The sequence below is a fragment of the Filicampus tigris genome, chromosome 16, assembly GCF_054856515.1.
Source record: "Filicampus tigris isolate MCC_2025a chromosome 16, RoL_Ftig_1.0, whole genome shotgun sequence".
In the NCBI taxonomy this organism is placed as follows: Eukaryota; Metazoa; Chordata; class Actinopteri; order Syngnathiformes; family Syngnathidae; genus Filicampus; species Filicampus tigris.
In genome coordinates, this window is record NC_141232.1 from 18,334,622 (window position 1) to 18,406,710 (window position 72,089).

Sequence of the window (72,089 nt, forward strand, 5' to 3'; positions counted from 1 at the left end):
TGAGTAGTTCTGCTTTCCGCAGGAGCTGAAGGAATATAAATTTACAGTCCTAATCTTGACCTGAGAAATATCAACCAACAAGATAAATACGGAATAGAACCCGACCACTAAAAACACGTTTTTTGGGCCAAAGAAAATTTTGCCAAATCGCTTCGAAAGAGCTTCAAAGTTAAGCTAAATGGCTAAGGCTAACGCTAAAAAAAATAGCATGCTCGATCACGACTACGAATGTTAGCTATGAAAGAGGAACCAAACAATGACATAACAGAAGTGACGGCGACACAAAAGAAGACAGTAAATGATCCCACACCAACGCTGAGTCCGAAGAGTCCCAAGAAACTACAGACGAGCACCATGAAAGAAATTGAAATGGAGGTGAGCAATGCTAAAGTCGTTGAAGCTGTTCAAGAATTACTCCTGAAATTCAACATGATGGATGAACGTTTCAAAGCCTTTGAATTCCGCATTGAGGCCAATGAAAAGGCAATGAAAGAGGATAAGGAAGATATTGGAAAGATGCAGGAACAAATAGAGGCTTTGAAAAATGAAAACCGCTCCCTCAAAGAAATGTGCCTTGAAAATGGGAGATACAAAAGAAGGTGGGATCTCAGACTCATGGGGTTGAAAGAGAGTGAAAATGAAGACACTAAAGAAGTGGTGGTTGGCATTCTCACGAGAGTGATTCCAGTGGCAGTTGATAAACTCAGGGAAATGGTCGATACAGCCTCGGGAAAAGAAACGATGCTGCACAAAACAAGATGCCAAGACCAATCATCATACAGTTTGCAACGCGGATGGCCGGAAACTAAGAGTCTGTAAAGAAATGAACATTCACTTCAAGGAGGACTTTTCAAAGGAGGACAGAGAAGCCAGACTGAAACTGTGGTCAAAAGTAGAGGAAGCGAGACGTAATGGAAAAAAGCTTTCCTGAAAGAAGGATTATGCAATCATTGAAGGACGAAGAATTGACCCTTGACAAAACATCAGGTAAAAGATTGTTTTACTCTCAGGGGCAGGGAAAAAAAAAACATCACCTGGGGAAAAAAAAAAGATTCTACACAAAACAAGATGCGGAGATCAATCACCAAGATGTAGAGATCAATCATCATACAGTTTGCAATGCGGACGGATTGAAACGAAATCTGGAGGAAGGCCAAGGAGAACAGAGTGTATAAAGAAATGGACTTTCACTTCAAGGAGGACCGAGAAGATAAACTGTGGCCAAGAGTAGAGGAAGCTCGACGTAATGGGAGAAAAGCTTTCCTGAAAAAAGGATATGCAATCATAGATGGACGAAAAATTGACCCTTAACAAAACATCAGTCGGAGGTTTGTGTTTTACACTGAGGGGAGGAGAGAAAAGGGATATGTCATTTCCTGAGGGAGAAAAAAAAAATGCTCCGCGGGACAAGATGCAAGGACCAATCATCATACAGTGCGGACGGCTCAAGACAAGATCTGGGAGAAGGCTAAGGAGGAAAGAGTCTGCAAAGAAAAGAACGCTGACTTCAACGAGGACTCTTCAGGGGTTGACAGAAAGTTCAGATTGAAGATGTGGACAAAAGTGAAGGAGACTCGACGCAAAGGGAAAGAAGCTTACCTGTAGGAGGACTATGCCATCATTGATGGATGAGGAGTGGAACCTTAGAAAAGCAACAAAACAAAAAAAAAACAGTTTCAAGTAGCCTAAGTTAAATAAACAGGAGGTAAATATATCTGCACACGTAATAGATATAAAGTGAGGCTTAGTTAACACTGATAGAAATTGGTGGATTGAAAATAATATTTTATGACAACATGCTCATTCCTGCGCTCAGTTCATGATTATAGCGCATACATTTTTTTGAGAATAACATGTCTGTTTTGTTTGTTTCTATAAATGTTAGAGGTTTAATAAATATTGTTAAACACAAGGCTGTTTTTTTATTTTGTAAGGAACATAAGGCAAATTGATTTTTTCTTCAAGAGATTCATTCAGGATTCACAGATGAAAAACTATGGAAACAACAGCGGGGAGATAAAGTACTGTTTTCACTTGGGACGTCTCATTCTGCAGGGGTTATGATATTGTTCAACAAGTTTCCTGGCTTAATAATTGAGCAAAAGAGTGATATGAGTGGACACTGGATTATAGCTGCGGTAGAAATGTATGACCAAAGATTTATATTAACATGTGTATATGGGTATAATAATCAAACTATTAACAAATCCTGATTGGAAAATTTGGGAATACTTATTTGTGAATGGAAAATTACATTTCAGACGGTAAAGGTGATAATGGGAGATTTTAAAATAGCCCCAAACTCTTGGTTGGATCGTATACCTCAAAAAGGTCTACAACCAGAATATAATGAAACTTTGTCCAATTTACCGGTAAGCGTAATGACTAACACAATTGATTACTGGAGAATGATAAATCCTACCACCTTAAAATACACATGGATCAGTTCTACAAATAATTTACAGAGTTCAAGATTGGACTATTGGCCTGTCTCTCAAATGTTATGAAATGAAATCTTACAGTGTGAAATCTCAGCATTCCCACTCACAGATCACTGTATAATTACCCTAAAATTTGTGGTTATGCAATAAAACAGGAGATCAGAAAATATATGGAAATTCAACAACAGCCTGCTACTTAATAAAGATTTCTGCAATCAGGTATTAGCCCTATGCCAGAGTGTATTGGTACTTGAAATGTCAGACCTAAATAAATGGGATTGGTTCAAATTTAGAATCAAACAGATAGCAATACAAACCAGAAAAGAATTAGTACAAAAAAGAAAACATAAACAAAAACAATTACCATATTTTCTGGACTATAAGTCACATTTTTTTTTTCATAGTTTGGCCAGGGGTGCGACTTATACTCTGGAGCGACTTATGTGTGAAATTATTAACACATTATTACCTGTATATCATTTCACATGTTATTTTAACCGACATAAAGAAACATAAAGATAAATCCTAAAAGCTATTAAAACGCATTAATAATTTAAACAGTTAAAATCTAATATTTTGTTTAATAAGTAATTAAAATAGTATGATAAAGAGACAATTTGACTGTCAATCCATCTATACAAAATAGTGTACTGTTGCTTGAAAGAGGAAGTCAATGCAAACATTTTTTTTTCAAGAATATGTTCTATGCAAGCCCACTAGTTGAAACAGGGCATTCTGATAAATATTGCATTTGTGGAATAAGTGTTAATCCACTCGTTTTTTGTCATCTCTGGGGGCGGCCATTTTGTCTTCTGTTGACTGAAAATGACATCACAACTGCTCACAAGGACCAATCACGGCTCAGATTCAGAAAACAGGTCAGCCGTGATTAGTTGTTGTGAGCAGTTGTGATGTCATTTTCAGTTGACATAAGACAAAATGGCCCCCCCAGCGATGAATAAAAACGAGTGCATTTTGCTGCTTAACTTATATTCCACAAATGCAAAATTAATCAGAATGCCGTGTTTCAACTAGTGGGCCAGCTGGGGAAACATATTCTTGAAAAAAAAAAAAATTGGGGTTGACTTCCGCTTTAAGGCGCCGTGTCTGGCCGTGGTCTTGCATCATTAGCCAGCCACACATACAGGCACGGAGCCGACAACAGAGGAGACGTACAGAGAATTACGACTGAATACAAACATACTTTTGGAGACTTGGAAACATTCTACATGGTCGGCGATAAATAAAAGCCTTATTTAATCGATCAACGACCGTTTTGGTGATTTTAAAGTTACCTTGCCGTAACTTTCTTGTAATGCTACGTGTGGATGTTAGCTAGATGTTATCATCGTAGCTCGGTGGAATGATGTGTACTAAGCGCACAATTTTATTAATTTGATTTATATGGACACATTTAATTGCATTACGCGACAGAGACAACTTGGCTTCCGAGAGGGAGTGGTGGGGGGACGTTGTTTAATGTAACGTAAGCATACCGTTCAGCCTGTTGTTGCCTCGATTCTATTTTTATTTTAAATTGTTCATCATTTAAATTTTAAATTACATTTGTGTTCTTGGTGTTGGATTTGATCAAATAAATTTCCTCCCAAAATGCAACTTATACTCCAGTGTGACATATATGTTTTTTTCTTCTTTATTATGCATTTTATGGCTGGTGCGACTTGTACTCCGAGCGACGTATAGTACGGAAAATACGGTAATTGAAAATATAAATAAAATATGCAATAGGTCAGAACCTTCAGTGGATGAAAAAGCGAGATTACATGTGCTTCAACTCCATCTAGATCAGTGCTTCTCAATTATTTTCTGTTACTGCCCCCATAGCAAGAAGAAAACAATTCGCGACCCCCACCCCACCACCCAGTCTCCGCCGCAACTATAAATAATAGCATTTGTCTATAAAATAGTTATAGGTACACCTCTGCATAACATTGTACCCTTGTTAACATAAAGAAAACAAAAAGAAAGAGATATAGTTCAACTTACAACAATAACCTTATTAACAGTGTTTATCAGTCTGTAAAAGAAAATATTTTAAGTGCATCAATTTTCCTGAAATTCAAAAAATAATAATATCCTTGTTTAAGCTGTAAACATTTTTGACAGACTTATTGCACCATTTGCTGCTGAAAATAAAATTCAACAAAATCAATAAATAATAACGAATTCAAATTAACTTCAGCAACATTAACTCAGGAGCACAATATATAAAACACTTTAACCTACAAAACAAAAATGAAAAAAACAATTCGTTTTTTTTTAAAATCAAAATCAGGAAGCGAAAATTAATTGCTACAATGAGCACGTTTTGCAGCACACAGCTTCTCAAAGCGAGGTTTGAAGCATGATACTGCACCTCTCAGCTCAAAAAAAGCATGTTCCCCAGGGTCACACGTGCCCCTCAGCATCGCACCGTGCCCCCCCCCACTATTTGAGAAGCACTGAGCTAGATGAACTTTATTTAGAAAAGGCAAACGGTGCCTATGTAAGGTCAAGAGCCAGGTGGCTCGAACATGGAGAAAAAAAATCAGCCTACTTCTTCGGCTTAGAACAACACAAACGATGTAAAATGATAGTTAGTAAATTGAAAAAAACCAAATCAATAATTGAAGATCGAGAACAAATAAATGAGAAAATATGGTACTTTTACAATAATTTGTACAAATCAAATTTCCAAGAAAAATAATGTGATTTCCTTTTTGGAATAGTTAATGGCAAAATTAAGAAAATAAGTGAAGCTGAAAAAAAAAATTCTCGAGGAAAATTTAAACATATTGGGAATTGAATCAGCATCAAAACAAATGAACTAGGGGAAAACACCAGGAATTGATGGAATAACAATGGAATTTTAGAAATAATTTAAACATATTTGGAATAAGATAAGGTAAGATAAGAATGCCTTTATTGATCCCACAGTGGGGAAATTTTCATTGTTACAGCAACAAAGATATAGGTCACACAGGGACGGCGGCATAATGTGGCCATTAATGTATAACATTGACGGCAAACATTTAGGATCAAACCTATGTAAATATACGCAGTAACATGTGTATATACACATGTATATTCACACCAACCTACATAAAAAGTATGAGGAACACTAATTTCGGCCTGTACATAGTACAGAGGAAAAAATACTCTAAGTAAGTGACAGTGCTGCAGTGCTGTAGTGAAATGTAAGGGACAGCATTGGATAAAAATAAAACTAGACTAACAGTAGTGGGGAATGTTGAGTATTGCACGGTATTACAGTAGTGGGGAATATTGGGTATTGCACGATATGACCTCAGGTGCAGACATCAAAAACGTGTTGTGCAATGCCTTCATGGAATGTATAGAAAAGGACTATTATCCACTACAATGAAAACAGGATTAATAACATTATTGCCTGAAAAATAAGGATCTACTGGAACTTGATAATTGGAGGCCTATAACGTTGCTTTGCAATGATTACAAGATATTAGCACTGGTGTATGCAAATCGACTCAAACACATTTTGGCTGAATTAATTGAAGAGTGGGCGGCACGGTGGTCGACTGGTTAGCATGTCCGCCGTCGTGGGTTCGATCCCGGCTCCGGCCTCCCTGCGTGGAGGCTGCATGTTCTCCCCGTGCCTGCGTGGGTTTTCTCCGGTTACTCCGGTTTCCTCCCACATTCCAAAAACATGCATGGTAAATTGATTGGACACTCTAAATTGCCGCTAGGTGTGATTGTGAGTGCAGATGTTTGTTTGTCTCTGTGTGCCCTGCGACCAATTCAGGGTGTCCCCCGTCCACTGCCCGATGACAGCTGGGATAGGCTCCAGCGCGCCCGCGACCCTTGTGAGGATAAGCAGTATAGATAATGGATGGATAGTTGAAGAGTATCAATCTGTTTTCATTAAAGTGGTATTTACTTTTATGTTTGCAGATATATTATATTTGCACATTCATACATTTCGGTATGCTCGTTTGTGTCGTGCAAGCAGCTGAGTATTGTGTTTAATCTTCACTTGCAGCTGCTCCTGCTTGGTTAGTTTTAGTCGGGTGAAAGAGTGTCAGTGTCAGGAAGTATGTGCTTGTACTTGCCAAGTGAAGAGTAAAAGCGCTGTTAACTCACTCTATCCCAATGACAGATTTATGTCATTTCACAAAGGATCTGAAAAAGTAGTACTGAATGAGTTAAGGAACAAATCAGCCTCCATCCTTCTGTCTCATTTTATAGTGTTCCATCAACCACCAACGAACCCTCAAGTTACACGAATTAAAAAAATGCAATGCTGCGTTTGCTTGGCTAAAAAATAAATAAAAGAAGCAAGCGCTGTGGCATCTACGGCAACTCCACTTGAACAAACTTTGTGTGTCATGCGAAATTTAGTGTATTAGAAAAATACACAATCAAAATCCACCTTAACGATCATATATTTAAAAAAGACAAGTAAAAACTAATTCACATAATTAAAGTGCATTATTGTATTAATAATCATTTATTTTAATACGTGTTAGTAATCATGTGTCCAACATGTTTGTCCTGAAGGAGTTGCCGTACATTGTTCGCTTCCGAATGCCAAACTACTGCAGGAGCTTAATTTATAATAATTAACTTTAACAATACCCTTTAAAATACCTAATCCTTCTTCGTGTATTACAAGTGAAAACACTAAAGATTCGACGCAGAACATCCATCGTTACTTCATTGGACCATAACATCACTCGGTCAAGCTTCTGGGCCTAGCGTAGTTTACCTGGCCTAGCTTGCTAGCCGCTAACATTGAGTGACGTTTCGTTGCTTAGCAGATATCAACGTCGATGTCATAATTGCCGTGTGAAAATGTGTGCAAGAAGGACAGCAGAGTACGAGGAGGAAAGTAGTGGTGCAAAAGAAGACAACTACGCTGTTTCCAAGAAGAGTCGAGTTGGCTCACACAGAGCAGGTTTGTTCTCTTCTCGTTCTTGTCCACGAACTACTTTTACAACATTGCCGTGTTTGTTTTTAATTTCGAGACCTTCGGTTTGGTCACTGTATGACGTTACATTGAATACGAAGTTAATAGCCAAACTCGTGTAACTTATCGTGACATATATCTTTCTCCGAAACGCTTATCCTCATGAATTACCCCGTGATGGCGCCTATCCCAGCTGCCTTTGGACGAGAGGTGGGGTACACACAAAATTGAATGAAATAATCAAACTGTAAAATGGTAATTGTAAGAGTACGATTAGAAAATGGCCGACGACCGTTGCTTGGACACATCGAGCTGCAAAAACGACAATAAATAAATAATTTGCACTATGTCACATAAATTAGGGAAACGATTAGGGGCCCGTGCACGGCGCGTCATCGCTGACGTCGGTACCTGGATAGCCGCCATATTGGGAGCGCACTGGAGGCGACGTGACTACTGTTATACCCAAGACGAACTCGCTGTGTTTATATAAACATGGTGAACCGTTGTAGTGTTAGTGGGCGCAGCAATGCCACCCACGATCACAGAGGAAGAACATTTCAGATTACACTGAGTTTTTATACGTTTCTGCTTGGTGAAAGACGGAGGGAACCCTCGTTTCGGTCAAAACGAAGTCGGATGGCTTTGTTATCAGCTGTAAGACAAAAACATTTCACCATAAACAATACAATACAATGCAACTTTATTGATATAGCGCATTTCATAACAGCTTGAGCTGTAACAAAGCACTTTACAAACAAACAATAAATAATAATAATAATAATAATAATAGTAAACAATCAAAAGGCCATAATACACAATTGTTGATCAATAAATTAACATGAAACACTATTTACAATTGACACCGGAAAAGACTTGAGCGAGAGTATGCTCCGTACATTTTCAAAGCGGTAAATTAAAAATAAAGTTTAAAATCCTCTTGCTTTATCTCTTTTTTTTCTCTTTTGTCTCACATACGTGCATGCACTCAGTGAGTGAGGTAAAAGGAAAGAAGGAATGATCATCGATCACATAGACTGTTTAAAAGGAAATACATACGTTCGTTTGTGTAGCTTCCCACACAAAAAAAGTTCTATATGGTTTATATGGCAAGCATCATATAACCCATATTTAAATTGAGTAGGATTAGCAGTATATGTCACATACACACGTCAATATGGCCCATTTCTTACCAGAAAGAACCCATAAATCATGTAGGAGATTTTCAAAATCTTATATGATTATTATGAGTTCAATATACGTTTTATATGTGATACAAATACATATTTAATAAAACACATACATGAATTTTATAAGAACATATTAAAGTTTATATAGGAAATCACTTCATTTTATATTCATCTAGTAAATTATACACTATATTACCAAAAGTCGGCCATTGAAATGTTCAGAATCAGGTGTCTTAATTACTTAGCCTGGCCATAGGTATATAAAATCAAGCACTCAGGCACGCAGACTGTGAAACAAGACATTTGTGAAAGAAGAGGCCGCTCTCAGGAGCTCAGTGAATTCCAGCGTGGAACTGTCATAGGATGCCACCTGTGCAACAAATCCAGTCGTGAAATTTCCTCGCTCCTAAATATTCCACAATCAACTGTCAGCTCTATTATAACAAAATGGAAGCGTTTGGGAACAACAGCAACTCAGCCACGAAATGGTAGGCCACGTAAAGTGACGGCGATGGGTCAGCTGATGCTGAAGCGCATAATGCCAAGAGGTCGCCGACTTTCTGCACAGTCAATTGCTACAGAGCTACAAACTTCATTTGACCTTCAGATTAGCCCAAGTACAGTACGCAGAGAGCTTCATGGAATGGGTTTGCATGGCCAAGCAGCTGCAGCCAAGCTACACATCACCAAGTGCAATACAAAGCGTTGGATGCAATGGTGTAAAGCACACCGCCATTGGCCTCTAGAGCAGTGCAGACGAGTTCTCTGGAGTGATGAATCACGCTTTTCCATCTGGCAATCTGATGGACGAATCTTGGTTTGGAGGTTGCCAGGAGAACGGTACATTTCAGACAGCATTGTGCCGACTGTGAAATTTGGTGGAGGAGGAATTATGGTGTGGGGTTGTTTTTCAGGAGCTGGGCTTAGTTCCCGTGAAAGGGATTTTGAATGCTTCAATACCAAAATATTTTGGACAATTCCATGCCCCCAATCTTGTGGGAACAGTTTGGAGGGGTCCCCTTCCTCTTCCAACATGACTGTGCACCAGTGCACAAAGCAAGGTCCATAAAGACATGAATGAGAGTCTGGTGTGGATGAACTTGACTGGCCTGCACAGAGTCCTGACCTGAACCGGATAGAACACCTTTGGGATGAATTATAGCTGAGACTGAGAGCCAGGCCTTCTCAACCAACATCAGTGTGTGACCTCACTAATGCGCTTTTGGAAGAATGGTCAAAAATTCCTATAAACACTCCTCAACCGATGTGGACAGTCTTCCCAGAAGAGTTTAAGCTGTAATAGCTGCAAAAGGTGGACTGACATCATATTGAAATCTATGGGTTAGGAATGGGCTGGCACTTTAGTTCATAGTATGAGTCAAGGCAGGTGAGCGAATACTTTTGGTAATATAGTGTAAGCGTCTTAGGCAACTTGAATACTTTTTTAATATGTTCTACATACGTTTTATAAATGCAATCTAAAATGTTTCTTATACAGTATGATACAAATAAGCAGGGCTGTCCCAAACGATTATTTTTCTCCCGATTAATCTATTGACTATTTTTACGATTAGTCTAACAATTACTTTTTCGACTAATCTAGCGATTATTTTTGACTTGACGATTATTAATTCAAAAAACACTTCTGAAATCTTATTTAAATTCATTGTTCCTTAAAGTAAAAAAAAAACTTTTGAAATTGAATGAACAGTCACATCTCTTTTAGGAAGGCATCATGACGTGTGAACATGAATGAGGTACTTATCTATACATAACGATTAAACAATGTGTGCGTGCATGTGTGAACAGCCCAAGTAAAAGAATTAACAAGAATAAATAACTAAAAAATAAGTAACATCAGTTTGCTTAAACCTGAAACAGATAAAGCAGAGCATACTTAACTATTATAACAATGAAAAAGCACACATTATGTATTAGTACAGTCACGGACTTGGGTTAGCAGGCCAGTGTTTCCTCTCATTTTAATTTTTTTTTTTTTTTTTAAAGCAGCGGGAGCAGGACATCATTACGATGTGCATGCTGTGCTGCACCCAGTGCCCACAGAGAGCTTTCCGGAGCAGATAACTGATGTCGCGTGTTACTGTGAAATAGCTCCGCCAATGTTAGCTACATAATGCACAAAGTTGAAACACAGCACAGCGTAACTTTGACTGCAAACCGCTGCTTCGAGAAATGAAACAACGATGCACGTTAATACGTCAAACACAACAGCAATTTCAGTAAAACCGGGGGATATTAGTTAGTTAGATGGACTTAGGATACTCCAGCTTTCTGCTTTCTCTCGTCTTCCAGTAGTACTCCTGAGTGACGTCGCTTAAGGTCTTCGTTCATGGCTGATGTGCTGCTGTGGTACGCCAACTCAGCTTTACAGAGGGTGCAGACGACCAACTCGCTCGCCCTCTCTTTGTCTATACTTTGGACGTTTCTGTCCGCTTTTTTAGCGGTATCCGGCGCCTCCGCCATTTCTAATGTGCGCGCTTGTTTACAACTGACGCAATGCACGTGTTGGCGTATTTACGTCATCGACACTTGAGCGCACATACGTGCCGACGTATTTTACGTCATCGACGCTTGACGTCGACGGTATGTTGTGCGTCCCGACGTATTTACGTCATCGTCCAGGTCGACTATGCCGACTAGTCGGGACAACCCTACAAATAAGTATTCAATAAAAATACATACATTAATTTTATAAGAACATTAAAGGTTATATAGGGAATCACTTCATTGTGTGAAGGCGAAGACCTTCATTTCATATATTTATCTCGTAAATTATAAGTATTTTAGGCAATTTGAATTCATTTTCAATATGTTCTACATTTTTTATGTTTCATATATGATACAAATAAGTATTCAAAAAAACATACATACATTTTATAAGAACATAGTTTATATAGGAAATCACTTAATTTCATATATTCATCTAGTAAATTATTTATAGGCATCTTAGGCAATTTGAATGTTTTTGCTAAATTCTACATATGTTTAATAAACACAATCTAAAATGTTTGATATATTATACAAATAAGTAATCAATAAGATTTATATATCGTCGCTGTCATGTGAAAAACACTCATCTCAATTTTAATTCATTGTCTTATTGAACATGAATCATGTTTCCACGTTACAGACATCGCATTAAAGTGAAAATTAAAAAAGTTTCCGAAATTGGAGATCAGTAATTTTCACAGGACAGAGACGATATGAATGTTATTAGACCATCCATAAAAATTATGTATGTTACGTATAAGGATAAAGTAATGGCAACATATGTTTTCCATACATTTCTCATAAGCTTCACAGTTTTTAATTGTATGTCCGTTTTAAAGACATATCCTTTGCATATAGGAATGCATATGATAATCGGTTTTCTGCACGTAAAATACCTATAATTTGAAGGGAATTTATACTAGCTTTATATGTTTAGCATACATTTTTTACATGTCATGTGATTAAACTTACCCAAAACACATATGGCAAGCACACCACTGCATATTTTTTTTACGTGCTGTGTACCACAGCACATTTCATGCCAACCTATGAAATTTAAAAGAGCAACACAAAATAACATTTTTTCATGTGTAGTTTTTATAGTTACAAACATGAATCAAGTGACATTTGACACTATGGTGGCACAGCAATCAGATCACAACAACATACAACACAATTATTTCTCAATAATCATGAATCATCTCATCTGATTAAGATTTATTGATCACAGTTCTAAGTAAACTCCCATTTCTTTTTTCTTTTTTTACAATAATACATTGTAGGTGCCTTCTCTATTCCAAGCACTGCATTCTGATTAAAACTGTGTTGGTTGGAATATGAGTTAAGCGGCAGAATTCAGCCGTACTGTCAAATAAAAATGACATCAGAGTTGCTCAGGGCTCAGGTAACAACCAATCACAGCTTAGCTTCAGAAAACCGGTGAGCTGTGATTGGTCATGATGTGAGCTTTGAACAACTGTGATGTCATTATCGGTTCACAGCAAGGGGCGAAATGGCTGCCCCCTGAGATCGATACAAATAGGCGAATTTTGCTGTTTCATTTATATTTCACAAACGCAACATCAATCAGAATACCGTGTTTAGATTGGTTGGGCTGTAGAGAACATTTTTGGGGGTTGACTTCCTCTTTGAACATATTTTTCAACAGATGGCACCACAGAATTAAAAAAAAAAAAAAAAAAATATATATATATATATATATATGTATGTATATATGTATGTGTATATATATATATATATATATATATATATATATATATATATATATATATATATATATATACACTGTAAAAAAAAAAAACGGTGTTTTTACGGAAAAAAAACAGGCAGCTGTGGTTGCCCGAATAATACTGTAAAAAATACGGCAGACTGTAAAACACATTACAGAATAACCTGTAAATTTTACAGTATAAAACTGTAATCCTCTACAAAATTGACATGATAAACTGGTAAATTCAACACAATTTTGCAGCTAAATTAACACAACTATGCCTTTTATTCAAGACATTTTTCCCGTATAATTTACATGCAGCAGTTGCTTATTTTACATCTAATCCCATTCAATTTCACTGAAAAAAACCAGACGCAATACATTATTAAACATAAAAGCCTCATTAAAGATATGTGATTTTACTGAATTATTCTGCTTATTTTATTAAAACGTTCTGTTTCATGCAATATAATTTGTAGTATTAATTACGATGTTTTGTTGTGAAATAAACATCTACTTACTATCATTGAATTATTTGATGAAAGTCTTCATTAAATGAGTATTACTGGTAAATACGGACATACACAGTCAAACTGACATTGTCTAACCAAGATTTTCATCTGTAACGTTTACTGTTAAAACTAAAACCACCAAAAGAAAAATTAATGGGACACAGATAAAAAGTAGACCGCTTCTATACTTGATTACATTTAAACTGCTGTGAGTTTTTGTTTGACTTTTACCAGAAATGGGAATAAAACAGTGACCTGTAGTATGCAGCAACTTAAAAAAAATACAATACCAATTTGTCATTTCAAACCCCAATTTTATTGTTTCAAAAAGATATGCAAAATACTTTCAGTTTTTTTTTTTTTGTAACTATTCCTTTTCCTCTTGAAAAAATCTAACATTTGGAATAAGGACTTTACTAAAAAACAAATACACGTGCAACAAGACTGTCACAATATCTTCATCTGTAACATAGTAATGATGCAAATCTTTTTGTCCATCTCAGGGGGGGTCATTTTGACAATTGGTGTCGACTGAAAATGACATTACAGTTGCTCAGGTAAGAACCAATCATGACTCAGCTTCAGAAAACATGTGAGCTGTGATTGGTTCTTACCTGAGCAACTGGGATGACATTTTCAGTCGACAGAAAGTGACAAAATGGCCACCCCCTGAATTGTCTAAAAAACGGTGGATCTTACTGCTTAACTTATATTCCACAAACTATATTAATCAGTATGCCGTGTTTAAGTAACCTTGGATCAAATTGAGGGCTCGGGTTCATGTGTAGACGGGCACTGCTGCTCTTCTCCCCTTCCATGCCATCTATGTTTATGGAGAAGTATCTAGGGAGAAAGAAAAACAAATAGATTCATAAAATACAGATTTAGAGACACACACACAAAGACAGACACAGAAATTCACAAAACACACACATCAACACTGACAGACTGACTCACAGATGCACTAAAACTCTGCACATTCATAAACAATCAAACTAACAACCTTTTAAAGATGTTAATCTAGAATGTTTATCATTAAAGGTTAAAGAATGAACCTACCCCCCAAAAAGTTATATGACTGAGACATCACCCCAGAGGTCAGACCATGACTTACTTGAGTCCAAATTCAGATGTCACGCCACTCGTGATCAGATAGGTCTTGGATCAAGGTGAGGACTGTGGGGTTCAAGTGTAGACGGGAAGTCCTGTTCTTTTCTACTTTGGTGCCCTTCTCAGGATTTATGGAGAAAAAGCACCTTGGGGAAAGGGAATAGCAAGAGACAAAATGTATTAATGATAAAGTGACTTCCAAAACAACTATAAAATATCACATCAAGCTACTTTTTACTTGTTTGTAGTTAACATTCAATACAGAGTAAATGTTGGTTGACGAATCCAAAATGACACACCTCTGCAGGAACTCTAGGGTGGATGCCAGCTTGGATGGATAATGGATGTTGAAATTGAAGTGGTTTCCAAACATCACCGTGTGGAAGTAAAACAGGATTGCCCTAAAAAAGGGGGAATCACACACAAATGAAACAAATGGTTATGCACCTGAAACTTTTCTGGGCTCGGACAGTCAGACAGACAGACAGACTCAAACACACATACACAGGATATAGTTCACAACAAAAACAAGAACCAAGAATTCATCCAGACCTAAAAAGAAAACAGACCAACAAAGGGTTAACTTACCACAGACAATGGTGGTAGGGGTCAAAGGGAGCTTGTCCATCTGGACTTCCTGTGCCAGACAGGTGTCCTCCACATTAGAAAGCATCATCGCTTCAGTTTCTTCAAAATAGGCCATCAGCAGCAGGACCATTTCTTTTACCTATGAAAACAGGTAACAACCTCAAAAAGTTCCAGTTCTGGATGGCTTGGCCAGAAAGCTTTGGACCCTCATTGACAGTACATGGCTTTGTCAGCGCATCGGACCCTTTGTACTTGAACTGAGTGATTCGTCGATTCAGATGTGTATATGTAAACCACTTATTTTTCTTGATGAAATATTTCAAATATGTCGTGACCCAAACAAGGCGGGAGACCCGGCTGACAAACATGAAAAGATTTCAAAGCATTGAACACAGAGTTTACCTTAATGCCTTTGACGCCCTCCCCGTCTCCAGATGCGAGATCATTGATGGCTGAATTGTACGTTTCAGGAGTGCGCTGTGGACCACAGACATTGGGATCATTTTCAAACTCACTTCGTGTAATTTCACAGTATCTACAAAAATACTTTGAACAATGAAAATTCTCTGTAAACCCCCCAATGACATGTGACCCAAGGTTGTCACCTGCAATGCTCCTTTAATGGTTTTCCGCCCACAGAGATACCATTCTCCTCCAGATCTTTCAAATCATCTAACATTTCTGAGAAAAGCTTAGCACGGCCAAACCGTTTTAGGTCCTTCTCTGCGCACAACAACACAAGGGACATGACGTCTGTATTTGACCGCACATGAGCAGGCAAATTTGCCACAGAAAGATAGACAGCGATGACTTTTTTTTTTTTTTTTTTTTTAGCAGAGCCAAGAGGATTCACGATTTCAAATGCATCCTGATACAAAATTAGCTTCAGGCAACCTGAATTTTCAAGGTAGAACTTGTTTGACTTAAAGGTTTGTCCCTATACATATCGTTTATGTTTTCCACCGAACATCCTCTGTGTTTGCGTGACATATGAGCAGTGAAAGATGATTTCTTGGTGAACACGTTTTTACAACCAATTACAGGACATGATATAGTTCGCCCTTCAACTATGTGCCCTTTCAAATGTTGTAGCAGCTCTTTTGCAGTCTGAAAATGGCGCGCGCATAGCAAAACGGCACATTTCAAATCAGTGACAACTGCTCTGCTGTGCGTCGGTTCTTGCACATTGTGTAAGTGGTAGAAATTAGCTTTGAAGGTGGGATACGTGCGAAATTACCGTTAGCAGTCGACGCTAACACACTGGAAAACACAACGTGGTTCATTTCTATGAACGCTGCAATGCATAACTTAGTCTCTCAATGTTAGCAGTGATTTGCTACAAAAATGGCATATAATCTTGTTAAAGCTTGAATGCGCGGTTAAGCTAGCTACTCACAAGGTGAAAAAGACCAGACTACTATGACTAGTAGCTAAAGTCAGTTATCTTACCGCTCCTTGTCTCTGCTCATCCACGTCGCGGCTCCTCTTTCACCTTGCTGTCCTCTCCTCGTCTTCCACGCTCCTTCGTCGATTTCCGAATTCCCGCCGGTTTTCTGCTACTCCGTCGTCTCGTCTTCCCTGCTATTGCGTAGTCTCGCGCTGTCTTAACTGCTACTGTGTCGTGTCTTCTCCCGCGTCATGTTCTTCCCTATATTTCTACTCTTCTACTCTTTTTGTCGCTAGTTGTAGCATTTTGTGTCTTGCTGCTCCTCGCTAGTATTTCTGCTTTGGGTCAACTGCTCCCGCGTTAAGCAAACACCCTCCAATGACAGAAGAGTTCACAAACGGTGGCGCTCTGTGATTGGTACTTGCAATTTGAAATTCTAACAAGAATGATCGAAATCCTCTACACACAGACCTTAATTTACGGCAGAAAAGTGTTTTGTAGGGTGAGGGTAGGCTGTATAAAAAAAACCTCGTTTTTTCGACCAATTATGTATCCTATAGTATGGTGCTGCTTTTTTTAACCACACACTGTATATATAATGTAAAACTAAACTAACATTACCTGATAAAAAATATATATTGTAACCTTACTATAATATGATACAAAAATAGGGAACTGATTAACACGTAAGAGCTGTCAATCTAATGTCAAAATATCGACAATTTTTTACCATGATTACTACAGTTCTACTAGCTGTAGGTCTCAGTTCTAAACATGTTTATATTGAGTCTCAACTTTTTCATGTTATCATAATTACAAATTTAAATGGAAATCACAATATAGGAATTTGTAAAATGGTATACAATTAATTTCCGTTCTTTAAACCAATCCATATTGTAATTTTAACTGTATTGCATTGGTTCAAGTATTACAAGTTTTTGATGTATATTATACAGTAATATGTCAATTCTATGCCCTGCGATTGGCTGGCAACCAATTCAGGGTGTCCCCCGCCTACTGCCCAAAGACAGCTGGGATAGGCTCCAGCACGCCCCGCGACCCTTGTGAGGATAAGCGGTACAGATAATGGATGGATGGATGGATGGATGGATGTCAATTCTACAAGGAAATATGATCATTTTCACATACACTAACTGTAAAAATAACAATGATTAATTGTACTTTTTTTTTTTTTATTTTACAATATATTGCTTTAAAATATACACTGATTCATTGTTATTCCATTTACGGATTTTTAATGTCAGGATTTTACGGCATATTAATGTTAATTTCACGGTCATTTTTTACAGTGTATATATATACACTATATATGAGAAGACACGCCAACAATAGGCAGTGTGTGTGTGTGTATATATATGTATATATATATATATATATATATATATATATATATATATATGAGAAGACACGCCAACAATAGGCAGACGGTCTGGAGCAGTCATCAGACTCTGGTTACACCTAAACAAAAATAAAAAGAAAAGAAAAGCAAAGAATAAAAACAAAGAAAATCACCAGTGACGAAATGTTTCTAATTGATCATGACTGAAACGTACGCACTGATGTTGGTTTGGGGGATATATGTATGTGATGGTTGAACAACAGTGGCCTCATATTCACTTTAAAGTGGAAGTCAACCCAAAAATATTTTTTTCAAGCATATGTTCCCAGCAAGCCCACTAGTTGAAACACAGCATTCTGTTTGATTTTGCATTTGTGGAATATAAGTTAAGCAGCAAAATGGACTCGTTTTTAACCATCTCTGGGGGCGGCCATTTCGTCTTCTGTCGACTGAAAATGACATCACAACTCCTCACAACGACCAATCACGGCTGACCTGTTTTCTGAATCTGAGCCGTGATTGGCCATAGAGCTAAACTGTTTAGAATGTGCCATGTAGACGATCAAACGATCTTTCGGCTTTATGAGATCGTTAACACGTTAAACCGCTTAATGATCTAATATCGTCATATCGCCCACCCCTACTCCATAGGCTGGTAGACATCTGCTTCTGAGATCAGTACGAGTGTTACAGGTACAGGCATACGGCGCCAAGTAGCAGTTGTGTTCACCTGAAATCAGGTTAAAGTGTTTAGACAAAAGGAGCCAGCGACACTTGTTGACTGTTGTTCGCGAGGTCTCATCGGCTATGAGAAAATGGCTGCGCGCATGCGCTCTAAACTACAGTGGCAGGTGACTCAGGCTTCCCAGTGGTCTTACACTGCCATCTATTGACCAAATTGAGTACTCGTCGTCTGACACTTAAAACCAAAACAAAGGGAAGACGATAGATTTTAAATCAAATACTATCAAGTCTTAACAAAATAAATAAAACATACATCACTGTGATCACACTCAGTGGGCATCACACGAGCAGAACCCTTAAGTCAGTTTCCTCTGACTTTCGGGACCAACTCTGCTTCGTGGTGACTTTCCGCTATAGCTTACCGTTGGTCGTTGGTCAGGTACACACGTCAGCTGCTTCGCGCCGCCATAGACCTAAACTGTATGGAATGTGCCATGTCGATGATCAAACGATCTTTTGGCTTCATGAGATCGTGAACACGTTAAACCGCTTAACGATCTAATATCGGCATATCGCCCACCCCTACTTGGAAGGTGTTCTTGAGTGTTAAGAGATACAAGCAGATGATAGCAAAGAATAACCCCATAAACAGAATGCATACCTTGGTTCGTGTTGCAAATGCAGTCAGTACCTACCCACTACGCTGGATCACAAGCACCTTCACGGTTTGCTCTGAATGATCCTCACATACCTCCTCCATGTTTAAAGAAACAAACAAATGCATAGAGATCAGTTTAAGTCGGGTGTGAGGAACGTGGGCCAAGATGCTTCAGTTCGTCTCGTCAGTCAGTTGTTTTAGCAATTACATAATTCTCGCATCTACATTTTGCATGCTGTAACCGAACAGAGGAAAGAGAGTATCAAACATGTCATTTAACAACACACCTATCAATACAGGAAAAGCTCTTCTTGCCTTTCCCCAAGTTAAATGAAGCAACAGATGATGGCATCCATTTTTTCCCCTCAATGCTTGGTGACTGTTGGGAGACGGTCAAAAAAATGTTACACTGAAGCTTTTTTTAAACACTAAAAGCGGAAGTCAACCCGAACATCATTTTTTTTTCAAGAATATGTTCCATGCAGGCCCGGTAGTTCAAACAAGGCATTCTGATTAATATTGTGTTTGTGAAATCAGAGTTAATCCACCCGTTTTTAGCCATCTCAAGGGTCAGCAATTTTGTCACTTCAGTCGACTGAAAATGGCATCACAAATGCTCAGGCATCAGGTAACGACCAATCACAGCTCATCTGTTTTTTTAAGCTGAGCCACGATCTGTTTTTTTAAGCTGAGCCACGATTGGTTGCTATCTGAGTCCGGAGCAACTGTGGTGTCATTGTCAGCCCCTGAGATGGCTAAAAATGGGTGGATTTTGCTGCTTCAGTCATATTCCAATATTAATCAGCAGAGCTGGGCACTTGACCATTTTTTGCCTGTCTGGCAGCGACCCTCCACCCTTGACTTGGGTACCCTCCGGCCGCGACCCCCGGCCATATTCATAAACATTGTTGGCCCCTGCCCCATTCCACCCTCCGACCAAAAAAAAAAAAAAAAAAAAAGCATCCATGATTGACGTCGCCGAGAGAGAAATGCTCTAACAGCAAAGGCTTTTTAAAGATCATTAGCTGGCTAATTTACAATTTGAACCCGCTGTGGACACGCTCCAAATGCGCCAGTAGTACTTATCCAACGTATGTGTGCTTACTTGCATTGCAGCCCCAGGATTTGTCGTATTGTATAATTATTTGGGTCCAACAGCCAGCCAGAAGTCGTAGTCAAGTTACTTATTTATTTTCCACACTTCCCCTCCTACATACCAGCAAAGCACTATACACAGCTGGTTTGCTATTTCTGGAAATAGGGATGACGCCAGAGAAGTACATGAACTCCACCTTGATGTAGCTCCGTCATCCTTGAGTCAGTGCTGCGCGCAGCTTGAATACACTGCCAAAAATTGAACAATAATAATAAAAAGAAGCACAGGTTTTGAAAGTAGGAATTTTGGGGGTATGAGAAGCTGAATGTGAGTTGAATGAGTGTAATGACTTGAATTTGTGGAAATTGGGAAGATGTAAATGTGAAAAGTTGAACGTTCCAATGGAAATGAATGGTGAATAGTTAAATTTTTGTGTCTTTTTTAAGTGTGAATGAGTTGAATGTGTGGGAAGTACGAATTTTGGGGGTGTTGAAAAGCTGAATGTGAGTTGAATGAGTTGAATAACTTGAATTTGTGGAAATAGGGAAGGTGTAAGTGTGAAAAGTAGGCTTGTCAAAAATATCGATACTTCGTTACTTACTCAATACGAAACATTTTGAACGGATACAATACTAGCTTGCTGTGGCATCGATATTACCGATACCAAACCACTGACTTCGATACCAACAGCGCTTTGCCAACGTCTGCTCCTAATAGTCTGCTGCTCCCGCACACACTGCCGAAGCCTGCTCCGTGCGCCCCTCCCTCCCTGCTCTGCCGAGTGCAGACTGCTCGTCGACTCCCTAGTTAGCCACGCGCATGGGCTACAAAAAAAGTAAGACCGATTTAAAAAAATAAATAAAAAAGTGCGCCCTGGGCTCCTGCAGCCGAAGCTGTGTCGCAATAGTACGGAAGCTCGCCCCCACTCGAGCTGCCGTGGTCCTTTTGGTCAGCCCCTCCGCTCACTTCGGACTGCCTTCTCTGAGCGTGCGCCCGGCCCTTCCCACGGATCTCCCCGGCAGCTGCCGCGGTCGCCCATCGCGGGCTCGCTGATCCTGCTCGGGCCGGGCCGGCCCGTCTGGCCCATTCGGCCGACGCCGAGCCATAGAATGACGTGTTGCGGCTCATGACCCAAAGTCGGAATCAACTAAGTACGTCAAATGGCAACATTGAACCAACAAGGCAACATTGAACCAACAAGTTCAAAACTTGCACATATCCAGCTAATATTTAGTATATAGCATACGCAGCTGCAACATGTTCAGAAACACTGTACATACATATGCATCATATTTTTACATAGACTGCTTAGATTAGATAGACTTCCTTGCTTGCCCATAAAATGCAGTGTTGTGTTTGTCATATATATTTTCTTTCCAAAGCAAGACGTTAGCCAAGTGTTCAGTAGCATGTTTTCAGTAATATTGTATTGTCTTGAACTTCTCAAAAATAAAGCTCTTGTGAAAAATAATACTAGATAATAATGCAAAAAAAATGTATTAAAATAAATACTTGTTAAAAACAGCCCTTTGAGTAATCCATGGCAAAGTTTACAAATAGTAAAAGGTTCATGAAATTGAAGAACAGAGAAGTTCATGTGATTTGTCCAAAAATAAATCCTTCTATTATTTTTTTTGTTAAGAATCGGAATTGTGAATCGTTAGGAACCAGAATCGAATTAAAACATCGGAACCGGAATCGTCCAAATTGAAACGATGCCCAACCCTACCTGCTACTGTTCTGGATAGCCAATAACTGAAAGTATTTTAATTTTTTTTATTCTATTTTTTTATTATTGCTATTATTATTATCTGTGACTTGTTGGTTTGCCTTAATAGATAAACATGTGGGTCTAGATAATCAAACAACTTACAGATTTAGTTGTCAATTTATGTTACTGGTAATGGTGGGTGTTATTCTTTTTCACTACCTCAAACAACTTGAAATTGATGTGCCATTGGTGTTGCACAGTATGGTTATTTCTTTGCACTAGTTCAGACAATTTACAGATTAATAATTGTTTTTTTTTGTGTGTTTTGTTCTTTGCACCACTTCTTCCTTTGTTTTGCACTCCCCCAGGCTCAGACAACTTAAAATGTGTGATTGGTTCCAGGCATCGACTGCACAGAGAGTTGTCGAAGTTAAATACTGAAGTTGTACTATGAGTTGAATGATTTGAAAATGTGGGATTTGGAATGCTGTAAATGTGAAAAGTCAAATGTGCCATTGGAAATGAATGGTGAATAGTAAAATTTTTGTGGGTTTTTTTAAGGGCGAATGACTTGAATGTGTGGGAAGTAGGAATTTGGGTTGTGTTAAAAAGTTGAATGTGAGCTGAATGAGTTGAATGACTTGAATTTGTGGAAATTGGAATGGTATAAATGTGAAAAGTTGAGTGTGGCAATGAAAACGAATGGTGAATAGTTGAATTTTTGTGGGTTTTTAAGCGTGAATGAGTTGAATGTGTGGGAAATAGGAATTCAGGGTGTGTTGAAAAGCTTGACCAATATGAGTCGAATGAGATGAATGTTGTGAATTTCAAATTGGAATGATGTAAATGTGAATTGTTGAATATGGCAATGGGAATGAATGTTTTTTATGGGTGAATAAGTTTAATTTTTGGGAAGTAGGAATTGTGGGTGTGTTGAAAAGCTTTTCCAATGTGAGTTGAATGGGTTGAATCTTGTGAATTTGAAATTGGAATTGCGGAAATGGGAAATGTTGAAAGTGCCATTGGAAATGAATGGGTTTTCTGGAGGTAAAAAATGGGAAATATTGGGGAAACGGTAAATTTGGGGAACGTAAAAAAATATTACCCCGGAAGTCATGAATTTTTTGAATGTTTTGAAACTTGAATGAAGCTAATCGGGTGGGAAAAGGGGAAGGAGTCGCATGCCAAAAAAGTGGAGTGGAGTAATAATATCCATTATCTGTACCGCTTCTCCTCACAAGGGTCGCGGGGCGTGCTGGAGCCTATCCCAGCTGTCTTTGGGCAGTAGACGGGGGACACCCTGAACTGGTTGCCAGCCAATCGCAGGGCACACAGAGACAAACATCTGCACTCACAATCACACCTAGGGGCAATTTAGAGTATCCAATCAACTTACCATGCATGTTTTTGGAATGTGGGAGGAAACCGGAGTGCCCGGAGAAAACCCACGCAGGCACGGGGAGAACATGCAAACTCCACACAGGGAGGCCGGAGCCGGGATCGAACCCACGACCTCCGAACTGTGAGGCGGACGTGCTAACCAGTCGACCGTGCCGCTCAAAATGACCCCTTATGATGAGTAAAATTAACGGACCACGTTTTCCCTCGCCCGGACGCGGGTCACCGGGGCCCCCTTCTGGAGCCAGGCCTGGAGGTGGGGCTCGATGGCGAGCGCCTGGTGGCCGGGCCTGCACCCATGGGGCCCGGCCGGGCTCAGCCCGAAAAGGACACGTGGGTCCCCCTTCCCATGGGCTCACCACTGGTGGGAGGGGCCAAAGGGGTCGGGTGCCGTGTGAGCTGGGCGGCGGCGGAAGACGGGGACCTTGGCGGTCCGATCCCCGGCAGCAAAAACTAGCTCTTGGGACATGGAATGTCACCTCTCTGGCAGGGAAGGAGCCTGAGCTGGTGTGTGAGGCTGAGAGGTTCCGATTAGATATAGTCGGGCTCACCTCCACGCACAGCTTGGGTTCTGGTCCCAGTCCTCTCGAGAGGGGTTGGAGACTCTTCCACTCTGGAGTTGCCCAGGGTGAGAGGCGCCGAGCAGGTGTGGGCATACTTATTGCCCCCCGGCTTGGCGCCTGTACATTGGGGTTTACCCCGGTGGACGAGAGGGTAGCCTCCCTCCGCCTGAGGGTGGGGGGACGGGTCCTGACTGTTGTTTGTGCTTATGCACCAAACGGCAGCGCAGAGTACCCAGCCTTTTTGGAGTCCTTGGAGGGTGTGCTGGAGGGCGCTCCACCTGGGGACTCCATCGTTCTGCTGGGGGACTTCAATGCTCACGTGGGCAATGACAGTGAGACCTGGAGAGGTGTGATTGGGAGGAACGGCCCCCCCGATCTGAACCCGAGCGGTGTTCGGTTACTGGACTTCTGTGCTCATCACGGATTGTCCATAATGAACACCATGTTCAAGCATAAGGGTGTCCATATGTGCACTTGGCACCAGGATACCCTAGGCCGCAGTTCGATGATCGACTTTGTAGTCGTATCATCGGACTTGTGGCCGCATGTTTTGGACACTCGGGTGAAGAGAGGGGCGGAGCTATCAACTGATCACCATCTGGTGGTGAGTTGGCTCCGATGGTGGGGGAAGATGCCGGTCCGACCTGGCAGACCCAAACGTATTGTGAGGGTTTGCTGGGAACGTCTGGCAGAATCCCCTGTCAGAAGGAGTTTCAACTCCCACCTCCGGCAGAACTTTTCCCACGTCCCGGGGGAGGCGGGGGACATCGAGTCCGAGTGGACCATGTTTCGTGCCTCCATTGTTGAGGCGGCCGATCGGAGCTGTGGCCGCAAGGTGGTCGGTGCCTGTCGTGGCGGTAAGGGATGCTGTACAGCTGAAGAAGGAGTCCTATCGGGCCTTTTTGGCCTGCGGGACCCCGGAGGCAGCTGACGGGTACCGGCTGGCCAAGCGGAATGCAGCTCTGGCGGTTGCTGAGGCAAAAACTTGGGTGTGGGAGGAGTTCGGGGAGGCCATGGAAAATGACTTCCGGACGGCTTCGAGGAAATTCTGGTCCACCATCCGGCGTCTCAGGAGGGGGAAGCAGTGCACCATTAACACTGTTTATAGTGGAGATGGGGTGCTGCTGACCTCAACTCGGGACGTTGTGGGTCGGTGGGGAGAGTACTTCGAAGACCTCCTCAATTCCACCGACACGCCTTCCACTGAGGAAGCAGAGCCTGGAGACTCTGAGGTGGGCTCTCCTATCTCTGGGGTTGAAGTCACCGAGGTAGTCAAAAAGCCCCGGGGGTGGATGAGATCCGCCCGGAGTTCATAGAGGCTCTGGATGTTGAGGGGCTGTCATGGTTGACACGTCTCTTCAACATCGCGTGGACATCGGGGACAGTGCCTCTGGATTGGCAGACCGGGGTGGTGGTCCCCCTTTTTAAGAAGGGGGACCGGAGGGTGTGCTCCAATTACAGAGGGATCACACTCCTCAGCCTCCCCGGCAAGGTCTATTCAGGGGTGCTGGAGAGGAGGGTCCGTCGGAAGGTCGAATCCCGGATTCAGGAGGAGCAATGTGGTTTTCGTCCTGGCCGTGGAACAGTGGACCAGCTCTACACCCTCAGCAGGGTCCTCGAGGGTGCATGGGAGTTTGCCCAACCGGTCTACATGTGTTTTGTGGACTTGGAGAAGGCGTTCGACCGTGTCCCTCGGGGAGTTCTGTGGGGGGTGCTTCGGGAGTACGGGGTACCGAGCCCCCTGATAAGGGCTGTCCGGTCCCTGTACCACCGATGCCAGAGTTTGGTCCGAATTGCCGGCAGTAAGTCGGATTCGTTTCCTGTGGGGGTTGGACTCCGCCAAGGCTGCCCTTTGTCACCTATTCTGTTCATAACCTTTATGGACAGAATTTCTATGCGCAGCTGAGGTGTCGAGGGGGTCCGGTTTGGTGGCCTCAGTATTGCATCTCTGCTTTTTGCAGATGATGTGGTACTGTTGGCTTCTTCAAGCCGCGATCTCCAACTCTCGCTGGAGCGGTTCGCAGCCGAGTGTGAAACGGTCGGAATGAAGATCAGCACCTCCAAATCTGAGACCATGGTCCTCAGTCGGAAAAGGGTGGCGTGCCCTCTCCGGGTCGGGGATGAGATTCTGCCCCAAGTGGAGGAGTTCAAGTATCTTGGGGTCTTGTTCACGAGTGGGGGTAAGATGGAACGGGAGATCGACAGGCGGATCGGTGCAGCGTCTGCTGTGATGCGGACCCTGTATCGGTCTGTCGTGGTGAAGAAGGAGCTTAGCCGAAAGGCGAAGCTCTCAATTTACCGGGCGATCTACGTTCCTACTCTCACCTATGGTCATGAGCTGTGGGTCATGACCGAAAGAACAAGATCTCGGATACAAGCGGCCGAAATGGGTTTCCTTCGCAGGGTGTCCGGGCTCTCCCTTAGAGATAGGGTGAGAAGTTCGGCCATCCGGGAGGGACTCAGAGTCGAGCCGCTGCTCCTCCGCATCGAGAGGAGCCAGTTGAGGTGGCTCGGGCATCTGATTAGGATGCCTCCTGGACGCCTCCCTGGTGAGGTGTTCCGGGCATGTCCCACCGGCAGGAGACCCCGAGGACGACCCAGAGCACGCTGGAGAGACTATGTCTCCCGGCTTGCCTGGGAACGCCTTGGGATCCTTCCGGAAGAGCTGGAGGATGTTGCTGGGGAGAGGGAAGTCTGGGCTTCCCTGCTGAAGCTGCTGCCTCCGCGACCCGACTTCGGATAAGCGGGAGATAATGGATGGATGGAAGAATAATAATAATAACTAGAGAATGCAATTTCTGGAGAAATTGCGTGTGAAGGCGCAGCAAGCTGAATGAAAACTAAAGAATGTGTTGGAATGAAGTTGAATGTAGATGAATGAAGTTGAATGATACTGAATGAAGTTGAACGATACTGCATTAAGTGGAATGAAGTTGAATGAAATTCAACGACCCAGATGGAGAGACTATGTCTCCTGGCTTGCCTGGGAATGCCTTGGGATCCCTCCGGAAGAGCTGGAAGATGTTGCTGGGGAGAGGGAAGTCTGGGCTTCCCTGCTGAAGCTGCTGCCTCCGCGACTCGACTTCGGATAAGCGGGAGATAATGGAAATTGAATGAAAAGGATTTAATTGAAATGAAGTAGAATTAAGTGGAATGATACTGAATGAAGTTGAATGACCTCAATGAAAAACTTTGGAATGCGTTGAAATGATACTGAATGTAATTGAATGAAGTTGAATGACCTCAAATGATATAGAATAGCCGGGAATGAGGAGAACATAAACAAATCAGAAGGGAAGAAAGAAAAGAGGAAGTAAGGAAAAAATCAAAGGAGGAAGTCAGGGAAAAAAAAGAAGGCAAACAAGGATGGAATGGCTGGGGATCGAACCCACAACCTCTGGTTGGGAAACGACCACTCTACCACTGAGCCATGTCACCCCCAATGTGAGAATGTGAGTTGAATGAGCTGAATGTTGTCAATTTGAAATTGGAATGGTGTAAATGTTGAATGTGCCATTACTGAATGTAACGGGTACTTGGGAGTGACTTCGTGGTCACTTCTGGGTCATTTGGGGTAACTTCCAGGTCACTTGGATCACTTCCAGGTCACTTTCGGGTCATTTAGGTCACTTCTGCGTCATTTCCGTGTCATTTGGGTTACGTCCGGGTCATTTGGGTCACTTCTGGGTAATTTCCGGGTCATTTGGGTTACTTCCGGGTCATTTAGGTCACTTCCGGTTCATTTCCGGGTCTTTTGGGTCACTTCCGGTTCATTTTAGGGTCATTTGGGTCACTAGGGGTCACTGCCCAAGATGGCCGCCGCACTGGGGAGACCTCGGGGTGAGTATCCCCAGTCTGGCTAATGTCCCTTCCCAAGATGGCCGCCGCACTGGCTGGGTAGACCTCGGGGTGAGTGTCCCCAGTCTGGCAAATGTCCCTGTCCAAGATGGCCGCCGGACTGGGGAGACCTCGGGGTGAGTATCCCCAGTCTGGCTAATGTCCCTGTCCAAGATGGCCGCCGCACTGGGGAGACTTTGGGGTGAGTATCCCCAGTCTGGCTAATGTCCCTGTCCAAGATGGCCGCTGCACAGGGGAGATCTCGGGGTGAGTATCCCAAGTTTAGCTAATGTCCCTACCCAAGATGGCCCCGCACTGGGGAGACCTCGGGGTGAGTATCCCCTGTCTCGCTAACGTCCCTGACCAAGATGGCGGCCGCACTGGGGAGACCTCTGGGTGAGTATGCCACTGGAAATGAATGGTGAAATTGTGTGGCTTTTTTAAGAGTGAATGAGTTCATTGTGTGGAAAGTAGGAATTTGGGGGGTGTTGAAAAGCTGAATGTGAGTTGAATGAGTTGAATAACTTGAATTTGTGGAAATTGGGAAGGTAGAAATGTGAAAAGTTGAATGTTGTAATGGAAATTAATAGTTAATAGTTGATTTTTTTGTGGGGTTTTTAAGGGTGAATGAGTTGAAGGTTTTGGAAGTAGGAATTTGGGGGGTTTTGAAAAGCTGAATGAGAGGTGAATGAGTTGAATGACTTGAATTTGTGGAAATTGGAAAGTTAAATGTTCCAATGGAAATGAATGGTGAATAGTTGAATTTTTGTCTTTTTTTTTAAGTGTGAATGAGTTGAATGTGAGGGGAAGTTGGAATTTTGGGGGTGTTGAAAAGCTGAATGTGAGTTGAATGACTTGAATTTGTGGAAATTGGAATGGTGTAAATGCTAAAAGTTAAATCTGCCAATGGAAATGAATGGTGAATAGTTGATATTTATGTGGGTTTTTTAAGTGTGAATGAGTTGAATGTGTGGGAAGTAGGAATTTTGGGGGTGTTGAAAAGCTGAATGTGAGTTGAATGAGTTGAATGACTTGAATTTGTGGAAGTTGGGAGGGTGTAAATGTGAGCCGTTAAATGTTCAAATGGAAATGAATGGTTAATAGTGGCATTTATGTGGGTTTTTTTAAGGGTGAATGAGTTCAAAGTGTGGGAAGTAGAAATTTTGGGGGTGTTGAAAAGGTGAATGTGAGCTGAATGAGTTGAATGACTTGAATTTGTGGAAATTGGAATGGTGTGAATGTGAAAAATTGAATGTGCCAATGGAAATGAATGGTGAATTGTTGATTTTTTTTTTTGTGGGTTTTTTAAGTGTGAATGAGTTGAATGTGTGCGAAGTAGGAATTTTGTTGGTGTTGAAAAGCCGAATGTGAGTTGAATGTGTGGCAAATAGGAATTTTGGGTGTGTTGAAAAGCTTGACCAATATGAGTTGAATGAGATGAATTTTGTGAAATTCAAATTGGAATGATGTAAATGTTAATTGTTAGATAGGGCAATGGGAATGAATGGTGGATTTTTTTTTTTTTACGGGTGAATAAGTTGAATTTTTGGGAAGTAGGAATTGTGGGTGTGTTGAAAAAATTTAGCAGTGTTAGTTGAATGAGTTGAATCTTGTGAATTTGTCATTGGAAAGGTGGAAATGAGAAATGTTAAAAGTGTCATTGGAAATGAATATTTGGGTAATGAAAAAAAATACTACCCCGGAAGGCACAAATTTTCGGAATGTTTTGAAACTTGAATGAATTGAATCGGGTGAAAAATGTGGAAGGAGACGCACATCAAAAAAGAGTATTAAAAAGTAGAATAATAATAATAGTAAACTATAGGAATAACATATGTGTGAAGGCCTTTGCCTTCACACAATAATAAACTGTAGGAATAACATGTGTGAAGGCATTCGCCTTCACACAATAATAATAAACTGTGTGCATTTTTTCAACTAGTGGGCCTGCATAGGACACCTTCTTGAAAAAAATGTTTGGGTTGACTTCCACTTCAATGTTTCATCTAATACTGTTAAAAGAAGTGTGCATGACAAAGCAGTTGTATACAAAGTATTTTGACATAGTCAAATCATAGTTGAGTCACTCGTGCTAATTTGTCCAAATAATGACGCATCTTGAAAACAGCAGTCCACACTGTTTGAACATCAATTTTAAGACAAGCAACAGATCACAGAGTTTAAGTAAACAAAAGAATGTTTCTTTGTGGGAAGACCAATTTAAATGTCTCACCTCAGCCTCAGGCCTTGTCTACACGTACACGGGGTCTTTTAAACAACCGTATATGGTCAGAAATGTGCAAATTAGTATTAATAAAAAACGATGTAAAAAAAGAATCGTGATAAAATTGTTATCGTGATTTTATTTTTAAAAAATCGTGATCTGTTATTTTTGCCAGATCGCCCACCCCTAGCCTCAGTGAATAATGCAGGCCACCTGTCTTCCACGAAGATGACTGGCTGAACTGTGTCCGACTCCACAATGTCCTAAAGATGAAAAAAAAAAAAATCAGAATGTACACAGACTAGTTTTGTCAAAAATATCCGTGTTGTAAGTTAAATGATGCTATTGCGTCACAGGTTAAGTTAGCTTCAGCCGACTGAGACTAAATGCCTACTATCATCACAGCTAAGTACAATAATGAGCCATTTAGCTCTAAATTGACAAAGTGATGTTAGCGAGATGCAAGGAAAGAACTATGCTTTCCTATCAACTCAAATGTGTTTACCTGTTGCTGTTGCTAACTTTCTACGTCGCTGATTGATTGAACACCAACGCCAATTCAAACTTTTGGGAAGGACGCATGGCAAAGATGCACTTTCGGGAAGGACGCATGGCAAAGATGCACACCAAACAACTTTACAACTTTGTATTGTTGCATTAGAAAAAGCAATATCTAAAACAGTAATCTTCTCTTACCTCCTGTACAGCACACTGCAAGTGTGAGCAGACCAGGCCAACATTCTGCCAACAACCTAGCAAACATTCAAATTCCACCTGCACACGCGCTGATTGGGTGATGTAGGCATAGCTTTGGAATCAATTTTACCCACTTACAGCTAATGTTTTTTTTAATTGCACTAGATGTTTTCTGTTCTTACATCAATCAATCAATCAAACTTTATTTGTATAGCGCTTTGCATTCATCACCATGCAACTCAGTGCTTCACAAAAATCAAACCCCAAAAATTGCCTCTAAAATCATTTAAAATCTTGACAAGGGCAGTCTCAGTGCTCTGCGTCATCTTGAAACCTGATTGATACTTTTCGAAAGTCTTACATTTAAAAAAAAAAAAAAGAAAAGTCATTGAGTTGATTAAACACTTTTTTTTTCAAAAACTTTGCTTGAAAATGGCAAGTTTGCTCCTGGTCAGTAGTTGTTTACATTGTTAAAATATAAAATGCTCTTCTTCAGAAGGGGCCTTACCACTGCTGCTTTGAGGGCAGCAGGGAAGGTTCTGAATGTTCGTGTTGAAGAGAACAATTTATAATACTTAAAAGCTCTTATCGTAAGGTTCTGTAAAATGTTTTAAAAATAGATGTTGGGACTGGGTCCAGGAGACATGGGCCTCAATGTGAGGAGAACCTGATCAAGCATCTTAGCATTAATCGAGACAAAACTGTCCAGTGTTTCCCTGGGTAAAGACAAACCCTCAGATGTGTTTCGGACCATGTCCTGACCTCTTTATACTATCATAATTTGCATTTGTTAAAGTTGAAAAAAATATCATTGCATTTAAAATAAAAATGTTTACTATTATTATGTAGGCTAAGTAGTGTAGGCATACCCGTGCTTTCATAATTCCTCTTCAATCTAAAATAATCAGGAACATTTTAAATTATAATCATGGATTATATTTATCACCCCCAAAATTATTTTTACAGAGTGAAGCACTCCGTAAAGCTATATATGAATGTGCTTAACTCAGAATTTATATTGTTTCAGCCCACAATAATGCAATGCAATATAGATATTTTATAATAAACCATTTTTATTCTATGGATTTTTACTCTATGTAAGACTACATTGTCTTAGTGTTTTAAGTTATGTGCTGCATTTTTTTATTAATTTATTGTTCTAAATGTCTTTGTTGTTGTATGACTGATTTTTACTCCATGTACAGCACTTTGTGTGCAACAATGGTTATTTGAAGTACCTTATAAAAACAAAATCAGTTGAAACATATACACTATAGCAATAGGCTGCCCATTCCCATTTTGCTATGACCAACTTTCTCATGTAGGCTGTTGAGATGCTTTGGTTTGTTTTAATTTTTTACAATACAATACCATACATGCATACATACATTTCGTTTGTTGTCCTGTGAAAAACACTTATGTCCAATTTTGAATGATACTGAATAATGTTGAATGATACCAAATGAAGTTGAATAAAGTGTAATGAAGTTGAATGAAGATGAATCAAGAGGAATGAAGTTTAATAATACTGAATAAAGTGGAATGTAGTTGAATGATCTCGAATGATGTACAATGGTCTGGAATGAGGACATAAAAAACAGAAGGGGAGCAAGAAAAGTAAGTCAGGAAACACTTCACTTCCGGGTCACTTGGGTGACTTCCGGGTCACTTTGGAAACTTCCGGGTCACTTCTGGGTCATTTGGGTCACTTCTGGTTCATTTCCGGGTCATTTGGGTCACTTCCGGGTTATTTGGGTCACTTCCGGTTCACTTCTGGGTTATTTGGGCCACTTCCGGGTCACCAGGGGTCACTGCTCAAGATGGCCGCTGCACTGGGAAGACCTTGGAGTGAGTATCCCCAGTCTAGGTAATGTCCCTGTCCAAGATGGCCGCCGCACTGCGGAGACCTCGGGGCGAGTATCCCCAGTCTAACTAATGTCCCACTCCAAGATGGCCGCCGCACTGGGAAGACCTCGGGGTGAGTATCCCCAATCTAGCTAATGTCCCTTCCCAAGATGGCCGCCGCACTGGGGAGACCTCGGGGTGAGTATCCCCTGTCTAGCTAATGTCCCTGTCCAAGATGGCCGCCGCACTGGCGAGACATCGGGGTGAGTATCCCCAGCCTTTATGTCCCTGCCCGAGACGGCCGCCGCACTGGCGAGACCTCGAGGTGAGTATCCCTAGTCTAGGTAATGTCCCTCCCAAGATAGCCGCCGCACTGGGGAGACCTCGGAGTGAGTATCCCCAGTCTAGCTATGTCCCTGTCCAAGATGGCCGCCGCACTGGCGAGACCTCGTGGTGAGTATCCCTAACCATCCGTCTGTAGTTATGGCCACATTGCTGACCCGCTCAAATGCTAGTAGCATCTCCTCTTTCATTTGGTTATGGCTACTCTCGAGTTCGGGCATTATTGTTTACCAACTTGACACCACATACTCAGGCTCGATATCCAGAATTAATTTTTCGAACCCCACAATGTGTAAAGAACCTGGGTGTCATTTTTTACTCTGAACTCAGTTTTATTCCTCACATTAAAAATGTAACCAAGATCATTTTTTTATCATCTTAAGAATATTGCCAGAGTCCGCCCGTTTCTCTCTCAGGCTAACACGGAGGTGCTGATGCATGCTTTTATATCATGTTTCGATTATTGTAACGCCCTGCTCTCTGGTCTTCCCAAAAAGAGTATTTCTTCCCTACAACTACTGCAGAACTCAGCCGCTCGGGTGCTGACGAGAACTAAAGGGCGGGAGCACATTACACCAGTTTTAAAATCGCTGCATTGGCTCCCCGTGTGTTTCAGGATCGATTTTAAGGTACTTTTATTAGTTTACAAATGTCTTAATGATCTTGGCCCATCTTATCTATCTGACTTGCTTTGTCATACCAGCCCTTGCGGATCCTGAGGTCCTCTGGCACCGGCATTTTAATTATTCCTAGGGTGAGGACCAAAACGCATGGCGAGGCTGCATTCAGCCATTTTGGTCCTCAACTTTGGAATAGCCTGGCAGAGGACGTCAGGTCCACAGAGACTGTTGATATTTCTAAGGAGAAGCTCAAGACGTACCTTTTTAGTTTGGCTTTTAAATAATTGTTCTTAGTCTGTTATTATTTTTATCCAATCTCATTGTTTTATAGTTCTTAGCTTCTTTTATTGCTTTGTCTTTTTAGCTTCATTGTCTTTTAGTTTCATCCAGTTTTTACCTCCAGTGTTTCCTCAAGGGGGGCCTCCGCGCTCTGAGTTATGGCTGGCCTCCATGCGCTATGTTTCGGGTCTGCCCCGGGTGTCGCTTTGGTGGTGGTGCTACCTGTGGCCATGGGCTATCATTCCTCTCAGCGTGGACAAGCTCCCCTTGGCTACTCTTTCCTCATACGGGTTTTCTGTGCCTTGCCATGTCGCTTTTTAGGGTTATATATATATATGTGTGTGTGTGCGTGCGCGCGTGAGTGCAGGTGTGTGTGTGTGTGTGTGTGTGTGTGTGTGTGTGTGTGTGTGTGTGTGTGTGTGTGTGTGAGTGCAGGTGTGTGCAGGTGTGCTTGTGGATGTCTGTCTTTGCGTATATTGCAAGGGAGCGAGGGAAGGCGGGAGCGGGTTCTCTTTTTATGTTGTATTTTGTATTTTTTAATGTACAGCACTTTGAGTTGCATCCTATGTGTGAAAAGTGCTATATAAATAAAATTTGATTTGATTTGAGCAAGTTAACTCGTTTGTTTATACAAGGAAACCATACTTTAATTTACGCATTTTGAGGTAGACGGTACTTTGTTCACAGTACAAAATTAAACAAAGCATATTCTTAAAAGGGCAAATTAAACAAATGTAAAACTCAACTAAACTGACAAATCTTCCTCTGTCCGTCTTTGAGCAGCAAATTTGGCTTTTTTTCTGTAGGGCAAAGTTATTAATTACTATCATTTTGTCATTTAATACCAATTATGCATATGACATCAATTGCATTACCTGTTTTGGATTTCCAGAGCCAAAGGCTTTCTTACCAGTAGGGATGGGAATTTCGACTAATTTGCCCGCCGACTAGTCGTTATGTTAGAAATTTTATTTGCGACTAGTCTATGAGTCCAATTTTATTTGCTATAAGCAAGAAAACTTGAAATTTAATACATATTGAATTCAAAGTTTAAAATGCAAATGTTTTGTGCATTTACTGTAAGGGCTATTTCAGCCCAAACGTTAAGGACAGATTGTTCATTTAAATTCTATTGATGTAACAACAACTGACTGAATAAAAGTGAACAATTGAAAGAGAAATACATTTCTGATACATTTGCAATGCAATGCATGGCATTTATTATGAGTAATGTAATGAGTAATGGTATCGACTCCCAGTCCAGCAGGGTCTCATTCGCCAGCATCATGTTAGCTACATTATCATGCACACAGGCAACGACTTTATTTTCTAGTGCCCACGTACCCATCACACTCCGCAGGTGAGCAGCCAAGTTTTCACCTGTGTGTCTTTCCTCCAAGGCGCATGTCTGAGGGACATCTCCGCAGATGTCCTTCGTCCACTTATGATACGTTATAGTCATCTAAGATCCAGTGGCTATGGACGTCCATCCGTCTGTAGTTATGGCCACATACAGTCGTTGACCCGCTCAAACGCTCGTAGCATCTTGTCTTTCATTTGGTTATGGTTACTCTCGAGTTGGGGCGTGATTGTTTCGCGACTTAGCACCGTGTATTCAGGCTCGATATAGAGCATTCATTTTTCGAACCCTTTGCCCTCAACAAAAGAAAGCGGCAGCATATCGCGGGCAGTCATTTCACAAATTAGTTGGGTAATCTTTGCTGTGCGGTGAGCATCACAGTGCCTGGCTCGTCAGCCTGGCCCCGCCACCATGCCCACTGGGCCGGCTCCGCCATCATTGACCTGTAGGTTCAGCATAAACTCGCTTACTCTACCGGAGCAATGAGAAACCATATCCAAAGGAAACACCTCGATGTGCCAAACGGTGCTGGGTTTTTTTCGTGGTCGCTTCGACATTGTCAGAATTTACTTTTCTACATATTATTCCCCAAACTTTGTGTCCCCACCCCCTACTATGTGTGTGTTTTGAGGGGTGGAGCAATTCTCTCTCTTGGTGCTCAGCTTGTTTACAGAGGCAGAGGCGTGAGGAACAAGATAAGATAAGAATGCCTTTATTGATCCCACAGTGGGGAAATTTTCATTGTTACAGCAGCAAAGATATAGGTCACACAGGGACGGCGGCATAATGTGGCCATTAATGTATAACATTGACGGCAAACATTTAGGATCAAACCTATGTAAATATACGCAGTAACATGTGTATATACACATGTATATACACACCAACCTACATCTACATAAAAAGTATGAGGAACACTCATTTTGACTTGTACATAGTACAGAGGAAAAATACTCTAAGTAAGTGACAGTGCTGCAGTGCTGTAGTGAAATGTAAGGGACAGCATTGGATAAAAATAAAACTAGACTAACAGTAGTGGGGAATGTTGAGTATTGCACGGTATTACAGTAGTGGGGAATATTGGGTATTGCATGATATGAGCTCAGGTGCAGGACTGCACAATTGCACTAATGTCCGCCAGTTTGTAGAGACCACACAATGTTCTTGTTAAAGGGTCTGACAGCAGCAGGCAAGAAGGAACGGCGGAATCTCTCCTTTGCACAGCGAGGGTGTAGCAGTCTGTCACTGAAGGAGCTTTGGAGTGCTGTTAGGATGCCCTGGAGGGGGTGGTCCGGGTTGTCCAGCATGGATGACAGCTTGGCCAACATCCTCCTGTCCCCCACCGAGTCCACAGAGTCCAGGGAGCAGCCTAAGGACAGAGACTGGTCCTTGTCCACCTGCGCCCCCTGGGGAGCTCCTCAATGGACCCACTCCAGTTCGCATATCAGCCTGGCATCAGTGTGGATGATGCCATCATCAACCTCCTCCACACTTCACTCTCCCACCTGGAGAAGGCGGGGAGCACTGTGAGGATCATGTTCTTTGATTTCTCCAGTGCTTTCAACACCATCCAGCCCACCCTACTGGGAGACAAGCTGGAGCGGGCAGGGGGCGCACCACCTCACCACATGGATCCAGGACTACCTCACAAACCGGCCACAGTATGTGAGGACACAGGACTGTGTGTCTGACGTGCTCCTCTGTAGCACGGGGGCCCCAGAGGGAACTTTCTTGGCTCCCTTCCTGTTCACCCTCTACACCTCGGAGAGAGGAGTATCAGGGCATTTGGGTGCTGGGTTTGTAGCCTGCTCACTGCTGCAGTCAAGACATCACAGGCTGTGTCGCTGCTGGCAACTGGTGGGACGTAGACGGTCACCGCGATCACATGACTAAACTCTCGCGGGATGTAGAATGGCCTCATACCAACAGCTAGCAGCTCAATATCCCTGCTGCAAAGCTGCTCCTTAATCGTGATGTGCCCAGGATTACACCATCTATCGTTCACAAAAACAGCCAGCCCTCCTCCTTTCCTCTTTCCACTCTCCAGCGTCCTGTCCGCGCGTATGATTTGGAAGCCGTCCAATTCTACGACCGCGTTCGGCGTTAGCGCTGTTAGCCACGACTCCGTGAATAGCATCAGGCTAGCCTCCCAGAAGTCCCTCTCATGCCGGGTAAGCGCCGCTAGCTCGTCCATCTTGTTGGGGAGCGATCTAACATTCCCCATGATAACAGACGGGAGGACGGGATGGTATCGTCTCCTCCTTTCCCGGCGTTTAACCCCCGCACGAGATCCCCGTCTCTTCCTCCTCAGCTCACGGGGGATGACGGGTCTCGCCCCGGGAGCCGGCGCAGGGTTAGCACAGAGTGCTAACAGCTGATTCCGGCTGTAGACAATGGGGGCGCGGCTCCGAGCCAAGTCGCCGGACACGATCACGCAAAAAATAGCCATCAGCAGCAGCAAGAATACCGCAGTTTGGGTGTCCATTGCTACGCAAGTTACGACTATCAACTATATGAAAAAGGTATGAGGTAGAGTAATATTAAGGAACAAAAACACACGAAAAGGCTCACCGATGAGCCGTAGCTACTGTAGCGGGCTGCCACTCGCACGGCGCCGGAACCGGAATATGCGTGATACTTAATGCAGTGTTTAACCGACTAATAAAATACTAAACTCTTAATAAATCGTAGACGGTTAAAGGGACGATGAGCTTAGCATTGTCACTTACATAATAGGTTTGCCTGGAAAAATGACATCAGTACCAAAGTGTCCCCCCCAATAGACTCTGTAGTGATTTAAGGTCTTTTTTTGTGATTTGATTTACGACATATTTGGCGTGGCTTATGTTATGTTTTCAGTCCCCTGCGGACTACGTCACGCGAGGAAGGCTGTTGTATAAAACGGCGACCGATCGCCACCAAAATGCAAATGTACATTACTACTCTTGTCCACTTCAACCTGTGAAAGTATACAAGTGTTCTTCACAATAGTTTGGATTTATTGACATAAAACGTGATCTCATCATGATCACCTACACAAAATCAAAAATATCGTGGCGATTGCTCCTCCACTTTCACAAGCTGAAGCGGACAAGAGCATGAACGCGCACACGGACCCCGAATGGTAATATTTCGGACATTTAGCTACGCTAAACTAGTGACAGCTCTCAGGAGGTAGACCGTGGTTTGCAGCATCATCAGGCAGATTGGAGCCCTCCGCTTCCCTCCCCGGCTAAAGGTAGGATTAGGACGGCTAATAGCAACAACTAGCTTTAGGCCGTTAAAACAAAAGGCGGTCGCACAACAACATTAGCTCCTTCCTGTCCGCCCAGCGTGTGGAGTTGAAGATGAGCCTGTGTCTTCATGTCGCCTCGCAAGCAGTTGCGTGCGGTGTCCTACTTGCTTGCTTGCAGCCACCACCTTCTGCCCGAGTGAAGCGGCGTAAGAGTGACGAAATCCTTCATCGAACAGTAGGGTTGGGAACCGGATCCGTCACTCCGGTTCTCCCGGAACTGTTCAGATTTTAGAATGTCGTTTCGATTCCGAGTTAGCTGAACGGAGTACGACCAATTTATTAAAAAAAAAAAAAATTTTTAAGTGTGCGCGCACGGCGCGCAGCCCCGTGCTCCTGCCGCTTAAGCTTTGTCTTAATAGCACGGAAGCTCGCCCCCACTCGAGCTGCCGTGGTCCTCTTGCTCAGCCTCTCCGCTCGCTTCATACCGGCCGGCAAGCGCGGGCCCTGCCCATGGATCTCCCCAGCAGCCGCCGCGGTGGCAGCAGTCACCCTTTGCGGGGTCGGTGATCCTCCCCAGGCTGGCTCATTCAGCCGACGCCTAGCCATGGAACTGACGCGATGCAGCTATGACCCAGAAGTCAGAATCGGCTAAGTACGTCAATGGCAACATTGAGCCAACAAGTTCAAAAAACAAATGCACATATCCAGCTAATATTTAGCTTATAGCATACGCTGCTGCAGCATATACATAAACACTGTACATACATATATACATCATATGTTTACATAAACTGCTTAGATTAGATGGACTTTCCTTGCTTGCCCATAAAATGCAGCGTTGTGTTTGGCATATATATTTTCTTTCTAAAGCAAGACAAGGTTAGTCAATCAATTGGTGTTCAGTAGCATGTTTTCAGTAACAGCTGCATTAATGTATTGTCTTGAACTTCTCAAAAATAAAGCTCTTGTGCAAAATAATACTAAATAATAATACAAAAAATGTATTAAAATAAATATATTGGTTAAAAACAGCCCTTTGAATAATCCATGGTAAATTTCACAAATAGTAAAAAGTTCATGAAATTGAAGAACAATTCAACAGAAGTTCATGTGATTTGTCCAAAAATAACTCATTTTTTTTTTGTTTAAGAATCGGAATAGAGAATTGTTAGGAACTGGAATCGAATCGAAGAACTGGAATCGGAACCTAAATCGTCCAAATTCAAACGATGCCCAACCCTATCGAACAGCGAACAAAAAAGTTCCAGCGAGGCTGACTTCACGCATTGGAACGTGCCATTTCGGCTGTTACCTTCCGAATTGGACGGCGCGCTGTAAGTCGAAAAACTGGGGCCATTTCTCATCCAAATAAATGTACGCGGCTACTCTTTCCCACTTCAGTCTCTGTAAATATCCTGTAAATATCCTGACTGGTATTTATTGCCTCGCCCGTCCTAACCGTGATCAGCAAAGAAGCAAGTTTTTTTTTTACGCAAAGAAGCAGTGTGCGCTCGTCCCGGCCTAAATCTATGTAGCTCTGCTGACTTCCACATTTCCTCATTTTCATATAAATCAGCCACGGAGAGGTTACTCCTTTTGATATGTTGAAGTGGGCATTAGTAGAGATGTCCACATACATTTTGGTGCCAATCGATCGCTGATTTTGGACGTTATAAGCAATGAAAGTTCAATGATTTCCAATAAAGAGTTTGGAATCGGTCCCTCGCGTGTCTCTGGCCCAACAAGGATAGAACGGTAGGGGGCGCGGCCATTCTGCTCATTAACAAGGGGCGTTATTCAGAGTGTCACTTATTTCCTAATTTCTCTCAAATTTATTGATAAAATAGAAAATGACAACTTTTTTCATTGTCCTGATCAAAAAATATATAAAATGAACTTGTTTGTGAAAACGTGGCCATCCCCGCCGTCCCTTTAACCGCCTACGATTTATTAAATGTTCAGTATTTTACTAGTCGGTTAAACGCTGCATATGCTGCATTCGCTGTATCACGCATCTTGTTCCTCACGCCTCTGCCTCTGTCAACAAGCTGAGCACCAAGAGATAGAATTGCTTCCCTCCCCCCCACCCACACGCACACATAGTAGGGGGTGGGGACACTAAGTTTGGGGAAGAATATTTAGAAAAGTCAATTATGAGGGTGTCGAAACTACCACGAAAAACAACTGCACCGTTAGGCAGTATTTTGATGCAGCAGATGACAAAAGGTCGGCTGTAGGCTTTGTAAGCATGAACTCGCTTAAGACCACTCTCCCGGAACGATGACAAACGACACAGCGCCGGGGGGCAGACGAGCATGAGAGCGTTTGTTCCAGCCGTACTGGCGCAGTCATGCTCACCCCACAGCAAAGATTACCCAACTAATTTGTAAAATGATGCGATATGCTGCCGCTTTCTTTTGTTGAGGGCAAAGGGTTCAAAAAATTAATGCTGCATATCGAGCCTGAGTACACGGTGCCTAGTCGCAAAACAATCACGCCCCAACTCTCAGCCATTAGGGATGGGAATTTCGACTAATATGTTAGGTGCATTATCATGCACACAGGCGACGACTTTATTTTCTATTGTCACGCACCCATCACACTCCGCAGGAGAGCAGCCAAGTTTTCAGCTGTGTGTCTTTCCTCCAAGGCGCATGAAGCACACAGCTGCGGAGATGTCCTTTGTCCACATAATGACAAGTTATAGTCATGTAAGATTCGGTGGCTATGGACGTCCATCCGTCTGTAGTTATGGCCACATAGTTGACCCGGTCAAACGCTCGTAGCATCTCCTCTTTCATTTGGTTATGGCTACTCTCGAGTTGGGGCGTTATTGTTTTGCGACTTGGCACCACGTACTCACGCTCAATATACAGCATTAATTTTTCAAACCCTTTGCCCTCAACAAAAGAAAGCAGCAGCATATCGCGTCATTTTACAAATTAGTTGGGTAATTTTTGCTGTGCGGTGAGCATCACAGCGCCTGGCTGGAACAAACGCTCTCATGGTCCCCTAGCCCCGCCGCCATCGACCTGCAGGTTCACTTCGAGGTTTACTTTGGATGTTGTTTTTCATCGCTCTGGGAGAGTTGTCTTAAGCGAATTTATGCTTACAAAGCCTACAGACGACCTTGTTATCATCTGCTGCATCAAAATACTGCCAAACGGTGCCGTTGTTTTTCGTGTTAGCTTCGACACCTTCAGAATTCACTTTTCTAAATATTCTTCCCCAAACTTAGTGTCCCCGCCTCCTACTATGTGTACGTGTGGGTGGGGGGGGGGGATCAATTCTGTCTCTTGGTGCTCAGCTTGTTTACAGAGGCCAAGGCAGAGGCGTGAGGAACAGGATGCGTGATACTTAATGCAGCGTTTAACCGACTAATAAAATACTAAACATTTAATAAATCGTAGACGGTTAAACGACTAGTCGTGCACATCCCTAGTTAAAATAAACAAGATTTCCATTATTAAGACCTCGTTTTTTTGTGTGTGCGAGGGAAGCGTCTGCCAGTGATAGTTTGGATGGGGAAGCTGACCAGTGGTGGTGATGCTAATGGGGGCCTGCAGGGAGAACCGGTGAGGAGGTTGGTGCTGTGAGCAGCTGAAATTGGTCTGTCGGTGGCTGTAGTGAGATTGTTATTGCGGTGTGAGGAAGCGGGAACGGGTGCTGGGTGATTAGTAGTCATCGAGCGTCAGCTGGGAGTGGAGTTAGTAACGGCATGGTGGATGTTAGCAGCTAAAGTTAGAGCTGCCTAAAGAGACGGATGCACACCGTCCGGTTGATAAAACGACCCGACGATTCCAGAATAGGTAAAAATTGTCAATAAAAGCTAAATGAAGGTGGCCACAAGTGCGTAGTAGCCATGTGTTAAGGCTTAAAAGGCGGCTGAACCCCGCGTGACAGTGTCGGCAAAATGCCGCTCACCCAAACCTAGAGACCACACGTGCTCAGCAGGGCAAAGAGGGCATGGAAGTCTGTCTTTGTCTGTTCCGACTGTCAATGTATTGATTCATTCGTCCCGACGTGAACAATGGCCGGGTTATGGATGGTGGAAGAGAGTGAAGAACGCCGGACAGGATGTCAACTATGTCCATGACTTTGACTCCGGGAAAACAGCGGATGATACTGGGATAGTGAGTGCGTCTAATGGTGCTGTCGCCGATTATAACGGTGGTTGGTGGGTGATGTGAAGAGGGAACGCCAGGAAACTCACCGCCAGGGGGAGATTCCCGACCCCGTTGTCCAAGATGGCGCTGCTGAGGCAGAGTGCCGGCCAAGGATAACACCGGTGAGTGCCACCGATGTTGTCGGCCACTCGTGTACCAGGACACCGCATTTATTTGCCTTTTCCATCATGGTTTTCTGTTCGTCGCTGTGGTCCGTAGGCATTTTAATATGCCCGTCTTAGCCCCAAGCTAGGATATATGCCGGCGTAAGCTAGCTGTGTGCTAGCCCGTGAGTCCAGACGCAATTTATTGTATTCAAAAAGTTAAAAAAATAAAACACAATGCGGAGGTGAGGTAAACACGAAGGGAAAAAGTACCAAAAAAAAAGTGCAGGAGTGCAAAGTGCAAATCGTTTCCGGGGTGCAAGTACCGTGGTGCAACACCGTTTGCTACAATAATGCTAACTAGAAAGAAAAAAGTGATAAATGAAGTATGAGAATGTGTTTAAGACCGACTCGCCTGCTAACTGAAGCACAACAGCATCTTCAACGGGCCATCCATTAGCAGGCTTCTTGGTCTTAGTTGTTTCGACATTCAAAAAGATATTTCCTGTCTGTAATGACAGCCGGGTCAAAATCAATTATCCAGTTGATAGGTATGATGCTGGTTATGCCTTTATCTGGTCCCTTGCCCAACTAACATGGGCAAACCTATATTTTGACATTTTTGCTCACGGTAATCCATTTATTATAATACTCTACATTTTCCCGCTCGCGCCCAAAACAGCCGTCCTTCCCGCTTTGCTATGCAGATGCGCGAAGTCGTGCTTGTGCTATGATTGACTGGTTCGTCGGGGCTGAGCACTCAGGTAAATGTAGTTATCTCAATCCCATCCGTTAGCTCACCCGATAGCACCGACTAACATTGAAAATGGACCAATCCTGATGATGAAAGATGAAATTTGTATAAAATGTTTCAGTATAGTCTAACGGTCTTTGTTTTAGTGTATTGAACTATTTTTTGGAATTAATTTATAAGATACTGAAGCACTAATGTTACCAGAGTTTGTATTCTCTATTCTCTATAAAGAGCTTGCATTTTGAATGCAGCCTTTGGTGTACCGGTATTTGTGCGAAAAGGAATTCCACCCCAGATATTTTACCAGCACTGGTTAGTCCGAATTTGTCACATTCATGTTCTTACCTTGCAAGGACATTGTTACAAATCAAATCAAATCAAATTTATTTATATAGCACTTTTCATACTAAAAGAATGCAACTCAAAGTGCTGTCCAGTAAAAATGTCCAAAACACAACATAAAAAGGTAGAGCTGCTAACGCCCTCCCTCCCAACAAACCCAAAGATATATATCCGCCAGTACAACAGCACTCGCACCTACACGTACACCCCCCCCCCATATACACACAAAGCACACAACTTGATAAATTTAGTTAAAAAAGACATGACAAGGCACAGAGGAACCAGATGAGGAAAGGGTGCCCAAGAGGGGCTCGTTCACGCTGAGGGGAATGACAGCCCACGGGCCACAGGGAGTGCCGCCATCACAGAGACCCCCGGCCAAGATTAGCCGGGGAGACCCCACACCGAGTGTAGAGGCCCCCGGCCACCTGAACCTAAGAAGCCCCTGCGATGACGCCCCCCGCGGGAAGGGCAGCCAACCACCCCCCAACGCAGAGGCCCCCCATGAGGAAACACTGGAGCTAAAAGCTAACAACAACGGAAAGCAACAAAACTAAAAGACAAAATAATAATATAATCTAAGAACTAAAATCAGTATGATTAAAATATGATAACAAAATAGTCCCCAATAAAAAGAAAAAGATAAATTAATAAGTTACTTAAATTATTTAAAATGATTTAAAAGCCAAACTAAAAAGGTAGGTCTTGAGCTTCCTCTTAAAAATATCAACAGTCTCTGCGGACCTGACGTCCTCTGGCAGGCTATTCCAGAGTTGAGGACCAAAATGGCTGAATACAGCCTCGCCATGGGTTTTGGTCCTCACCCTAGGAGTTTTAAAAGGCCGGCGCCAGAGGACCACAGGATCCGCGATGGTTGGTATGGTAAAAGCAAATCAGACAAATAAGATACCCCAAGGCCATTAACACATTTATAAACTAAACCTCTGGTTCTTGTCAGAACCCGAGCGGCTAGATTCTGGAGTAGTTTTAAAGAAAAGATACTCTTTTTGGGGAGGCCAGAGAGCAGGGCATTACAATAATCTAAACGACAGGAAATAAAAGCATGCATCAGCACTTCCGTGTTAGCCTGAGAGAGAAACGGGCGGACCCTGTCGATGTTCTTAAGGTGATAGAAACCTATCTTGGTTACATTTTTAAGATGAGGAATAAATCTGAGCTCAGAGTCAAAGATGACACCCAGGTTCTTCACACATTCTGAGGGTTTAAAATCTTGTAGTTTTGGTAAAAGATTCTCTCTCTGACCTTCAGGGCCGATAACTAAAACCTCAGTTTTGTTCTGATTGAGCTGTCGGAAATTCTCTGCCATCCATGACTTAATATCTAAAATGCCATTTAAAAGGGTATCAATGGGCCCTGTGTCATCAGGAGACACGGCAATATACAGCTGTGTGTCATCTGCATAGCTGTGGAAGCTGACGCCGTGTCTCCTGATGACATCCCCAAGGGGAAGCATATAAAGATTAAGATGTATTGGGCCTAAAATTGAACCTTGGGGAACCGTCATGTGTCATCTTCCAAACCGCTTATCCTGTACAGGGTCGCGGGGAGGTGCTGGAGCCTATCCCAGCTGACAATGGGCGAAAGGCAGAGTACACCCTGAACTGGTAGCCAGCCAGTCGCAGGGGACACACAGACACAGTCACTGAGCGGGAACCAATCCCACGCTGCATGCACACAACTCAGGCGTGTGTCCCTTGGGGAACCCCACATATTTAATTTCATGGGTTCTCGAGGAACAAGTATCCATACTTACAAAGAAAGATCGGTCCGTGAGATAGGAATAAAACCAGTTAAAACAATACCAGAGATGCCCACTAGGTTTTTAAGTCTATTTAATAAAATTTGGTGCTCTACTGTATCAAAAGCAGCGTTTAGATCCAGTAGCACCAAGACTGTGAGTTTTCTCGTCTGCAGTATACCTAATATAATTTAGAATCCTTAAAAGAGCAGTCTCAGTACTGTGGTTCATCCTAAAACCAGATTGATATTTCTCTAAAATATTATTTGTTTAAAAAGTGATTTAACTGGAGAAACACCAGTTTTTCTAAAATCTTACTTAAAAACGGTAAGTTGGATACAGGTCTGTAATTATTAAAAACGCTGGGGTCAGAGTTCCTCTTCTTCAGAAGGGGCTTCACCGCCGCCGTTTTAAAGGCAAGCAGTCTGTCAATCTGGGTGGCCCTGTGTACACCCAGGCCCACCCATAGCTCTGCCCTTGCCTTGATTACTCAAACGGCTGTTTTTATCTAGTATATTTATTTGAATACATTTTTTAAATTATTTTTTTATTATTTTTCACAAGAGCTTTATTTTTGAGAAGTTCAATACAATAATGCAGCTGTTGCTGAAAGCATGCTACTGAACACGCTAACTAGGAATTGAAACTTAGCACCGACATTCTAAAATCTAAACGGTTCGGGGAGAACCGGAATGATGGTCCCGGTTCCACTCGATTCCCGGTTCTCAGTGCCCAACCCTACCCTCAACTGAAGCCCATATCTCACTGAGTGGCGAAGGTTTGCAAGTGTTTGCTCATGGCCCTAATGTTGTTTTTTCGTCAGGGTTCGTTCAAGGTTGCGAAGACGTTAGCCAGACATTTGCAAACAGTTTTAATGGTCTCAAAAAGTTTTTCTGTAGAAAAGAAACTCTGTTTCCCACCTTGAACCCTGACGAAAACACATTTGTTACATTTCCTAAGACTAGTAAGCCTTCTCCGCTGTGCCTAAAAATGCATCATTAAATGAATTCACTAATGCCAAACAGTGAGTAGTAGTAATCTTAACTCATCTGACTCTCCTAATAACCTTCATTCTAAATGTAAATTACAATACCTTGTGTTTGTCTTCTTGCGTCTTGCAGACATCTGTGAAGTTTGTCCTGAGCAGCAGGAGCCAGAGCCCTGTCACATTAAAGAGGAGGAGGGCAAAGAGGTCCCCCATGTTCAAGATGAAGATGACCACCAGTCCTCTTATTTTAAAGAGGAGCAGCCAGCGAACCCTTGCATAAAAGAGGAGGGAGAAGAGCCTCCCTACGTTAAAGAGCCATCGGTTTGTGTCCCTTTGAAGAGTAAAGATGAAGGTCAAAATGAGGCAAGTAGAGAGGCGGAACCTCCAAGCAGCAACTCATGTCAGCATATGACAACAGAAAGTTATCGAGACCACGGCGAAGGATCACAAGCAGGCAGCCTCTTAGCTCCACTATCAGACAGTGATTGCATGTCATCACATGCTCCTCACGCTGATGAACAGTCTGAAGGTGATTTACCATGTCAACATGACAACAAATGCTGGATATGTTTTCAGTGTGGGAATACTTTTACTTATAAGAGCCGTTTGAAGCAACACATGAGAATACACACTGGTGAAAAACCTTTTGCCTGCTCAGATTGTGGCCAAAGATTCTCTCATAGGGGAAGCTTAACAAGGCACACAAGAACTCACAATGGTGAGAAACCCTTTGCTTGCTCAGTTTGTAGTCAAAGATTTTCTCATAACAGAAATTTAAAAATACACACAAGAACCCACACTGGGGAGAAACCTTTCTCCTGCTCAGTCTGTGGTCAAAGCTTCTCTCAAAAGACTAACTTAAAAATACACACAAGAACACACACTGGAGAGAAACCTTTTGCCTGCTTAATTTGTGGCCAAAGATTCTCTCTGAAGACAAGCTTAAAAATACACACAAGGACACACACTGGGGAGAAACCTTTTGCCTGCACAGATTGTGGCCAAAGATTCTCTCAGAAGGGAAGCTTAAATCATCACACAAGGACGCACACTGGTGAGAAACCTTTTGCCTGCTCAGTTTGTGGCCAAAGGTTCTCTCGAAATACATACTTAAAAATACACACAAGAACACACACTGTTGAGAAGCCTTTTGCTTGTTCAGTTTTTGTCAAAGATTCTCTCTGAAGGGACACTTAAGAAGTCACAAGTACACACACTGTTGAGAAACCTTTTGCTGGTTCCGTTTGTGGTCTGATTCTCTCTTAAAACAAATTTAAAAATACACACAAGATCCCACACCGATTAGAAAGCTTTTTCCTGCTCAGTTTGTGGTCAAAGATTTATTCAGAAAGATAAGATGGAGAGACACAAGTGTGCTGGCGAGGAAGCAGTAATCAAGAAGTTTTATATTAAATTGTACATGTTCAACACCTGAAGTATTTACCATGTGTATTATTTACAATTATATGTTCTAAAAGCCTCTTGGGCACACATGTCAAGGATCACCACTGGTGCTAACATACTTCAAGCAATGCATGTGCTTTTACAATGTTTTCGGTATGTCCATGTGAAGTAAGTTAATGATTGTTAGCTAGACCTTGAATAAACTTTGGCTTTGGATGGGAAGGTGAGAAAGTGTGAATGTGATTCTGAATAAAACTCATCAAACTGTGAGTCTTTTTTTGTCCATGAAATAGGTAATATGTTGACTTTCGGGTCATTGAGCTATTTAGTGTGTTCAAGTTTCTTGTGTTGTTTTTACTTTCATATAATGTTCTAATTGCTTGCTTGTTCTTGTCTTTTATTTTGTGGATATGCAATTATATGAATTTTTAATTATAGGAGACAAAGCCATGAATGCATTCACCAACAATTTCTTAAAGTGACGTAATACAGTTTAAAGATAAAGTACAATACAATTTTATTTATAAAGTATAGCGCATTTCATTACAGCTACAGCTGTAACAAAGCTCTTTACAGTAACAAAGGTCCTTACTGTTTTTGTAGAAATTATTAGGGCCTGAACAGCGACCATTTTGAGGTCCCTATTGTTTTTGTAGAAATTATTATTATTATTACGGCCTAAGCACCGACCACTGCGAGGTCCCTATTGTTTTTGTAGAAATTATTATTATTAGGGCCTGAGCAGCGACCGTTGCAAGTTCCCTATTGTTTTTGTAGAAATGATTATTATTATTAGGGCCTGAGCAGCGACAGGTTATTGTTTTCTTAGAAAATTCTTATTAGGGCTTGAGCAGCGAATGCTGTAAGGACCCTATTGTTTTCGTAGAAATTCTTATTAGTGCCCGAGCAGCAAAAAAAGTCAAATTTATTTATATAGCCCTTAATCACAGGAAAATCTCAAAGGGCTTCACATGCCAACAGCATATACACGACATCCCCTGATCTTAACCCCCACGAGGGCAAGGAAGGAAAAATGAGAAACCTTGAGAAGGAACCACAGATGGGGGAATCCCCCTTCCAGGATGATCAGGCTGCAAGTGGGCAACATTTAACACACATTATGGTACTATACAGTGTTTGTTAAAATAATGTGAAAGTTAATCAAATTAAGTGCTGCAGGAAGATGACATTGGTGAAGTGAGCAGGTCAATGTAGAAATCTCCAGAGCAGCACCACCGAGGATGTGGTCAGCCTCCGATCTTGTAGCGGTCAATTTCTGTGGGATTGAAACCGCAACTTCCAATTCGTCATCATCACCTAATTCCCAAGCCGGGGAAAAGGGGGCAGAGAAAAGAATAGAAGCGGCAGTAAAGAGGTCAAAACAAACAGTTCAACTAAATGCAGAAGTGTACAAATCAGTCTTTTGTCGTGTTTTAAACATGTCTACTGAGGTAGGGCCTCTAATATCTGCGGGTAGGCCATTCCAAAGCACTGGTGCCCGAATAGAAAACGCTCTGGAACCTGCGGACTTCTTTTTGGCTCTCGGGATCACTAATTTTAGTTCTGATGTCAGTTTTACATGCAAATCTATTATATGGGTGCCAATGTTAAGCTCATCCAAGTGTCCCTTTAAACATATACCACCAAACAAATACCACCTTAAAGCAAAGCACTTCGATGCTATCAAGGATGATGCCGGGCCAAACGCTGATGTCGCCGGGAAAGGTGCTCGTCAAATGACAATAGCTGAATGCAGCCGGCGCAAACCAGTAGGCACAAAACAAATCTTTTGGCTCTGTGGATTGCCAACTGTTGACCTGTCAGCACGGTTGAAGATGATGGACTTGCAATGGTTGTGTAGGCGGCCACAGGCGACCCATTGTACAAATTCCCACGAGGCACAAAACAAATCTTTTGGCTCTGTGGATTGCCAACTGTTGACCTGTCAGCACGGTTGAAGATGATGGACTTGCAATGGTTGTGTAGGCGGCCACAGGCGACCCATTGTACAAATTCCCACGAGGCGAACCACTGTGAGGAGGGTCACTGAACTGCAGGCCGCAGAGAAAAATTCCAAAGAAGAGATATTAGCAGGGGCGACATATAACTTGGGACTATTGGACATCTGTCAACAACGACAACTACCTCGGACTTCATCGATTGCAATTGGGAGCTTCACTCTTTCACCTTTTGTACGTTGTGACTGTTTCTTCAACATTTACAATCTAATCTAACGATAGAGCTAAACTAGATAACATTAGTTATTTTTAATCTACAGTATACAAGGATACGATGATTTTGTTTGTCACATAGATACATGGTAAAACGTTTACATCAGTGAGATAAAGTGAAGTCAATCATCTTAGATGTGCAGGGATATGTCCAGAAATTGTGCATGTATTGAATGGCAACTTGGCAGGGCAAAAATAACATGAAAAGGGGCCACTGTATTAGAGGGAAGTTTGATTATGTGTGTGAATGTGTATTTTAGATAGTGGATGTGTGTTTATCTGAATAAGTGTGAGAATGTAAAGGAAAGTGTGCGTGTGTGAAAGATAAACAGAAGGAGTAAGGGCGATGGGCAAGTATTGTAAGTATCGAAAGAAGGGACGACTGCACACTGAGACAAGGTGAAGTTCCGGCGCCGCGCGAGTGGCAGCCCGCTACAGTAGCTCCGGCTCATCGGTGAGCCTTTGTTCTTTAATATTACTCTACCTCATACCTTTTTCATATAGTTGATAGTCGTAACTTGCGACACCCAAACTGCGGTATTCTTGCTGCTGCTGGTGGCTATTTTTGGCGCGATCGTGTCCGGCGACTTGGCTGGGAGCCGCGCCCCCATTGTCTACAGCCGGAATCAGCTGTTAGCACTCTACCCTGCGCCGGCTCCCGGGGCGAGACCCGATATCCCCCGTGAGCTGAGGAGGAAGAGACGGGGATCTCGTGCGGGGGTTAAACGCCGGGAAAGGAGGAGACGATACCATCCCGTCCTCCAGTCTGTTATCATGGGGAATGTTAGATTGCTCCCCAACAAGATGGACGAGCTAGCGGCGCTTACCCGGTCTGAGAGGGACTTCCGGGAGGCTAGCCTGATGCTATTCACGGAGTCGTGGCTAACAGCGCTAACGCCGAACGCGATCGTACAATTGGACGGCTTACAAACCATACGCGCGGACAGGACGCTGGAGAGTGGAAAGAGGAAAGGAAGAGGGATGGCTGTGTTTGTGAACGATAGATGGTGTAATCCTGGGCACATCACGATTAAGGAGCAGCTTTGCAGCAGGGATATTGAGCTGCTAGCTGAGGCCATTCTACATCCCGCGAGAGTTTAGTCATGTGATCGCGGTGACCGTCCACGTCCCACCAGCTGCCAGCGGCGACACAGCCTGTGATGTCTTGACTGCAGCAGTGAGCAGGCTACAAACACAGCACCCAAATGCCCTGATACTCATCTCTGGTGACTTCAATCATGCCTCCCCTTCCTCCTCTCTGCCTTCATTCACACAGTATGTCACCTGCCACACCAGAGACAATAAAACACTGGACCTTTTCTATGCCAACACCAAGGAGGCATACACATCATTGCCCCTCCCACCGCTGGGCAAAGCTGATCACAACCTGGTGGCTCTCCAGTCTGTATACAAACCTCTGGTCCGCAGGCAGCCAGCTGTGACCCGCACAGTTCAGAGATGGTCTGGAGAGGCCGAGGAGGCCTTAAAGGACTGCTTCAGCACAACTGTGTGGGAAGTATTCAGCGATGCTCACGGGGAAGAAGTAGTCTAACGGACACTGTTACAGACTATATAGATTTCTGCATGGAGAACACCATACCCACCAGGACAGTAAGGTACTTCTCCAACAACAAACCCTGGATCACACCAGACATAAAAGCTCTCCTGAAGGAGAAGAGGAGGGCTTTTGTGTCAGGCAACATAGAGGAGCAGAAGACTGTGCAGCGCCAGCTGAGGAGGAGGATCAGAGAGGGGAAAAGGTCCTACAGGAAGAGGATGGAGGAGCAGCTGCTGCAGAATAACGCCAGGGGAGTCTGGAGGGACCTGAAGACCATCTCAGGCCACGGACAACCCAAGACCCGGACTGGGGGGGACCTGCAGTGGGCAAATGAGCTGAACCTCTTTTTCAATAGGTTCGATCAGATGCCCCCACTCAGTCTCTCCTGCTGCAGCCTCCACCTATTCCTCCTGCTGGGCGTGTCACCCCCTCCCCCCTTTTCTCCACAGTCTCCACCTCCCAGCTACACCTGATAGCCACCACTCCCTCCTGCCCAGCCTTGGCCTTCACAACATCTCAGGTGAGGAACCAGCTGAAGAAGATGAAGGCGAGGAAGGCAGCGGGTCCAGATGGCATCAGCACCCAGCTCCTCAAATCCTGCGCAGACCAGCTGTGTGGAATTGCACATGTTCAACCTGAGCCTGAAGCTGGGCAGGGTCCCCCAGCTATGGATCCTGCCTGGTCCCGGTGCCAAAGACCCCCCACCCGAAGGAGCTCAACAGCTTCAGACCAGTGGCGCTGACGTCTCACCTGATGAAGACCCCGGAGAGACTGGTCCTTGTCCACCTGTGCCCCCTGGTGAGCTCCTCAATGGACCCACTCCAGTTCGCATATCAGCCTGGCATCAGTGTGGATGATGCCATCATCTACCTCCTCCACACTTCACTCTCCCACCTGGAGAAGGCGGGGAGCACTGTGAGGATCATGTTCTTTGATTTCTCCAGTGCTTTCAACACCATCCAGCCCACCCTGCTGGGAGACAAGCTGGAGTGGGCGGGGTGGCCCACCACCTCACCACATGGATCCAGGACTACCTCACAAACCGGCCACAGTATGTGAGGACACAGGATTGTGTGTCTGACGTGCTCCTCTGTAGCACAGGGGCCCCAGAGGGAACTGTCTTGACTCCCTTCCTGTTCACCCTCTACACCTCGGACTTCAACTACAACACCCCGACCTGTCACCTGCAGAAGTTCTCTGACGACTCTGTGATTGTCGGCCTCCTCACAGGCGGAGATGATCGGGAGTACAGAGAGCTTACTCAGGGTTTTGTGGACTGGTGCCAGCAGAACCGCCTCCTGATCAATGCGGGGAAATCCAAAGAAATGGTGGTGGATTTCGGTAGGCGCCAGCACTCTTCCCCTGCACCAGTGAATATCCGGGGAACAGATGTTGAGAGAGTCTCAACTTACAAGTACCTGGGTGTTCATCTGAACAATAAACTGTACTGGTGCGACAACACAGACGCCCTCTATAGGAAGAGTCAGAGCAGACTCTTCCTACTCAGGAGACTGAGGTCGTTTGGGGTTCAGGGGACACTCCTCAGGAACTTTTATGACTCGGTGGTTGCATCGGTCATCTTCCAGGGAGTTGTCACCTGGGCAGGCAGCGTCTCGGCCCGGGACACGAAGCGGCTGGACAAACTGGTCAGGAGGGCCGGCTCTGTCCTGGGCTGCTCCCTGGACCCTGTAGACTCGGTGGGGGACAGGAGGATGTTGGCCAAGCTGTCATCAATGCTGGACAACCCGGACCACCCCCTCCTGGGCACCCTAACAGCACTCCACAGCTCCTTCAGTGACAGACTGTTACACCCTCGCTGTGCAAAGGAGAGATTCCGCCGTTCCTTCTTGCCTTCTGCTGTCAGACTCTTAACAAGAACATTGTGTAGTCTCTACAAACTGGCGGACATTAGTGCAATTGTGCAGTCCTGCACCTGAGCTCATATCGTGCAATACCCAATATTCCCCACTACTGTAATACCGTGCAATACTCAACATTCCCCACTACTGTTAGTCTAGTTTTATTTTTATCCAATGCTGTCCCTTATATTTCACTACAGCACTGCAGCACTGTCACTTACTTAGAGTATTTTTCCTCTGTACTATGTACAGGCCAAAATGAGTGTTCCCCATACTTTTTATGTAGATGTATGTTGGTGTGTATATACATGTGTATATACACATGTTACTGCGTATATTTACATAGGTTTGATCCTGAATGTTTGCCGTCAATGTTATACATTAATGGCTACATTATGCCGCCGTCCGTCCCTGTGTGACCTATATCTTTGCTGCTGTAACAATGAAAATTTCCCCACTGTGGGATCAATAAAGGCATTCTTATCTTATCTTATCTTATCTTTACCGAGTTTATTTTGCAAAAATTACTAAAGATTTATCATAATGCGTGGGATTTAAGACATTTCACTTTGAATGACAATGCTGCCAAGAAAAATGTACTTATTTCAAGGCAATTTAATGCAGAAATAAGAAAACAAATTTGTTCTATTGTCAGATTTTTAAAATTAATTTCCAGAAAATGTGAACAAGATGGTCTGCCTTAGTAACTGGTGGAAGAAGGATAAGTAAAGACTGTCCTGGAATAATAGACTGGTTTTATTGCCTCATGCAATGTCAGACAGATCTGGTTGATATTGTTAATTAGGCTGTTCATATACATTCTTGCCTATCTTTATCGGTGTTTAACAAAGTAAAACACTTATTTTTTACATCAGCAAGTTTAATTATTTCAGTAACACATGATGCTGTTGTCAAAATTTAAATGAACCATTTTAATCTATATTATTCTAGATTAACTCCAGGATTGGAGTGAGATTAATATAGATTTTTAAAAAAAGTAAAACTTTTAAACTTGATATTAATGTAATTGTCATGTTTTCTCACATCTCCCTCCTGTATATCATGATTAAAATAAAACAAAACATAAAACATCACCCAAAGCTATTGCTTGAGTCGTGAGAAAACTACCCAAAAACCCAGTGGGAAAAGGTAGAAACCCTTCCCAAGCAAGAGCCAAACACAAAAATTGATAGCAAGAACTAAAGCTGTTTTTTAGTCCAATACATGTACAAGGTAAACCCGGAAACATTAAACATCAAACATACACAACTACATTGCTTTTCTGGGAAGTCGTCAAAAAAGGGTTTACTCAATAGTAGAATTATCATCATCATCAGAGTGTGCACTTGTTGGTAGTCAGACTACAGTAACATGAGCAGCTACTTTCAAGTCATCAACATCCAAAAATTTGGCAGTACAAACTTTGCACAGGGGAATACCACAAGAGATACAAAAACAGGACAATGATAGAATACAAATGGAAATCACGGCTATAGTGACAGCTATACTTTTCCAATTTCCAAATATATCCTGTAGCCATTGCAAAAAGGTGTTTGGTTCAACTCCTTCCACTGACTGTGTTTTCTCCCTATGAGCTATATCCCGCTAAGAAAAAAAGAGGCTTTCTCCATAAGACCACTTTTTTTCCTGCCTAGAGGACATCAAAGACTGGATGACACAAAATTCCTAAATTTCAACGAAAAGAAAACAGAAGTTATGGTGTTCGGTCCCAGTGGCTCCTCTCCATCCCACCCTGTTGACCTGGGTCCGCTGTCTTCACATCTAAAGCCAACAGCCTTAAACTTGGGTTTTAAAATGGACAGTGATCTTAAATTGGACCAGCAAATCAGCGCTGTTGTAAAGTCGAGCTTCTTTCACCTTAGACAGCTGGCTAAGGTAAAGCCCCTCCTTTCCCATCAGCACTTAGAAACAGTCATCCATGCCTTTGTTACATCTCGGCTAGATAACTGCAATGCACTTTATTTTGGAGTCAGCCAGTCCTCCCTCAAACGTCTCCAGTTGGTCCAAAATGCTGCTGCCCACCTGCTAACTGGAGCTCGGAAGATCGAGCACATAACACCAATTCTGGCCTCCCTTCACTGGTTCCCAGTACATTTCAGGGTTCAATTTAAGATTCTCCTATTTATCTTTAAATCATTAAAATGGCCTCGCCCCGGCGTACCTCCCCGAGCTCCTCCACTCCTATGCACCTTCCCACAGCCTCAGGTGTGCGGACCAGGCGCTGCTCGAGGTGCCGAGGACCAAGCTCCTCAGAGGGGATCAAGCCTTTTCTTTCGCTGGTCCTTCCCTCTGGAATGACCTCCCATTGGTTGTTAGGCAAGCCCCCTCTCTGTCCATTTTTAAAACCCAATTGAAGACACATTTCTTTTCTCTGGCTTTTGATCAGACCTGAAATTTTCAGCTCTTTTCCGGTGTCAATTGTATATAGTGTTTTATGTCAATTTATTGGCTTTATTTATTTATATTTTGTTTATATATTATATATTATGTATGTCTATATTTATTACTACATCCTTTTATTGTTTTTGTTTTATTTATTGTATTGTAAAGTGCGTTGTTACAGCCCTAGCTGTTATGAAATATATATATATATATATATATATATATATATATATATATATATATATATATATATATATATATATATATATATATATATATATATATATAGCTATATTAATAAAATTGCGTTGTATTATATTGTATTGTAACAGCTAACTTGACTTCCGTTTTCGACGTCTCAACTTGCCACCTACATCAACACAATGCCATCCCGAAGTCATATTCAGTCGCTAATTTAGGATGCTAACAAACCGTTAGTTGTCATTGTCATTGTATGATATGGCACAATTCTCCGGCGTTAGTGGCGAGCAGCTGTTATCATTAGCAACAAGTGCCTGGCTGGCAGTTCAACAGCTCCTTGGCTCACTTTTTTTTCAACTTCTTTTTCAATATTGTGGAGATTATTTTGTAATGCGCTGTCCATGTGTAAAAGAAAGTGCCATAGTGCGTTGTTTGTTCAGAGAAAAATGCTACGTGCCTGGTGTCGTATCAGATACCAAGCTTCTACTCCCAATTGGAGCGGGTATCCCTGGGTGTTTCTACTCATGACCGTTTCACCAGTTTTAGATTTCTCTTAACTCAGGACATTCACACAACATTCACACTCACAGAAGTTATCAATTTCTGTGTTCTGAAAGCTATGCTTTCTCTTTGGAAATACAATTATTTCCTACTATCGATCTTCAGGTTTTCACCTTACTATCTGCTTCAGAATTATTAACTCTAACTCTGTCAGATTGACCTTAGGTTCCTGTAATCTCTCCGCTGGTCAATTCACTTCGGTTCGTTCGATGGTGTTCGCGTTCCTCTGGTGAGCGGTGTTCGACTTCTGGACTCCTGAAAAGGAGGGCTTCCAGGACCCAGCGGGTTCTGATGATGCACCGATTGGTTCAGTCGTCGTCGATTGTTTTGACCACGTTTTAAAGTGCCAGGGAATTCTACCCGGAAGACCGAGACAAGCCTAATATTAGGACTGTAAAAGCAACTCAGATCAGTCAAGATTGACTTTTCTTCTCGCCAGGAACAGCAGAGGCCACACGAGGTGGTTGCTCTTCCAGACTGTCAGCCTCTGTGCCGCCCCGTTCGCCTTTTATTGAGTTCAAGCAACATAAATTTCAAAGATACAGACACACGACAATAGCGGTACTCCCTCTTATCTGCACATTGCACATGTTTGCGGTTAACCGTCTTCTGCTAACGGCATCCTGTTTCACACTTTATGGGACACATTCTACTGCAGATGGAAACTGAGTGGGTGAGTTCAACATGTCACAACAGGAATATCAAAGAAATAAAACTTTTAAACATGATATTAATGTAATTGTCAATTTCTTCCACACATATCCAGGACTAGACAATGTATCAGCCTCTGTATTCAACGGTGAAATTTATGACAAGCTAACATTAGAACTTCAGATTTGTGTTTAATCTCTTGCTGTTAGATTATAGATCAACTCCAACGAAGTCCTCCTTTTTCAGAATAGAACTGAAGAAACGTTGGCTGAATTTTTTTTTCACCAGGCACAGTTTCATGATGTGTTCTAAAAAATCATAGGACCACCATTGCAAGACCAAGGTAAGAAGGATAAGCATAAATGTTCCTACCCAAACATAAAGATTTAAAATAATTGTTTGATTTGTTTTTATTGTGTTAACAGTAAAGAATGCCCTTGATATTTTGAAAGCACTACCTCAGATGTTCCCTTCACATGGAACTCTTCCAAAGAAGTTGAGCCATCCAAGTCATGCCTTGATTATTATTCTAGAGGTACATTTTTTTCAGTTTATGTTGCTTGTTGGTTTTTCCACTTGTTCCAGATTTCTGCGACAATCACTTAATGTATTCACGCTTTTAAACATAATTCAGTGAAGATTTATTTATTTGTATTTATTGTGTTTCTTTTAGTCTGCAGAGGACCCCAACACTTATCTCCAATCAAGACCCATGGATAGCCCTGTGGTGATCATTTGTGAGACAAACTGCATCCTTGCTGTTGGAACTGTTCCTCTTCTGACGTTCCCCAAAGAAGACCTCAGTGAAAATTTCATGTATCTCCTTGGCTGCTATTACACCTTTCACCTCACATATCCCAAATGCATTGCCACCCTACTTTCTGTGCTGCAGACTGAGGTTCTGTTAAATGCTGTCCATGAGAAGGACATGACTACTTCATAGAGAAAGGCCATGGCAGGATGGATCAAGTTCAATAGCTCAGCATCAGTTTCAATTGCGGGATTAAGGCACTCCTCAAAGTGTTTTCTGTTCAGGTATGTTTAACACGTGTTTAACAAATCATTTATTTCACTTTACAATGTATGCACACTCAGTTTTTGTTGCATTACAACAGGGGTGTCAAAGTCAAATGGACGGAGAGCCAAATAAAGATTTTTGCTACAAGCCGAGGGCCAGACTGATCGAGTGTTCATTGAAAATTTTTTAAATGTCCAGATTGGATCGGGTCCTTTGCGTCTGCTGACATCATGCTTTATGATGTACTTCTGTAATGTATTTCTTATTATTGCTGCCCGTCTTGTGAAACAAGATCAGCGTTTCTCCTGCTGGCAAACTGGCAACCATTTTGTGGTTCACTCAGGCTGCAAGAGGTGAAGTATTCCTTAATAAAACGTGTTTTACTCCGAATAACTTTTCACCACAATCCAATTCTGAAAACCACGAAACAGTGACGTGACATCTTCAGTCGGCACGTAGACGACCGAATGACGATCCTCGCAAAAGAAGCATTAATGTTCGTTATTTTATTGGATTTTTTATTTAGCAAACACAACAGCCAGGGGGTGCCAACCAAAGATGCAAAGAAATATATTACAGAAACAGTGTAACTGTGTAGTGGTCGAATTTGTGTTTTGCCAAGTTGTGTTGTGTTGTGGTTTGTGAATGCATCGCGCGGCTCGCTGGACGGGAGGGGATGCGAGCGAGAGGAGTGGAGGACGAAGGGGAGAGCTGTAGCACTTTTTGGACTGAACGGTTGTTGTACTGTATTGGCGCCGGCTGCGGCCCACAGTAGCCGGTGGACTAATAAAAAGGTGATAATTAAACTAAGTCTGACGGCGTGTTCTTGGAGACGCTACAATATATTATAAAGCGTGACCGGCACGAAGGACCCGCTCACATCTGCTACCCACAGCGGCTTGGTGTGGTCTGCGGGCCAGTTGTAATAATAAATCAATATCATCCCAGGGGCCATAGAAAACGTTCTCGTGGGCCGGATGTGGCCCGCGGGCCATTACAATGTACTTCAATGATGAAGATCATCAGTTGATCCATTTTGAAACATATCTGGATTGAGCTTCAACTGCTGAGGACTACTCCTTCCTATTCCACAACACAAAGGAGTACATTATAGACATTGATGAGCAGGGTTCTGGTCATCAAAGTGTGTTTGAGAACTTTAATTTTTCTACTTTTAGGCATACAGAATGCATAAGGTATGGTCCAGAAAATAATAGATTCTCAAGTAACTTTTTACCATAACGTTGTGAATATTATACCGATTATTGGAGCCACATTGCTTTATTTTAGATTAGGTTTAATTATATATCATTATATTAAATGTATTGAATATATTTTACGTACGTTTGTGATTTGGAATGATTACTCCCCGTATGTGTTGTTGTTGGTATTGCAAACTCATGAATTATTCACTGATTGTCGTGTATGTATCAGGTGTGTTTAAATGGACCTGCAAGAGGGAAGTCAAATGTTTGCTATGCACAGACAGGGGTGATCATATAGTCTTTCAATCACTTACACTTACACATACAATGCTTACTTAATATTTATACACCACAAAGATATTTTTGTAAGCTATTATCCATCTGATGTCATTTGGAATTTGGAGTCATTTTTGGAACTTGTGTGGATCACAATAAACATCATTTGGATTCTTATTACCAATGACATTCTTGACTGATTGCTAGAAAGTGCGTGTGAAAACTTTAAACGCGATTTGGCCATCTTATGGTTGGACATTGAAAGCCGGAACATAAGTTGAAAGACTAAATGGTTTGCGTGGACGTACATTGATGCGCGAGGATTACGCAAAAATACACTGCCAACACAGCCAAGGGTGAGTACTCCATGCGTTTGTATGTGGGGAATCTAAGATCACCTACTTGTGGAATATTCATGCAAAGCACGCAATTAAAAACGAAATGGCTGATAAAACTTTGGATGATATTACGGCTGAAAAGGAGCTTTTCAAAATGATCGGGACTCGCAGAGGAAAACTCAGTACGCTCACAAGGACGTGTAACGAAATTAAAGCATTAATGAACGATGAAAATAAGGAAAATGTTGAAAATGCATGCAAGCATTTGATACCTTGTTGGCAGAATTTATGCAGTTGCATGTGTAGCGAAGATGCCTTCATGTGGACCACATCTCCAGGGCTGGAGACAAGATTCAGCTCCACTCCAAAAGCAGTTGGGTCAAAAATAACTATTTTTGGGTTAAATTTGACCCAACTGTTGTGTTAAAAAAGGACCGACCCAGACTTGGGTCAATTTGAACCTATAAATTGGGTTATTCAGTTTTTGACCCAACTTTTAGGGTTAAATGAACACAGAAATTGGGTAAAAACAATGCAAATAATTGGGTTATTCCACAATTTTATTTATATATTTATTCATTTTATATATTTTATTTATAATTATAAATGCCCCTTCCCCATAAATGTATTAATAACAGCAAGTGAAAGTTTAAAAAAATGTGCCTTTATCTTCAGACACATCACTCTTGATATTGACATAATTTCAGCAACAATAACAGTAGGGGATGATGGGCAAAAAAAGGGCTCAATTAAACAAGGGCAGAAGTGGATTTTAGTACAGCCCACTAATCGGTCCTCATGCTTGTGACATGGTCATGAGGCAGCCAAATTTGATCTCAGCCTACTCAGTGATATGCTTGTTATAACATGGCAGGGAGGTCATTGTTTGTTGTGCGGTCCCAAGTCATGGTTTCATAAAGTAGATTGTATATGTGTCCAGAGTTTTGATCAACACATTCATTGTGGAAGTGAGAACATATGTAAATTAAAAAGTAGTGTTTAGAATTGTGGCAAATTCAAATATTTTGTGAATAAGACACCAACGACAGTATGCAAAGTGGTGTCAGTGACAATCACTCTGATTGACTGTCAGCCATGAAATGCAAATCAGTCCATGAGATAGATGAATTTGTAAAATGGTATACAATTTATTTCAGTTCTTTAAGCCAAGCATTGCTTCCTTGCGGTCATCACCAGACAACTGTCTCACACTTTCACACGGGCTGTGATGAGTTGTGGGTCCATCTTGAAAAGTGTGTTGAGATATATTGACCTCTTGAGGAGAGTTGCACTCGACAGTTTTCAATCTCCAAGCAAGGTAACCACAACCACTCTGGTAATCATACAAAATGTTCCTGTGGATAACAATAAACACATAAAGTTAATATGGAACATTATTTGGAGAACGCACAGTTCACATACTACAATGGAGGCAGATAAATGCTTTTTTTTTTTTTTTTTATGATTCCAGCACTCGTCCTGTCCAACACACAAGCTCAGTTACAAGGCAACTCCTTTTCAAAAGATTACAATGCATGAAGTACTTACCAAAACAGTGTGATAAAAGAAGAAATCCTAATGTCAAAAGTGTCGTTGAATTGACAATGATGCTGCGTGTGTAGACATGAACAGGATGTCGGTGGCTGTCATTGCCGGCAGTCATACTTCAATAAAGTGTACAGTGTCTGGCACCTGTGTATGGGCCTGTAAGGTTGATTTTTGACCCCCAAAATTTTGACCCACACAAATCATCAAAAAATTGGGTTAATGAAATAACCCAACTGTTTTTAGGGTGTGTGATTTTCTTGATAGGGGTTACTTGTACACTGAAATTAATGTCATTTTCGGCTTCCGGACGTTTATTTATGCTACACACATGTGTAAAGATGCATCTACAGCCTTTGGTTTGGATTTGGAAGCTTTTTGTTTTGATGTCCAAAATGAGCGTTTCAGCGCCTGAAAATCACATTTTGGCCTAGTGCCGTTATATTGATAGGGGTTATGGTAACACTGAAATTAATGTCATTTTCTGCTTCAGGACGTGTATTTATGCTACATACATGTGTAAATATGCATCTACAGCCTTTGGTTTGGATTTGGCAGCTTTTAGGTTTTGATGTACAAAATGCGTTCGAGCGCCTGAAAATCACATTTCGGCCTCGTGCCGTTATTTTGTTAGAGGTTACGTGTCCACTGAAATTAATGTAATTTTCGGTTTCGGAACGACTCCTCCGCCTTGGCTATCCGTCGAAAGCACACCTTTCTCTGTCACATTTTTCGGGCGACCAGCCGAAATTCGACTTGGAGAAAAGTGTTGAAAATTGTAATTTTCATCAACTTAAGCCAATCAAGGGAACTTGCCCGCCCCAAAATGTGGTTGTAAAGCCCTTACTTCGTAGAATTTTTTTTTTTTGTGCCTTAAAACGACGTGTGTGGCTGTGCAGTCCCCTGTGCTATTCTGTGCCTTTCTTGACAGGCGTGACTTGTATAGTGTAATTAATGTCAATCGTTGCTTTGGCACGTATATTTGTTCTAGATATACTTGTAAATATGCATGTAGAACCTGTGGTTTGGATATGGTAGCAGTGATTCACAGTGCCGAGCTCCAACGGCAGGGGTTGACTCCTCCGCCTTGGCTATCCGCCAAAAGCACACCTTTCCCGTTCATATTTTTCAGGTGACCCGCCGAATTTTGACTCGGAAAAAAGTGTTGAAAATAATCATTTTCATCAACTTAAGCAACTCAGGGGGACCAACCCTCCCCCAAATATGGTTATAAAGGCCTTAATTCATCGACAATTTGTTGTTTTGTGTCTTAAAACGACATGTGTGCTTGCTCTGTCCCCTGTGCTCTTCCTGGGCTTTTTGACAGAGTTATTTACATGTACACTGATATTAATGCCATTTACCATTTCAGCGCATTTATTTATGCTAGATACACTTGTAAATATGAATCTAGCACCTTTTGTTAGTAGGTTTTTTTTTTTTTTTTTTTTAAATGTCCAATTTGAGCTTTTCAGCTCCTGAAAATGACAGTTTGGCCACGTGCAGTTATTTGGATAAGGGTTAAGTGTAAACTGAAATTAATGTCATTTTATGCTTTCAGAGGTTTATTTATGCTAGATACACGTGTAAATATGCATCTACAGCCTTTGGTTTTGATTTGGCAGCCTTTTGGTTTTTTATGTCCAAAATGAGCGTTTCAGCGCCTGAAAGTGACAGTTTGGCCACGTGCAGTTATTTTGCTAGAGGTTACGTGTACACTGAAATGAATGTCATTTTTTGCTTCCAGAGGTGTATTTATGCTAGAGACACGTATAAATATGCATCTACAGCCTTTGGTTTCGATTTGGCAGCCTTTTGGTTTTTTATGTCCAAAATGAGCGTTTCAGCGCCTGAAAATGACAGTTTGGCCACATGCAGTTATTTATATTGGGGTTACGTGTACGCTAAAATTAATGTCACTTTCTGCTTCTAAGCGTGTATTTATGCTAAATACACGTGTAAATATGCATTTACAGCCTTTGGTTTTGATTTGGCAGCCTTTTGTTTTTTTATGTCCAAAATGAGCGTTTCAGCGCCTGAAAGTGACAGTTTGGCCACGTGCAGTTATTTTGATAGGGGTTACATGTAAACTGAAATTATTGTCATTTTAGGCTTTCAGAGGTTTATTTATACTAGATACAGGTGTAAATATGCATCTATAGCCTTTGGTTTTGATTTGGCAGCCTTTTGTTTTTTTATGTCCAAAATGAGCGTTTCAGCGCCTGAAAGTGACAGTTTGGCCAAGTGCTGTTAATTTGATAGTGGTTACGTGAACAAAGAAATGAATGTCACTTTCTGCTTCGGAGCGTGTATAATTGCTAGATACACTTGTAAATATGCATCTACAACCTTTGGTTTCAATTTGGCAGCTGTGATTCACAGTGCGGAGCTCCAAAAGTAGGGGCCGACTCCTCTGCCTTGGCTGTCCGTTAAAAGCACACTTTTCTCGGTCATATTTTTAAGGCGCCCCGCCGAATTTCGAATGATAATTTTCATCAATTTAAGGCACTCAGGCGAACTTGCCCGCCCCCAGATATGGTTGTAAAGCCCTTACTTCTTAGACAATTTGTTTTTTTGTGCCTTAAAACGACGTGTGTGGCTGCGCAGTCCCCTGTGCTCTTCTGTGCCTTTCTTGACAGGAGTTCTTTGTATAGTGTAGTTAATGTCACTTTTTGCTTTTGCACGTAGATTTTTTCTAGATACACTTGTAAATATGCATGTAGAACCTGTGGTTTGGATATGGTAGCAGTGATTCACAGTGCCGAGCTCCAACCGTAGGGGCCGACTCCTCCGCATTAGCTATGCGCCAAAAGCAGACCTTTCTCGGTCATATTTTTCAGGCGGTCTTCCGAATTTCAACTCGGAAAACAGTGTTGAAAACTATAATTTTCATCATTTTAAGACACTCAGGGGAACTTGCCCGCCCCCAGATATGGTTGTAAAGTCCTTACTTCGTAGGCGATTTGTTTTTTTGTGCCTTAAAACGACGTGTGTGCCTGCGCAGTCCCCTGTGCTCTTCTGTGCCTTTCTTGACAGGCGTTACTTGTATAGTAAAATTAATGTCACTTTCTGCTTCGGCACGTATATTTATGATGGATACACGTGTAAATATGCATGTAAAAACTGTGATTTGGATTTGGCAGCATTGATTCTTAGTGCGGTGCTCCAACCGAAGGAGCCGACTCCACTTTGGCTATCCGCCAAAAGCACACCTTCCTTGGTCATATTTTTCAGGCGCCCCGCCGAATTTCGACTCGTAGATAGGTGTTGAAAATTATAATTCTCATCATTTTAAGCCATTCAGGGGAACTTACCCTCCCCCATATATGGTTGTAAAGCCCTTAATTCATCGACAATTTGTTTTTTTTGTACCTTAAAACGACGTGTGTGGCTGCGCTGTCCCCTGTGCTCTTTGTGTGCCTTTTTTGAAAGGCGTTACTTGTATACTGAAATTAATGTCACTTTCTGCTTTGGCACGTATATTTAGGCTAGATACACTTGTAAATGTGCATCTACAACCTTTGGTTTGGATTGGGCAGCCGTGATTCACAGTGCGGTGCTCCAACCTTTGGGGCCGACTCCTCCACTTTGGCTATCCGCCAAAAGCACACCTTCCTCGGTCATATTTTTCAGGCGCCCCGCCGAATTTCGACTCGTAGATAAGTGTTGAAAATTAAAATTTTCATCATTTTAAGACACTCAGGGGATGTTACGCTCCCCCAAATATGGTATAAAGCCCTTACTTCACCGACAATTTGTTGTTTTGTGCCTTAAAACAACGTGTGTGACTGCGCTGTCCCCTGTGCTCTTCAAGTGCCTTTCATGACAGGCAGGACTTGTATAGTGAAATTAATGTCACTTTCTACTTCGGCACGTATATTTATGCTAGACACACTTGTAAATATGCATCTACAACCTTTGGTTTGGATTGGGCAGCCGTGATTCACAGTGCAGTGCTCCAACCGTAGGGACCGACTCCTCCACTTTGGCTATCCGCCAAAACCACACCTTTCTCGTTCATATTTTTCAGGCGACCCTCCGAATTTCGACTCGGAGAAAGGTGTTGAAAATTATAATTTTCATCAACTTCAACAACAGGGGAACTTGACCGCCCCCAAATATGGTTGTAAAGCCCTTAATTCATCGACAATTTGTTGTTGTGTGCCTTATATGGCGTGTGTGGCTGCGCTGTCCCCTGTGCTCTTTGTGTGCCTTTCTTGACAGGCGTAACTTGTATACTGAAATGAATGTCACCTTCTGCTTCGGCACGTATATCTATGCTAGATACACTTGGAAATATGCATCTACAACCTTTGGTTTGGATTGGGCAGCCATGATTCACAGTGCGGTGCTCCAACCGTAGGGGCCGACTCCTCCGTTTTAGCTATTCGCCAAAAGCACACCTTCCTCGTTCATATTTTTCAGGCGACCCGCCGAATTTCGACTCGTAGATAAGTGTTGAAAATTATAATTTTCATCACTTTAAACCACTCAGGGGAAGTTACCCTCCCCCAAATATGGTTGTAAACCCCTTACTTCATAGACAATTTGTTGTTTTGTGCCTTAAAACAACGTGTGTGGCTGCGCTGTCCCCTGTGCTCTTCAAGTGCCTTTCATGACAGGCAGGACTTGTATAGTGAAATTAATGTCACTTTCTACTTCGGCACGTATATTTATGCTAGATAAACTTGTAAATATGCATCTAAAATTTGTGGTTTGGATTTGGCAGCATTGATTCGCAGTGCGGAGCTCCAACCGCAGGGGCCGACTCCTCCGCCTTGGCTATCAACCAAAACCACACCTTTCTCGTTCATATCTTCCAGGCGACCCGCCGAATTTCGACTCGGAGAAAAGTTTTGAAAATTACAATTTTCATCAATTTAAGCCACTCAGGGGAACTTGCCCGCCCCCAAATATGGTTGTAAAGCCCTTACTTCATCGACAATTTGTTGTTTTGTGGCTTAAAACGACGTGTGTGGCTGCGCTGTCCCCTGTGCTCTTCCTGGGCTTTTTTTTTGACAGAGTCGTTTACATGTACACTGAAATTAATGTCATTTTCCATTTCAGCGCATTTATTTATGTTACATACACTTGTAGATATGAATCTAGCACCTGTTGTTTGGATTTAGTAGGTTTTTTGTTTTTTATGTCCAATTTGAGCTTTTCAGCTCCTGAAAATGACAGTTTGGCCACGTTCAGTGATTTTGATAGGGGGTACGTTTACACTGAAATTGTTGTCATTTTATGCTTTGAAACGTGTATTCATGTTAGATAAACGTGTAAATATGTATCTGCAGGCTTCGGTTCGAATTTTGCTGCCTTTTGGTTTTTTATGTCCAAAATGAGCGTTTCAGCGCCTGTAAGTGACAGTTTGGCCACGTGCAGTTATTTGATAAGGGTTAAGTGTAAACTGAAATTAATGTCATTTTAGGCTTTCGGAGGTTTATTTATACTAGATACAGGTGTAAATATGCATCTATAGCCTTTGGTTTTGATTTGGCAGCCTTTTTTTTTTTATGTCCAAAATGAGCGTTTCAGCGCCTGAAAGTGACAGTTTGGCCACGTGGAGTGGGGATGCGTGTACACTGATATTAATGTCATTTTTTGCTTTGGGACGTGTATTTATGATAGATACATGTGTACATATGTATCTACAGCCTTTGGTTTAGATTTGCCAGCCTTTTGGTTTTTATGTCCAAAATGAGCCTTTCAGCGCCTGAAAATGACAGTTTGGCCACGTGCAGTTATTTTGCTAGGGGTTACGTGTACACTGAAATGAATGTCATTTTTTGCTTCCAGAGGTGTATTTATGCTAGAGACACGTATAAATATGCATCTACAGCCTTTGGTTTCGATTTGGCAGCCTTTTGGTTTGTTATGTCCAAAATGAGCGTTTCAGCGCCTGAAAGTGACAGTTTGGCCAAGTGCTGTTAATTTGATAGTGGTTACGTGAACACAGAAATGAATGTCACTTTCTGCTTCGGAGCGTGTATAATTGCTAGATACACTTGTAAAAGGAATGTCACTTTCTGCTTCGGAGCGTGTATAATTGCTAGATACACTTGTAAATATGCATCTACAACCTTTGGTTTGGATTTGGCAGCTGTGATTCACAGTGCGGAGCTCCAACCGTAGGGGCCGACTCCTCTGCCTTGGCTGGGTTAGGGTTAGGGTTAGGGTTAGGGTTAGGGTTAGGGTTAGGGTTAGGGTTAGGGTTAGGGTTAGGGTTAGGGTTAGGGTTAGGGTTAGGGTTAGGGTTAGGGTTAGGGTTAGGGTTAGGGGTTAGGGTTAGGGTTAGGGTTAGGGTTAGGGTTAGGGTTAGGGTTAGGGTTAGGGTTAGGGTTAGGGTTAGGGGTTAGGGGTTAGGGTTAGGGTTAGGGTTAGGGTTAGGGTTAGGGTTAGGGTTAGGGTTAGGGTTAGGGTTAGGGTTAGGGTTAGGGTTAGGGTTAGGGTTAGGGTTAGGGTTAGGGTTAGGGTTAGGGTTAGGGTTAGGGTTAGGGTTAGGGTTAGGGTTAGGGTTAGGGTTAGGGTTAGGGTTAGGGTTAGGGTTAGGGTTAGGGTTAGGGTTAGGGTTAGGGTTAGGGTTAGGGTTAGGGTTAGGGTTAGGGTTAGGGTTAGGGTTAGGGTTAGGGTTAGGGTTAGGGTTAGGGTTAGGGTTAGGGTTAGGGTTAGGGTTAGGGTTAGGGTTAGGGTTAGGGTTAGGGTTAGGGTTAGGGTTAGGGTTAGGGTTAGGGTTAGGGTTAGGGTTAGGGTTAGGGTTAGGGTTAGGGTTAGGGTTAGGGTTAGGGTTAGGGTTAGGGTTAGGGTTAGGGTTAGGGTTAGGGTTAGGGTTAGGGTTAGGGTTAGGGTTAGGGTTAGGGTTAGGGTTAGGGTTAGGGTTAGGGTTAGGGTTAGGGTTAGGGTTAGGGTTAGGGTTAGGGTTAGGGTTAGGGTTAGGGTTAGGGTTAGGGTTAGGGTTAGGGTTAGGGTTAGGGTTAGGGTTAGGGTTAGGGTTAGGGTTAGGGTTAGGGTTAGGGTTAGGGTTAGGGTTAGGGTTAGGGTTAGGGTTAGGGTTAGGGTTAGGGTTAGGGTTAGGGTTAGGGTTAGGGTTAGGGTTAGGGTTAGGGTTAGGGTTAGGGTTAGGGTTAGGGTTAGGGTTAGGGTTAGGGTTAGGGTTAGGGTTAGGGTTAGGGTTAGGGTTAGGGTTAGGGTTAGGGTTAGGGTTAGGGTTAGGGTTAGGGTTAGGGTTAGGGTTAGGGTTAGGGTTAGGGTTAGGGTTAGGGTTAGGGTTAGGGTTAGGGTTAGGGTTAGGGTTAGGGTTAGGGTTAGGGTTAGGGTTAGGGTTAGGGTTAGGGTTAGGGTTAGGGTTAGGGTTAGGGTTAGGGTTAGGGTTAGGGTTAGGGTTAGGGTTAGGGTTAGGGTTAGGGTTAGGGTTAGGGTTAGGGTTAGGGTTAGGGTTAGGGTTAGGGTTAGGGTTAGGGTTAGGGTTAGGGTTAGGGTTAGGGTTAGGGTTAGGGTTAGGGTTAGGGTTAGGGTTAGGGTTAGGGTTAGGGTTAGGGTTAGGGTTAGGGTTAGGGTTAGGGTTAGGGTTAGGGTTAGGGTTAGGGTTAGGGTTAGGGTTAGGGTTAGGGTTAGGGTTAGGGTTAGGGTTAGGGTTAGGGTTAGGGTTAGGGTTAGGGTTAGGGTTAGGGTTAGGGTTAGGGTTAGGGTTAGGGTTAGGGTTAGGGTTAGGGTTAGGGTTAGGGTTAGGGTTAGGGTTAGGGTTAGGGTTAGGGTTAGGGTTAGGGTTAGGGTTAGGGTTAGGGTTAGGGTTAGGGTTAGGGTTAGGGTTAGGGTTAGGGTTAGGGTTAGGGTTAGGGTTAGGGTTAGGGTTAGGGTTAGGGTTAGGGTTAGGGTTAGGGTTAGGGTTAGGGTTAGGGTTAGGGTTAGGGTTAGGGTTAGGGTTAGGGTTAGGGTTAGGGTTAGGGTTAGGGTTAGGGTTAGGGTTAGGGTTAGGGTTAGGGTTAGGGTTAGGGTTAGGGTTAGGGTTAGGGTTAGGGTTAGGGTTAGGGTTAGGGTTAGGGTTAGGGTTAGGGTTAGGGTTAGGGTTAGGGTTAGGGTTAGGGTTAGGGTTAGGGTTAGGGTTAGGGTTAGGGTTAGGGTTAGGGTTAGGGTTAGGGTTAGGGTTAGGGTTAGGGTTAGGGTTAGGGTTAGGGTTAGGGTTAGGGTTAGGGTTAGGGTTAGGGTTAGGGTTAGGGTTAGGGTTAGGGTTAGGGTTAGGGTTAGGGTTAGGGTTAGGGTTAGGGTTAGGGTTAGGGTTAGGGTTAGGGTTAGGGTTAGGGTTAGGGTTAGGGTTAGGGTTAGGGTTAGGGTTAGGGTTAGGGTTAGGGTTAGGGTTAGGGTTAGGGTTAGGGTTAGGGTTAGGGTTAGGGTTAGGGTTAGGGTTAGGGTTAGGGTTAGGGTTAGGGTTAGGGTTAGGGTTAGGGTTAGGGTTAGGGTTAGGGTTAGGGTTAGGGTTAGGGTTAGGGTTAGGGTTAGGGTTAGGGTTAGGGTTAGGGTTAGGGTTAGGGTTAGGGTTAGGGTTAGGGTTAGGGTTAGGGTTAGGGTTAGGGTTAGGGTTAGGGTTAGGGTTAGGGTTAGGGTTAGGGTTAGGGTTAGGGTTAGGGTTAGGGTTAGGGTTAGGGTTAGGGTTAGGGTTAGGGTTAGGGTTAGGGTTAGGGTTAGGGTTAGGGTTAGGGTTAGGGTTAGGGTTAGGGTTAGGGTTAGGGTTAGGGTTAGGGTTAGGGTTAGGGTTAGGGTTAGGGTTAGGGTTAGGGTTAGGGTTAGGGTTAGGGTTAGGGTTAGGGTTAGGGTTAGGGTTAGGGTTAGGGTTAGGGTTAGGGTTAGGGTTAGGGTTAGGGTTAGGGTTAGGGTTAGGGTTAGGGTTAGGGTTAGGGTTAGGGTTAGGGTTAGGGTTAGGGTTAGGGTTAGGGTTAGGGTTAGGGTTAGGGTTAGGGTTAGGGTTAGGGTTAGGGTTAGGGTTAGGGTTAGGGTTAGGGTTAGGGTTAGGGTTAGGGTTAGGGTTAGGGTTAGGGTTAGGGTTAGGGTTAGGGTTAGGGTTAGGGTTAGGGTTAGGGTTAGGGTTAGGGTTAGGGTTAGGGTTAGGGTTAGGGTTAGGGTTAGGGTTAGGGTTAGGGTTAGGGTTAGGGTTAGGGTTAGGGTTAGGGTTAGGGTTAGGGTTAGGGTTAGGGTTAGGGTTAGGGTTAGGGTTAGGGTTAGGGTTAGGGTTAGGGTTAGGGTTAGGGTTAGGGTTAGGGTTAGGGTTAGGGTTAGGGTTAGGGTTAGGGTTAGGGTTAGGGTTAGGGTTAGGGTTAGGGTTAGGGTTAGGGTTAGGGTTAGGGTTAGGGTTAGGGTTAGGGTTAGGGTTAGGGTTAGGGTTAGGGTTAGGGTTAGGGTTAGGGTTAGGGTTAGGGTTAGGGTTAGGGTTAGGGTTAGGGTTAGGGTTAGGGTTAGGGTTAGGGTTAGGGTTAGGGTTAGGGTTAGGGTTAGGGTTAGGGTTAGGGTTAGGGTTAGGGTTAGGGTTAGGGTTAGGGTTAGGGTTAGGGTTAGGGTTAGGGTTAGGGTTAGGGTTAGGGTTAGGGTTAGGGTTAGGGTTAGGGTTAGGGTTAGGGTTAGGGTTAGGGTTAGGGTTAGGGTTAGGGTTAGGGTTAGGGTTAGGGTTAGGGTTAGGGTTAGGGTTAGGGTTAGGGTTAGGGTTAGGGTTAGGGTTAGGGTTAGGGTTAGGGTTAGGGTTAGGGTTAGGGTTAGGGTTAGGGTTAGGGTTAGGGTTAGGGTTAGGGTTAGGGTTAGGGTTAGGGTTAGGGTTAGGGTTAGGGTTAGGGTTAGGGTTAGGGTTAGGGTTAGGGTTAGGGTTAGGGTTAGGGTTAGGGTTAGGGTTAGGGTTAGGGTTAGGGTTAGGGTTAGGGTTAGGGTTAGGGTTAGGGTTAGGGTTAGGGTTAGGGTTAGGGTTAGGGTTAGGGTTAGGGTTAGGGTTAGGGTTAGGGTTAGGGTTAGGGTTAGGGTTAGGGTTAGGGTTAGGGTTAGGGTTAGGGTTAGGGTTAGGGTTAGGGTTAGGGTTAGGGTTAGGGTTAGGGTTAGGGTTAGGGTTAGGGTTAGGGTTAGGGTTAGGGTTAGGGTTAGGGTTAGGGTTAGGGTTAGGGTTAGGGTTAGGGTTAGGGTTAGGGTTAGGGTTAGGGTTAGGGTTAGGGTTAGGGTTAGGGTTAGGGTTAGGGTTAGGGTTAGGGTTAGGGTTAGGGTTAGGGTTAGGGTTAGGGTTAGGGTTAGGGTTAGGGTTAGGGTTAGGGTTAGGGTTAGGGTTAGGGTTAGGGTTAGGGTTAGGGTTAGGGTTAGGGTTAGGGTTAGGGTTAGGGTTAGGGTTAGGGTTAGGGTTAGGGTTAGGGTTAGGGTTAGGGTTAGGGTTAGGGTT

General features: G+C 42.8%; 1 protein-coding gene and 1 long non-coding RNA gene across 2 annotated transcripts; one reads left to right on the plus strand and one right to left on the minus strand.

The window, feature by feature from the left end:
* The first annotated feature begins 6,988 nt into the window (after positions 1 to 6,988).
* LOC147135063 (uncharacterized) lies at positions 6,989 to 48,111 on the plus strand. The gene is made up of 2 exons (XM_086055169.1): positions 6,989 to 7,374; positions 46,571 to 48,111. Exons 1-2 carry the CDS (start codon positions 7,272 to 7,274, stop codon positions 47,620 to 47,622), a joined length of 1,155 nt encoding a protein of 384 aa, XP_085911295.1. The 5' UTR covers positions 6,989 to 7,271; the 3' UTR covers positions 47,623 to 48,111.
* Positions 15,048 to 16,552, minus strand: LOC147135064 (uncharacterized). The gene is made up of 3 exons (XR_015090084.1): positions 16,479 to 16,552; positions 15,432 to 15,506; positions 15,048 to 15,168 (listed from the first exon to the last, which is right to left on the minus strand). It is a non-coding gene; the product is annotated as an uncharacterized LOC147135064 (long non-coding RNA).
* Positions 48,112 to 72,089: the final 23,978 nt, after the last annotated feature.

Excerpts from the sequence above, each read along its gene's own strand:
- LOC147135063 (XM_086055169.1), top strand. The coding sequence starts at position 7,272 with ATGTGTGCAAGAAGGACAGCAGAGTACGAGGAGGAAAGTAGTGGTGCA. Across the intron at positions 7,375-46,570 it reads AGTTGGCTCACACAGAGCAG|ACATCTGTGAAGTTTGTCCT; the intron begins GTTTGTTCTCTT and ends TGCGTCTTGCAG.